Source organism: Punica granatum, chromosome 2 (genome assembly GCF_007655135.1).
Source record: "Punica granatum isolate Tunisia-2019 chromosome 2, ASM765513v2, whole genome shotgun sequence".
Classification (NCBI taxonomy): domain Eukaryota; kingdom Viridiplantae; phylum Streptophyta; class Magnoliopsida; order Myrtales; family Lythraceae; genus Punica; species Punica granatum.
Genome location: NC_045128.1, coordinates 5242230 through 5312087, shown reverse-complemented (window position 1 = coordinate 5312087; position 69858 = coordinate 5242230). Strand labels below are relative to the sequence as shown.

Genomic DNA, 69858 nt, shown 5'->3' with positions numbered 1-69858 from the left:
AGAGACAATGAATTTAATTGAATTGAGTTTTTGGGTGAATGTTGATTGTTGCATAGGGAGATTAGCGTATGTTGTCCAGTTTGCTGCCTAGAAAAGATTAAGATATTGATGCTTCTCAGATGTCAGATGTACTTTATGTAGTTTCACATACTGATCAATAGCATGACTTGATGAACGGAATGGTTTGAATCAACGTTATCAAAATCGCGATTCTACCTAGAATCGGTCGAAGGTCGTAGAATCTGTGAATCGTAAAATCGTAAGATTTTACCTGTGATTAAAAAAATAATTTATATAAATGTATCATAATTTCTTGAGCCAAAAAAAAATAATCCTTGTATTAAAAAAAGGACCACAAATCAACAAGTCAACAATAATTTGCAACAAACTGATTCACAATAATTCGCAACAATTTGAATCAAACGACTATCCTCATTTCTTTTATTTTCTTCTTCCATTTTCTCTGCAATGCACGACCCATGCATTTCTTTTTCATGTTTTCAGCTTTCTGTTGCCCTCTGCTTCTTCCCAATTCTTTTCTTTCCTTTCTCTTTCTTTTCTTTTCTCTACCGACTCTACAGCCCGCCCTTTCTCGGTTGACTGACTGTCCTTATGTGTCGCTTTCTTTTTTTCTTCTCTTTTCCCTCCTTCTTCAGGCAAGTTTGTCCTACACCAATCCTTTGATCATCCACCTGCAACCTCTGATCTACAAGCTGGCCAAGGCAGGCCCATCCCCTGCAAAAATCAAAGCCTGCAAGCCCGTGACTGCAACCTGCAACTCCTTTTTCTCCATGCCAACTCTTTCTACAGCTCTATCATCCATTACTACAGAGACTTCCCTTGAAAAAAAGAAAAGAAAAGAGGGATCAGCTTCCCTCCTCCTCGGCTTCCTCTGGAGTCTAGACGCAATCACCCGCTCTGCAGGAAGCTTAGACTCTGTCTCCAATCTTTCAAAATGGGGAAAGAAGGAAGAGGATACACAAAAGGGATCTCCTTGGAACAAGAAGGAATCGGCACGGGCAGAACAAGAACTTCAAGAAGAAGTGCCGAACAAGAAGAAATCGCGGAAGCTGGGAGCCTGGGACCGTTGGAGACTCGGAGGACTAGCCGATTAGGGCGCAGTCGGGGACTCGAGGAGAAAGGGGGAATGCCGGATAAGAAGAAGAAAGGGAGGGAAAAAAAAAGGAGTCAGGCTCAGGACCAATGGGCTGGGCTTGGGCCCGACTCTGACCCTGCCTTCATCCTCGGGCCCGAATTAGGGCTGGGCTTCGCCCGAGTTTGGGTTGAATCCGGAATCGCAGAATCGGCCCGATTCCGCGATTCAGCCCACGATTCACCTACGATTCTGCCTTTTCCGACTCACCCGCCTGAATCAGAATCGTAGAACCCCCTTGAATCGTAGAATCGTACGATTCTGCGATTCGAATCACGATTATGAAAACCATGGTTTGAATGATCAGCATATATTCTTTTAGCTTTACTGTTAGTTGGCCAAGTAAGGAAGTCCTTTTCATATCGCATGTTCCCTTGTCAATCGCGTATGTATTTTCATAAATACTTTCCACTACTGTTATATCTTAGATCTACATTTGTACTTGCAGAACAATATTATATAGTTAATGCGAGATCTCCAATATTCCCGATTATCTGGCTCCTTACAAAGGTCAAAAGTATCACCGCAGTGATTATAATGACGACACCCCACCAACGACGGAGAAAGAGCTATTCAATCAACATTGCATCCGTTCGTAATGTTATCAAACGGTGTTTTGAAATACTGAAAAACAGATTTGCAATACTGCGATCAATGTCAAATTACGGCCTGATTCGCCAAGGATAAATTACTCTCGCATGCTTCGTGTTGCACAATTTCATTCGGCTTAATAATTATCACGATAGATTATTTGAAGAGTATGGAAATGCATGAGAATATTACGATGAATTCCGAAATCCTCCTCATCTAACTGGGGATCAGGTTGATGCAGACATGAGAAGCAGGGAAATGGATGCATTACGTAATCGTATTGCAAATGCAATATAGAATGCGAAAACAAGAGAAAACCGATAATATTGGAATGAATGGAAGGTATAAATAATTGATTATAATGGGATTGTATGTTTAATAATATATGAGACCCATCAGTTTGACTTTTGAAAAGTGTGTTTTGTTGTGTAGTGTATTGAGTTAAAGTTAAAATCTTAAACCCAACTCTGAAAACAAAAGGGCCATTAGAATTACAGAAGTCTACCCTCTGTATTAAGTAACATCATGGGCAATAATTATACTTACAATTCTAAGTGTAGCTCCCAACAATCTGTAAACTGCAGCGGCGTGAATCGACAGATGCCCTGCTTCATGAGTTTAATTTGCCACGTTTAGGCAGGAAAGAATCGATGAAAGAACCCTATCTGGCTATCTCCATTTCCAGCACCAATCTATTAATGGAGTATCCAAGAGCAAGAGAGATCGCTTGCTTGCTTGCAAAAAGGGAGCTAAGCTAAGCTAATATCCTGGCACTACCATCTGCACTATGATTGTAATGAGCTAAGCGGCTCTAAGCTTCTCGAGTTTACAGTCTGAGTTCAAGAAACTGTTGGGGGAAATGAGGCGCCGAAGGGCAATGAAAAACCGAGCCTGTATGAGTCAGCAGCAAATCAGATGAAGGCAACGAGTCGTGAAAAAGAAAAAAAGATTGCATTTGAGAAGGTAGTGGGGAAACTCACCCATTGGAATCCCGAGAGGGCGAACCAGCAACCCATTAAACCGAAACCTTTACTGCTCACAAGCTGGTGGTAGGAGAGGAAGGGCAGGTAAGCTCGTGAGACGATTGGAGTATGTTTTATCAATTAAGTTTGACAAAAGAAAGCTAACCATTAGTAGAAGAGCACCCCAAGCAAGGCATCCGCTCATCGATGCACTGATGAACTTGAGATCTCGTCCAGCCTACACAGATAAATAGGTAATCAGGAGGCACATTGGAAGAGATGTTTCTTCAACCAGTTGAATTCTGTCGAAAGAGAGAGAATAAAACTAAACCCGGAGACGCATATCATTTGCAGTACATATGCTAGTTAAGATCACTATTAAGGACACGAGTTTAACTTAATTTTCATATATACCATGCACAACTTCTGTTAATCCAAAAGAGCAGTCAAGAAATATATTTATATAAAAGATAGGACTGAGGATCATGAAATCAGATAATAGCATTGTGTTACTAAAGCAAGAACCTACCAGCAATGTACCCTCGAGGCTATGTGTGGGCGGCGTCACAGATAACGCCATGAAATATGGAATTAGAACCGTATGCATCTGCCCAAACAAGATAAAGAATATAACAAGAAGTATAAGAACTATCGGTTGGATCAGATAATATTCTGTAAAGAGACAATATTATTCTCATAATGGAAACGTTTTCAATTGGACACTAGTTTATTATGCTGCTTTACGGGTTGTCTTAAACCCTTTATCAGCTATAAGCATTTTGAAATCACAAATATAGAGCAGCAAAGATTCTGCAAATACCTAACCTTGTCCAAATCTATGTCCATTACGAATAATCAGTTGGAATTACCATAAGAATATCGTTAAAGATTTATATGTACTCATTTTCAACAATTTAGAGGAACTGACCTCTCGAATGACATCGTGATCAGATGTAAAGATACGGGGGAAGCACCAAGGAATGAAGGTTCCAACACTTCCCAAGGTTACTCCAAGTATAGCTCCAATGATCACCAGAGACTTTAACAGCGTTTTAGCCTGTCCCACCAACAGAAACATTTAGAAAACCAATTATCAAAACACACACATCCAGAAGAGGTACTATATATGAAACATAAAGCGTACAGAACCACACTAGGCAAAAAGTTGAGTAAAACGAAAGAAGATTGGATCCAAACAATGATTTATGTAGTTAACCCCATCTTGGATTCAGGAAAGCCAACAGAACTGAAACTTCAAAATGACCAAAGAAACTGGGGGTATATTCCGATTGGCTTGGTTCAGATTCCGGGTACGCGTATGCCTTTAAAAATATGAGTTCTTGATACACGGACCCAAGTATCTCAGGCAAAACCAGAATATTGGGGAAATTTCTCAAAACATGTAAAGTTCAAATTTAATAACTTGGGTGCATGAGGCATCGTTAGACATGAAGAGAAACATCATCTACCTTTTCTAAGCTTCGCTTCTGTCCATATATCAACTCAGGCATAAAAGATTGAGCAGTTTGAGACAGAGGCTCACCCCACACTGTACACATGCTAAACGTTTGAAGCATGACCTAGAAAATATGAAATTCGAAAATAATCAGAAGTGGTCCAGAAATATTACTGACAAAGCCAAATATGCAAGAGGTAGAACAACGAAGTACCTGGTGAGCGGCCACAGTAATCGTGCCCATAGATGTGGCAAAATATATAAGGAGTGAGTAGAAGGCCACCTGAAAACAAAATATGAGTTTCCATGTAAACCTGCTAGGGATAATTACACACAGCATAATCTTTCAAGAGCTGCAAGAGATGAAACCTTTGACGTCATAGTGATGAAGACAGGAGCTGCAAGCCCGATAATGGAGACGAGTTCACCAGCTGATGGAACAGATAATGCAAAAGCATTGTACCCTTTCTCGTTAAGAGCTGCAATCATCATGTAAGCTGCAATAACCTAGAAAAGGTGTTGGTCAGTGGAAGCTTCATCAATGCAATGGTACATTTAAAGAGAATGGGAGTGGAAAGCTTGATGTTTAATAGTCGATCATACTTGTGAGACCATTGTGGCCCATGCTGCGCCTGCAATGCCATAACCTAGGAAGGTGCAGAGGATGATGTCACCGATGCCATTCACAGCACTGGCAGCTGCAAGCGCCTTCAAAGGTCCCCATGAGTCTTTCATGCCGAGACTGAAAGAACAACAAAGTTTAAGCAAACACACCTGAACACATGCAAGAAAGCATGGACACAGAAGTAGCTAGATAGCGAGAGGAAGAGAGTTTTCCACCTCGCACTTTGAGCTACCCATCCAATGAGGACAAAAGGCCATGCTATGCCTCGAATCTACAGAAGAAAAACAAAAAATCTCAATGTAAATTGTATCTGGGTAGAAAAACAATGCAACTTTACCCGTAAACATGTAAGAACAATCAAGAATAACAATGAAGAAGAATAAGACTAAATAAGAAAAACAACTAAAAAATTAACAAATAATCAAGATAATTGTATCACTCTGCCAAAAGCATTCGACGCAGCTGCTATATAATTACCCACAGTATTGTCTTATGAGAAAATGGTAGACAATGGACAAGGAAAGTGAACCTGAATGTACGTATTTGCAGCAGGCACAATATGTACATTTTTTGGGCCAGAAAAAGCTGCAAAGAGCAAGAATGTGAATTCATCAATACAATTATCCCTATTATGTTTTCAGTAATATTTCTGCTCCAAATGAACAATCAAACCTTCAAAAAAAAAGAAGAGTAATGCCAACAGAAGGGGGAAAAGAAAACAGTTAAGGAAGCATTCTTCATTACCAGTTAATGCCCATGAGCCAAAGAATTTTGTGAAAAGAAGCATCAACAAGCCACAATTCAACCCAACAAAGAGTAAGACTGATATTTGATGCTGCACCTCGTCTTTGTCCTGCAAAAGAGTATCAGTAAATATGATGCAGCAAAGACTGGAGGAAAGCCTAAACTGAAATGCTAAATGCAAGAAAGCTGCCATGTGAAAAACCAGCAGATCCCGTCAAGGCTTCTTCAGGTGTCCAAAAGTTTGTGTCCACATGTTTCAACATTTATATCCAAGCAACAGATACGAAATTGGAGCGAAAAAAAAAAATGAACTACTGCATATAGAAGCGAAAGTTTTTGTATAAAGTGCTAAATTATGCCAACTGCATCTTCTGTATTAGCAAAGCAGCAAAGCCCTTTATTGTTAATGTTTTAGTACCTGTTGTGCCAATGAGGTTGCAACCATATTGGAAGTAGCAACTGAGAGGAACATAAAAATATAGCTCATATAATCACAGAGAACCGTCGCTGGACCTGAGAAACAAGAAAGAAGAGATCAGATAACATTGTTTGCACAGGGCAACGGGTGCTTCACGCTGAAAATGAAATCAATCAAGAAAGTAGAAAAACTGACCACCAACAGAACCATACTGGAGTTTCATGTGTGCTATAAACTATCAGTGCTTCAAGTAATAACTTTCGGTTTTCATTTCAAGACATTGTGCGAAAAGCTTTCGGCTTTCCCAATTTTCGGGAAAACAGGAGAAGATCAGAGAAGCTCCTCTTCCTCCATCGAGATGGGATACATAACCTCGGCCAATATGGAGATTGAAAAGAACACAACAATAGACCAGAATCTCTGACCGAGAGAGGAATCATTAACAAGAGAAACCATCGAGAGATTACCAAGAGCCGCGAGCTCAAGGGAGCTTCCCTGTCCAATGACGGCGGTGTCAATGAGACTCATCAGCGGCCCACAAAGCCACAGCCCCGTAGCGGGCCCGGCGAACTTGACAATCTCCTTCATCTGCTTCAACAACCCCTGCTCCGCCAGCTCCTCTCCCGTCTCCGCCCCCCTCTCCTCCTCCTCCTCCTCCTTCTCCTCAGACGACCCAAAATCATCACCCCCACCGCCGACTGTTTCGGTTCCGGGTTCTTCCTGCTCGACAACCCCATGGCCCTGGCTGCTGATGCAGCGAGTAAGATGCAAAGGTTCGGCCCTTAACGGGAGAGGGGCACGGGCAGTGTGAGGTTTGAAGAAGAAGCGAGGTGGGCTCAGGAACAGAGGAGGCGGCAGTCGAGAAGGGCGGCTCCGGAGAAGTGGGGTGCCCGGGGACTGAACTAGGGCTTTGCAGAGCAGCATTTTCAAGAGGGTCGGGTGTTGAAGAAGGAGAAAGGTGGGAGCTTTGAAGCTTTGGAGGGAAGAAGGAGGAGGTAGGTATTTTTTGGCTATTTCGTACTCAGTTTTATTTTATTTGTATCGTGCTCCGATTCATTAATTATTCGTAACAGTCGAATTGCATATTCGTACTGTCGACTATGTTATCGAAAGAGTTTATGAATCGGAGTATGATATGAAAGTAAACACGACATGATAAAAAACGGCAAAATTTGCACTAAAGCTCAAATGGCTTAACCGAAACATCTTCCATCGAGTGGGTAATGTAATATGAATGAGCTCCCGAATCTGACTGTTCAAGCTTGAATCAGACAGACGGAGATGTTGAGAGACAGGGAGAGGGCTTCTCTCCCTACGGGGGACTGGCCTTATATCATTTTCTAGACAATTTGAATTTGGCCCCTCTAGTTATTCCCCCCTATCAATTTACCCCATTTAGTTTCGCAATTATATTTTTAAAATTTTAACTCTACTCATTAAATAATAAAAATCAATAACACAATTATTATTTTTTTCTTTTTCTTTAATTTTTTTAATCATTCAATTCAGTTTTTAATAGTAAATTCTCTCAACTATCCATTATCTTTTCTACAATTCAATAATACAATCATTACTTTTTTTCAACTATTTATTATTTTTTCTCACTTTTTTCACAATTGAACAACGCAATCATTACAATTAAATTAAAATCAAAGTTTAACTCTATTTAACTCTAAAATCAAACACACCAGGAATGTTTCGGCGAGTCCGAGACTGCATTCCAGCGAGCCCCGCACGTCCAATATGGCCAATTTTCACAAACGATAGAACATAACTAGTATCTCAAGAAAGATGCAACTGCTTCGTTTAGAGGAATATTCTATATGGTTCTAGTTCATAATTCTTGTGATCCATTTTACAGTGAATAATGATTCCCTCAAGACATTTGGTGATCGGTAGGTGTATAAGTCTGCAGGGCCGAACCTCGTGCGATACGGCGAACCTCGCGCAACACGGCATAGAGTTCAGCAAATTTCCTGTTCCGAGCTCCTTAACAGTAACCTTATAAGACTATACGGGGAGAATTGAGACTGAAAGGGAAGTCCAAGGGGCAAAATGAGGTTAAACCCTCTTGCAAATAAAGTAGTGATGATGAAAATTGATTTTTTTTTGGCTGAATTGATGAATATTGAATTGAAATGACTATAATTGTTATGAAATGAATTACATAATGTCTAAAATTGGAAAGGGAAAACGAGAGACTTGGATTTATTGCAGCCTTTGGTTCCTGTCCATGTCCTCTTCTTTGTTTGCTCTAATGCTTTTTTATTATTTTTATTTATTTATTTATTTATTTTTGGTTGTCTTTGGCTTGTTTGGTCTCAATTGTTTCTTCTTGGGAGGAAGAAGTAGAAAGGAGTAAGCAAGGAGAGAATCGTTTCGTGCACATTTCTTCAACGTTTTGGCATATTCCCACGTACCACAGCGACCACTTCCATGGTTCCATGTCTCTCAAGTAAATCCTAACGTTACATCCGAAAACCCGAAACCTTATTAGCTATCTTATCAAAAAAACATTTCTGATCCAATGTTACGCTGATACCTCTGCAGGCAACATCAAGATGTGAGTTAGTCCACAATGAAAACAACTACCAATGCCCTTTGACCAAAAGAACCGCCATCGTTTTTTTTCGACTTAAAATCTGCTGCGAGTTTTCCTCATTTCATGAATCAAATAGAATGAGAACTGAAAGCTTGTTTTGTACATTCAGATTGATTGATCATCGCCACAATCTTGTTGTCGAGGCCACATTTTCAGAGTAACTTACAATTACAACAACAGATCAAGAATCTACGCTATCGGTATGAGTAATACGATTACAACAAGAATCTGCTGACGATCACCAACTCCTGTGGGGCGAATAAAACTGGAGGCCCCCAGCCTGACGAGCTTATTCTGCCATCTGAGCAGAAAGAATCAAAGGCAAAACCCTATTGCGAATTTACACCACCTGTATGTAGCATCGATTCCCAGTATGAGGGCACGAGCAGGAGCAGGTGTTGCTTGCTCGGTGTAATTTCACAACAAGAGCTGTAGCTACTGCTCTGTTAGGAAGCATCAGCAAGGGTATAATGTGGAGCTAGGCAGTCTTAAGCTTCTCGAGTTTGTACCGACTTAGGTCCTCCGAGTTCAAGATGCTGTTAGGGGAAATGAGGCGCTGAAGGGCGAGAAGAAACCGAGCCTGAAGAGTTTTCTCGCATGATTCAGATGATAAGTTCTAATGAAAGCAAATGACTATTAGAACAGAATGGGGAAACTTACCCATTGGAATCCCGAGAGGGCATACCAACAGCCCACTAAACCGAACCCTTTTCTGCTGACAAGCTGATAGCGACAATGGGAAGCTTAGCAAACTCACTGAGATGATCGAAGGAAGATTTATTATAGAATTTAAAAGAAGAGAATCCTAACCAGTAGTAGAATGGAACCCAAGACAAAGCATCCGCTCATCGATGCACTAATAAACTTGAGATCACGTCCAGCCTGCACATGTAAGATAGAAAACTTAGGAGGCAGAAATTACGATTTGTTTATTATAGCACGATGTTCTTGCGGAAAAAGGGATTATAAAGCAGATCAAAATGTAAAACCAAAACCTACCAGCAATGTACCCTCGAGGCTAAGCGTGGGAGGTGTCACGGATAATGCAATGAAGTATGGAATCAGAACCTTATGCACCTGCTCAACCAATGAGCAAAAGCAAATGAAATATAACACCTACTGCATACTATAACATATGATCTGGAATATAAACAAGACCCAAATCTAGGGGAACAATTTATCATGGCTATCTATGAGTGGGAATTGGAATTGCATTAAGAATAGGTTGATAGATGATTATATGTATTAGTTCCCGACAATATGAAAATATAACTGACCTCTCGAATGACACTGTGATCAGATGTAAAGGTACTAGGGAAGAATTGAAGAACGACGGTTCCAATGCTCCCTAAAATTACTCCAAGTATAACTCCGATTATCAAGAGAGACTTAAGGAGCGTTCCAGCCTGTCTCAACATCAGAAATGTTAAAAACCATCAGGAAGAGAAAACATAAAAAGACGAAACAAAAGACACCAGTCTGAGCAATACAATACCTTTTCCAAGCTTCGTTTCGCTCCATATATCAACTCAGGCATAAACGACTGGGCAGTCTGACATAGAGGCTCACCCCACACCGTACCCATGAAAAACAGCTGAACTACGACCTAGAAACTTACAGTATTTGGTAGTCAAAAGGAATGCTTCAAAACTGATAAGAACAAATCAGGATAGATGTATGTTATGTGAGGGCAAAGTACCTGGTGAGCAGCCACAGTAATGGTGCCTGTCGATGTGGCAACATATGTAAGAAGCGAGAAAAAAGCCACCTGAAAATGAAGTAAAAGATGCCAACTCAGGAAAGCAGAAACAACTAACTGAAGCATCAATCCATAGCTGCAGAAAAGCATGATACCTTTGACATCATAGTTACGAAAGCCGGAGCTGCAATCCCGATGATTGACATGAGTTCGTCAATTGATGGAACAGAGACTGCATATGCATTGTAACCTTTCTCATTTAGTGATGTAATCATCATGTAAGCTGCAATAACCTAGAAAACATGCTGGTTAGGGAAAGCTTCATCGATACGATACTGTAGTTAAAGAAAATGCCATCAGGAAGCTTGATAAGCAGTATCTGATCGTACTTGTGAGACCATCGTAGCCCAAGCTGCTCCAGCAATGCCATAGTCCATGAAGATGCAGAGGATTATGTCACCAATGCCATTTACAGCACTGGCAACAGCAAGAGCTTTAAGAGGTCCCCATGAGTCTTTCATGCCTAGACTGAAGTTACAAACAGGAGTTTCAACATGCACAGCTTTCACAGAGAAAGCGAGAGAGAGAGAGAGAGAGAGAGAGAGAGAGAGAGAAGTTCTTCACCTAGCACTTTGAGCTACCCATCCAATGAGGACAAAAGGCCATGCTAGGCCTCGAATCTACAGAAGGAAAAACTACATAAACAAAAGTCGAGTTTACACCATAAACTGCTGTAAGTTATGAAGGAGAATTGTATCCACCCAAAGAAGCAGTTGAACAAATCATTCACGAATTCTGTGATAAGAAGAAAGGCGTACAAGTGAACAGGGAAGTGAACCTGAACATAGGTATTTGCTGCAGGCACAAGATGTACATTTTTTGATCCAGTAAAACCTGAAAAGAGCAAGAATGAGAATTCATCACCACAATGACCAAAATTTCCCACTCTTTTATTTAAAGAAGCAGAACTGTCTCTGCTCCGAATGGATATTCAGACACAAGGATAACGGCGACAGCACAGTAAAAAGAGAAGAGAAGAAGGAGAAAAAGAAAGCAGATGAGAGCAATCTTCAGTACCCGTTAATGCCCATGAACCGAAGAATTTGGTGAAAAGAAGCATGAAGAAGCCACAAGTCAACCCGACAAAGAGCAAGATTGATATTTGATGCTGCACTTCATTCTTGTCCTGCACAACAATAATCCATAAAGGAGATGCTGCAGAGACGCATGCTAGATGATGCTTTACAGCAGCATCAGCCACTAAGGCAAGCAATGACACCCAGGTTCAATTTAAGATTATAACCTGCCGTGCCAAGGAAGTCGCAACCATATTGGAAGTAGCAATTGAGAGGAACATAAAGATATAGCTTATTGAATCCGAGAGGACCGTTGCCGGACCTGCCAATTAGAAACAAATAAATGCAATTATACCACAACGCAAGTGATCACAGAACAACCAGTCATTCGGGTTCAAAACCGAAACAACTTAATATGGGCATCAAACATTACGTTCAAGTTCTCATTTTTGAATCTTTCCCATGTTCTTGGAAGAAAGAAGTTTTCTGGAAAACAGGCAGAGGAATTACCAAGGGCGGCGAGCTCAGTGGAGCTTCCCTGGCCAACGACGGCTGTGTCGATGAGGCTCATCAGAGGCCCACAAATCCAAAGACCGGTGGCAGGCCCTGCAAACTTGACAATCTCGGTCATCTGCTTCCACAACCCCTGCTCCGCCAGCTTCTCTCCCGCCTCCGCCGCCACCACCGGCCTCTCCTCCTCCAACGACCCAAAATCATCGCCGCCGGCCTCGAATGCTCCCGTTTCGGGTTCGCCCTGCTCGATGGTGCCGTGGCCGTGGCTGCTGATGCATCGAATGCCCGGAAAAGATCTAGGCTTTAGCAGCAGGGAGGCGGCGGCAGATTGAGGTTTGAAGAAAAAGTTAGGTGGGCAGGGGAGGGGAGGAGATAGGGGCCGAGAGGGGCGGCTCCTCCGGAGAAGAGGGATGCTGGGGGAATGAGCCAGGGTTCTGCAGAGCAGCATTGTCAAGAGAAGTGGAGAGACGATGAAAAGGATTGGACTGTCGAAGGAAGAAAGAAAGGTGGAAGCTTTAGGGGTTTACAAGCTTTACTTGAGCTCTGACTCTTCCATTTGAAATTGAGAGAGAGAGAGAGAGAGAGAGAGAGAGAGAAGAGGCCAACAGCGCTGACCACACAAATGCAAAAGCTTCTCTGTCAGTGAACTTCCCGGTTTTGTGGATAATAAGGATTTGGCCCTTGGAGTTAATTCCGCGTATCAATTCACCCCATATTGTCGGGTCGTCCCGATCCTTTGCACTACAAGTCGAATGAAGTCAATCGGAACAGTCACCGAATCGCAACAACCAGGGATCGGGACAATTTTAACCAGTGATACAGCGTAGCCTGCAGGGAAGGATCACGACATTTGAGGTAAACCACGGCTCTTAATTTTTGTACAACAAGGCACAAATGAGTCGATTCATTCTAATCATTCATGCATTTGTCTCAATTTTTTTTTGGATTATAAATGAGTCTCAAGAGTCTAATATAATTACATAGAAATCCTCATTACTAATAAATAGATATTAATAGTGCGTTTGATTTCAGAATTAAAGTAATTATGATTTTGATTGTGGAAAAAGACAAATGAGATGAGGTAATAAATTTGACTTGGGAAATGTATATTTTTGTTGCGTAGTGTATTGAGTTAAAGTTAAAGTTAAAATTTTTGATTTGAAAAATGTGTATTTTTGTTGTGTAGTGTGTTGAAATTTTAATTTTGAATCCAAACGGAGTTTGAATAGTCTCATCAAGTCCTACCAGACGAAGGTACGCGCTATTATCCTATTTTCTCTTTTGATTTTGTCTCAAGGATTTAACCGCCTAGTATCTATAATAGGTCCTGATAAGACAGATCCCGAGCTTATGACACGTCGGTAAATTTCCTTATAATGTCCATGTAGGGTATAATTGAGATAGAGGACAAACTTCAGGGGCCAAAACTGAAACCCTTTTCTGGGGTCGGTAACTGATGAAATTGGTTATTAACGGCCACGGTTGATGGGGAAATGAGGAACGGACACTTGGATTCAGCGTGCAGCCGACATGGTTTGGTTTTTTCTGCCTCTCTTTTTCTCCCGTCATTTTTTCTTTTTCTTTTTTTTTTTGCTTGCTTTTTCATTTGTTTTTTAGCAAGTGGTGGCAGTGGGCAAGGACAGAGTTGCTTTCCTCCGAACATTTCAGAACGTTTTTGGCATGTCTCTGTTCAGTCAAATGAACTTGTAAGGTTACATCTCAACCGCAACGGTTTGTATATTGTTCGTTTCGATTCGAGTGGTGAAACACTACCACTACGAACTGCTGTTAAAATTAACGAATTATGTAAGGACGGAGTAGAAGACACCGACATCTGACTTGATGAATCTCTTCTGATTATGAATTCCTCCGCTGATTCGTATACTAAAATCAAGTAGAGCGCCCATCCTTGGCCCTGCAGCAATGATGACATGGTGTCTCTCGAAGAGTGTTTGATTGTCTTGATCCGCAGAAGCCACACTTTGAAGGATAACATTACAATATTACATCAACGACCATCAGTGATCCATCTTAATTCAACTAGGAAAGTTCCTTTGCTAGGAATATAATCAGATCTTGAGGATTCATTAATATCGGATGGAAAGAATCCAAGAGCATGAATCCATCCGCCACATTTTCCCTCAAGAGCATGAGAGACCTCGCTTAATTGCCCACAAAAGTTTGACGCTGCAAAGTCCCGCCCAAGCATCGATGCTGCAATCAGGAACTAAAAGCGGTTTTGAGCTACTTGACTTTGTAGCTGCGCAGATCCTCTGCGTATAGGATGCTATTGGGAGAAGCCAGGCGCCGGAGAGCAAGCCAAAATCGGGCCTGGCATTAGTTTTTGTTGCACACTCAGTGACAGTACAAAAGAAACAGTGAGGACAAATGCAATAGAAGAGCTTTATAGGAGCAGTCTAGCTGGCCATTTTGGTACATTGTCTGCAATTCTGAAACAAGGAAAGGCAAATGACAATCCTTACCCATTGAAATGCAGAGAGAGCAAACCAACAGCCGGTCAGGCCGAGCCCTTTACTGCTCACAAACTGACGGTGAAAGGAGAGGGATTAGAACCGAATCGTAAAGATGATCAGTAGTAGTAGTATTCAAACTGAGTTTTCTGGAACAAGAGTCCGCGCAGCTACTTGTACCAGTAGTAGAAGAGCACCCAAAGTGAAGCATCCACTCATTGAAGCACAGATAAACTTGAGATCTCTTCCTGCCTGCATCAAACAAAAGGATGACTCGAAATCTTAGTCTTTACTCTAGGACTTATCTTGGTGTAGTTCAAAAGGAAGGAAGACATCACGTTGATGTAATCAAGGATGTTTTGGTGGTATGTTATAAATTAACATTCAGAAGTTTCTCAAGGGAAAATTGTGGGGGGAAATTGTCATTGGCACCTAGAAAATGACATAAACTAGAATATACCAGCAGTGTTCCCTCTAGGCTCTGTGTTGGGGGTGTCACAGATAATGCGATGAAGAACGGGATCAGAACCTTATGCATCTGCATGACAATGAGAAGGAAATATCGACAGCATTCAGATAACTTCAATAAAGAAACGGTTTTGGCAGGGAGAACAGTATGCTGTTTAACGAATCACGCAGCATATGATCGGAACACCGAAATGAACAATATTACCTCTTGAGTGACTGCGGGATCACTCGTGAAGATGTTGGGGAACCACCATGGAAAAACTGCTCCGATGCTTGCTATCATGAGTCCAAGTATAAGTCCGACGATGAACAAAGACTTCAACAATGCCCGAGCCTGTTTGTCACAGAATAGAAACATTCACAGCAGTTACGAGAACGAAAAGAGGCTCATCAAAAGTACTGAGATACTGAGATAAACTAAAATGTTGTGATGGTTTTCATCAGATCTGCGACGCATATGTAAATTTTGAACCAACTTCTACTGACGATCTTTTAGGTACCGGAGTCATATATTTTAACCAAATTTACGTACCTTCACTGGACTCCGGTTTACCCCGTAAATTAACTCAGGCATAAAAGATTGTGCAGTCTGAGATAGAGGCTCACCCCACACTGTACCCATGCCGTAGGTTTGAATCATGACCTAGTAGATTATGCCACATGTTGGATTCATAAAGAAGAATTATGAAAATCATGACAAGCCAAAGAAAGGATGTTGGAATATTGTATGCTGTGGGCTATCAAATAAGTACCTGGTGAGCAGCTGCACTGACTGTGCCCATAGACGTGGCAAAGTATATGAGAAGTGCATAAAAGGCCACCTGAAAAATCGATTGTGTCGTTGATCAAATGAAACCAACTATGCTACTGGCATTCAGTAGCTGAAAGATGACACCTGTTGGGATCTTTGGCTTACATAGAGCTTCTCAAAGAGTATTAATACAAAGGGAATTAATTGATTTGTTAAATCCTTCCAAGTTGAACTTGAGCTAGGAAATTTAAAGGAATTCTGGTATTGAATCAAACGCACCCTCGATGTCTTTGTTATGAAGAAAGGAGCAGCAATCCCGAGTATCAAAAATAGTTCACTGGTCGATGGTACAGAGAGAGCAAATGCATTATATCCTTTATCCTTCAGAGACGCAATCATCATGTAAGCTGCAACAACCTAGAACACGAGCTGTTAAGCAAAACTGCATTATCACTAGTGCTCAATTTTGGGACGATCAATAATAGTAGATGACTTGGTTATTCCATGGTACCTGTGAGACCGTTGTCGCCCATGCTGCACCAGCTATGCCAAAATGTAGTACACTGCAGAGGACTACGTCTCCGATGCCGTTTACAGCAGTGGCAACAGCAAGTGCCTTCAAAGGGCCCCATGAATCTTTCATGCCGAGACTGAACAAACCAGACTCAATGCATTTATATTGATTAATCCGTTTAGTGGATTTATGAAAGTACAAGAAAAATAGTACCTCGCACTTTGAGCAATACATCCAAGCATGACAGCGGGCCATGCTAAGCCTCGAATCTACCAATCAGAAGCATTTGATTCATATTGAGAATAATAAGATCATCTCAACTTTTCTTTTTTGTACAATTAGTTCTTCTTAACCAAAAAGACCAGGACCAATCTTCATCTGATGAGAAGAAAGACGAAAGGTAGAGTACAAACCTGAATGTATGTGTTTGCTGCAGGGACGATATGCAGATTTTTTGGACCGACAAAAGCTGAAAAAACTCATGACAACAAGAAATCATAAGTATCATATCATAGACAAGTGCTTACTCCCTTTTTTTTTTCGCATTTTATCCACCAAGAAAGATTACAATAATATGCATCACAAGAACAGTAACTGAGGAGGATATGATAAGGAAAGAAGAATCTCCGCTACCTGTTAGTGCCCATGAACCAAAGAATTTGGTGAAGAAAAGCATCAAGAAACCACAAGCTAACCCGATGAACAGTAACACTGAAATTTGATACTGCACCTTATTCTTGTCCTGCATCAATACAGTCCGTTATAGTGACGTGGCACGGGCATTTCTATCAGTTGGCATATGATATGATCCAAGTAAATCAATTGAAATGTTGTGGCAGGGAGTGTGACTAACTTCCATAGCACTCCAATTCATTTCCATTCCTGATGTATCATAATAGCATGACCATATTACTGTTGTTGAGGAGAATAACCTGTCCGGCAAGGGAAGTGGCGACCATATTGGAAGTTGCAATTGAAAGGAACATAAACCAGTAGCCCATGTAGTCGCAGATAACCGTTCCCGGACCTAGCCAGCAGAATGTGATCACAGTACGTCTTAGCAAAATTTCAAATGCTTCAATTACCGAGTACTTTTTTGGTGAAAATAAAATTTATAAAATTGAAAATGTTACAAATATAAATGTAGCTCTCTATGCAACACTAATTCCTTGGCGACCAAGCAAACAGAGCATTCACTTTTACAAGAAGAAAGAGATTTATTACCGAGAGCAGCGAGCTCCAGGGAGCTTCCCCGGCCAATGACTGCTGTGTCGATGAGGCTCATGAGCGGCCCGCAGACCCACAGCCCTGTGGCAGGCCCTGCAAACTTGGCAACCTTCTTCATCTGATTCCACAGGCCCTGCTTGGACAGCTGCTCCCTTAACTCCTCCTCTGCAACCACCACGATGGTCTCGTCCTCAACCTCGAGCTCAAGAACAGGAGCTGCATCCCTGCTGAGGCCAATGCAGGCGGCGATCCGATGACCCTTCAGGAGGTTCGGCCTGAGGGAGCAAGCTGACTGGTGGATGTGGCGGAGGAAGCCTCGCGGAGCAAGGAGTCGAGGCTGGGGGTGAGAGACGATGCGCTTTCGAGGGAGCATATTCGGGGAACGGGTTAGGCTCTCGCAGAGCTGCATTTTTTTTTTTCCTTCTTCCTTCTTTCGGTGGGGTTGAGACGGAAATATGCATAGCTTTGGAGAGGGAAAGTTTATGAAGGGAATAGATCAGGAAGAAGGAGAGGTAGTTTGTCGGGTGCGTTGACTCTGGTTAGACCATGCTCCGGGAGCATGTCAGCCCAGTGCAGCCAGAGGCGCATTGGTCTTGGTCCGATGATTCGTGAACATTTTCTTTTTAAATTTTAATTGTTTAACTGAACGGGACGGATCCAGGATTTGGAACGAGAAAGCAGTACTGCAGGTATTACCCTGTACGAAGTTATAGGAGCAAGCCAATGATAAAATAATCCTCTTATCTTATACGAACGGTCCAATCAGGTCATCTATATTAAATCTAACGCATTCATAGAGATTATTTCTCACTACCTCCCAATAAGATATGGATCTGAGAGTCGAGACCTCAACCGGAGAAACAAACTATATGCCCCGTTTGGATTCAGAATTAATTGATTTTTGTAAGACGTAAATTTAATTAGCCTTAATAAGTCACAAAATTGAACGATAATTCAAATAGCTATTCGGACAAATAGAATACTATCAAATTAACTTAATTTCATTAGTATAGGAACTTGGAAATTCAAACCGAAACAAAGGCGAAACCGAAAGATACGAGAGAGAGCCGAGTCCTGTGTTAGACACAAACCCCTTGAAACAGAATTGTCCCCTCCTGGGTGCTTGAGGTTACGTGGACAATCGTTTCCCAGGATAAAACGGCAACAAGCGAAGCAGCAGCACAAACAGCAACGCTTCAGCGAACTCGAAGAGAAGCGTGAACACTTTTGAGGTCGAATTTTCTTCTTGTTTTTCAATCGGCTATAGGAAGCAATGGAAGGCAGGAGACTTTTTCTCTTGTTCTCTTTCCTTTTTGCCGTGTGCCCCTTTTATAGACTATGGGTTCCATCCGTTATATGACTCTTCATATTCTCCATTTATGGGGAATAATTCACATATATTCAATATACATGTTAATGACATTTGATTATTCATGAATGCAATCCATTCATTTCTTGTAACCGCCAAGAAAATCAAGAGTCATTAGCTCGTGAGCAATTTCCTCATTCACCCATTAGCCATAATTTCCAACAATCCCCCACATGAATGGAAATTGTTTTGTTTCGACTCGTAAATAGTGTTCACCAGTTGAACCTGTATAGGATAGGTAGGTGTCACCACCCTTGAACCTTCCCTTGTGAAAATGCATGTACTTTACTAGCAGTCCAATAGACACGATGTCCTTGAATTGTTCTGCTGTTTTGTGTAAAGATATTACACACCTCACACAAGATTCAACTAACTTCCTTCGGTTCTCATAGTTGTGTCCTTTTTTTTTTTTGCCATGGAACACCGTTCTGGTTCTGCGAGAGTTTCTGAAGAATTAAGTCCATAAAAATTCTCCTCTAAAGCGGCCTCACTTTTCTCTCACATAGGTGATTTCACATATCATTAAAGCAATTTAGATTGCTAGCCTTATCCGTTTATCACTGTTTCATCAAGGAATGGTCCAGGGATTTTCTCCCCTACAGTGATTTGATTCGGTTCTATAACTTGGTTGTCCCATTGAACCTAGATCTTGGGATCTCCAGTCAGCTAGGTTGGGTGTCCGCTATAAAACCTTTCCTCTAATGGACTTTAGACCCATTCCCTTTGACAACTTCTCAAACTGCTCTTTACTTAACCCTTTGGTTAGCGGATCCGATATATTATCCTTTGACCGCACGTAGTCAATAGATATAATTCCAGTTGAGATCAGTTGTCTAATGGTGTTGTGTCTACGACGTATATGTCTAGACTTACCATTATACATATTACTTTGTGCCCTTCCAATTGCTGTTTGACTGTCACAGTGGATACAAATTGGTGGCACAGGTTTTTCCCATTGAGGAATGCCCTCTAGAAAATGGCGTAGCCATTCAGCTTCTTCTCCACATTTATCCAGAGCAATAAACTCAGATTCCATTGTGGACCTAGCGATAATAGTTTGTTTCGAGGACTTCCATGAAACTGCTGCACCTGCTAGTGTGAACACATATCCACTAGTGGATTTTGAATCCGTTATATCAGATATCCAATTCGCATCACTGTATCCCTCTAGGACAGCTGGATATCTAGTATAGTGCAGCCCGTAATCTCGAGTGTATCTAAGGTATTTGAGTACCCTGACAATTGCCTTCCAATGGTCTCCACTCGGATTACTCGTATATCTACTGAGTCTACTAACCGAGTATGCAATATCAGGCCTAGTACAACTCATCAGATACATCAGACTTCCAATGACCCGCGAGTATTCTAACTGAGAAATACTCTCTTTTCTATTCTTTGATAGATGAAGATTATTGTCTATTGGAGTCTTTGAAATTCCAGAATCATTTTTGGTAAATTTTTCCAGAATTTTATCTATGTAGTGTGACTGACTCAAAATTAGTCCATCTGATGTTCTCATGATTTTAATTCCTAAAATCACATCAGCGAGTCCCATATCTTTCATATCAAATCTTGAATTCAACATATTCTTCGTAGATTTGATCATTCTGTCATCACTACCAACAATGAGTATGTCATCCACGTAGAGACATAAAATGACGTAACCATTTTCTGTTTCTTTAATGTATACACATTTATCACACTCATTGATTTTAAATCCTTTGGAAATCATTGCATTATCGAATTTTTCGTGCCACTGTTTTGGCGCTTGTTTTAACCCATACAATGATTTGACCAATTTACAGACTTTCCTTTCTTTTCCTGGAGCCACGAACCCCTCGGGTTGTTCCATATAGATTTCTTCATCTAAATCTCCATTTAGGAAAGCTGTTTTCACATCCATTTGATGAACTTCCAAATTACGCAATGCCGCAACTGCAAGTATCATCCTAATGGAATTTATTCTTGTCACAGGAGAATAAGTATCAAAATAGTCCAAGCCTTCCTTTTGCTTGTATCCCTTAATTACAAGCCTGGCCTTGTACTTATCAATGGATCCATCTGCTTTCATTTTCCTTTTAAAGATCCATTTGGATCCTAAGGGTTTACAACTAGTGGGGAGATCCACTAATTCCCAAGTGTGATTTCGCAGAATCGAATCAATTTCACTTTTGATTGCCTCCTTCCAAAGAGGTCCCTCAGAGGAATTTACTAATGACGTAACCATTTTCTGTTTCTTTAATGTATACACATTTATCACACTCATTGATTTTAAATCCTTTGGAAATCATTGCATTATCGAATTTTTCGTGCCACTGTTTTGGCGCTTGTTTTAACCCATACAATGATTTGACCAATTTACAGACTTTCCTTTCTTTTCCTGGAGCCACGAACCCCTCGGGTTGTTCCATATAGATTTCTTCATCTAAATCTCCATTTAGGAAAGCTGTTTTCACATCCATTTGATGAACTTCCAAATTACGCAATGCCGCAACTGCAAGTATCATCCTAATGGAATTTATTCTTGTCACAGGAGAATAAGTATCAAAATAGTCCAAGCCTTCCTTTTGCTTGTATCCCTTAATTACAAGCCTGGCCTTGTACTTATCAATGGATCCATCTGCTTTCATTTTCCTTTTAAAGATCCATTTGGATCCTAAGGGTTTACAACTAGTGGGGAGATCCACTAATTCCCAAGTGTGATTTCGCAGAATCGAATCAATTTCACTTTTGATTGCCTCCTTCCAAAGAGGTCCCTCAGAGGAATTTACTGCTTCAGCATAGCTTTGTGGTTCATTTTCTAACAAATATGTCAGAAAATCATTCCCGAATGATTTTTCAATTCTAGCTCTTTTGCTGCGTCTAGGTTCAATCTCTTCATCCGAACCCTGCCTTTCATGATCTACGTCATGAAGTCCATCATTCATAGTGCACGAGGTTCGTTTTGATGAACTCGATACCTCATTCAATTTACATGGAAATACATCTTCAAAGAACGATGCATTCCTTGATTCCATTATCGTGTTCTTGTGTATATCGGGAATCTTAGATTCATGCACAAGAAATCGATAAGCACTACTGTTATGTGCATAGCCAATAAAGATGCAGTCCACCGTCTTAGGACCGATCTTTACTTTCTTTGGTGCCGGAACGACTACTTTTGCCAAACACCCCCACACTCGCAAGTGGTCGTAGGATGATCTCCTACCTCTGAATAATTCATAAGGTGTCTTTTCCCTTTTCTTTCGAGGCACCTTATTTAATAGGTAATTGCTTGACAATATTGCTTCACCCCACATATTTTGAGGTAATCCTGAACTTAATATCATCGCATTCATCATGTCTTTCAATGTGCGATTTTTGCGTTCAGCAACACCATTCGATTGAGGTGAATAGGGTGCAGTCACTTCGTGTATAATTCCGTATTGTGCACAGAATTCCCCGAAAGGCGTTACATATTCGCCTCTTCTGTCACTCCTCAATCTCTTGATTTTCTTGTTGAGTTGATTCTCAACTTCATTTTTATAGAGAACAAATTTCTCTATGGCCTCATTTTTGCTTTTCAACAAATATACGTAACAGTATTTTGTACTATCATCGATAAAGGTAATAAAATAATTATTACCACCTCTTGTTGTTGCGAACTTTAAATCGCATACATCACTATGAATTAGATCTAGTGGCTCGGTGTTCCTTTCAATCGTTTGAAAGGGTGATCTTGTCAATTTTGCCTCAACACAAATTTCACATTTGTGCCGTGAATTAATTTGGAATGTAGGTATGTGATTCAAGTTAATTAATCTACGCAAAGTATTATAATTAACATGACCTAGTCTTCCATGCCACAAATCAGGAGACTCAATCAAATACGCAGAAGAACCAGAATTCTTATTGATTATGGTCATTACATTGAGCTTAAAAAGCCCGTCACATACATATCCCTTTCCTACGTACATTCCAGACTTGGACAGAATAACTTTGTCCGACTCAAAAACCATTCTGAACCCATGTTTGTTCAGCAATGACCCGGAGACTAAATTCTTTCGAATCTCAGGTACGTACAATACATTGTTCAGAGTCAACTCCTTTCCTGAAGTCATCTTTAAGACTACCTTTCCTTGACCTTCAACAGCAGAATGGGCAGAGTTTCCCATATAGATCCTTTCCCCAGTGACCGGTTCGAGCATAGAGAACAGGTCTCTATTTGAGCACACATGTCTGGTGGCACCGGTATCAAGCCACCATTCCTTTGGGTTGGACCCAATGAGGTTCACCTCTGAAACCACAGCAGATAGGTTGATGTCTGCCACATCTCGAGCCATTTCATTGACCACGTTTGCTTCATGATCCTTTTTCCTTTTTGGGAGCCTGCAGTCAGCAGATCTGTGACCTTTCTTGTCACAGTTGAAGCATTTCCCTTGAAACTTGGGCTTGAAGACTCCTCCATTCGTACCCAGCTTCTTCTTGCCTTTTTTGTTCTTAGAGCTTTGCCCTTGCTCCATGACATTTACCTTAGCAGCAGGGAGGATGAGATCCTTTCCGGAGTTTTTATTGTCTTCTTCAATTCGAAGCTTGACAACAAGATCTTCCATTGTCATCTCCTTTCGCTTATGCTTCAGATAATTCTTGAAATCCTTCCAACCAGAAGGCAGTTTCTCAATGACAACAGCCACTTGGAAGGATTCACTTAGAGCCATTCCCTCAGCCTGAATCTCATGTAAGAGCACTTGCAATTCCTGCACTTGACTCATTACGGTCCTTGAATCCACCATTTTAAAATCGAGGAATCGTCCGACGAGAAATTTCTTCGCACCGGCATCCTCTGATTTATATTTACGGTCCAAGGATTCCCATAGTTCCTTTGCCGTCTTAAACCCCTGATAGACACTATACAGGGAATCATGAAGACTATTCATGATATAATTCCGGCAGAGATAGTCGGAGTGCTTCCAAGCGTCAACCGCACTGAGAGCCTGCACATCTGACTCCCCCACAGATAGGGTTGGAGCATTTTCAGTCAAAAATCTTGCAAGGTTCAGAGTTGTGAGGTAGAATAGCATCTTTTGCTGCCACCTCTTGAAGTTCAACCCATTGAACTTCTCGGGCTTCTCGACATGGTTCACAGGGACCATCGAGGGAGCAGCCACGTTTTGGCTAACCAAATGGTTAGGCAAGATAGGAGCAGGGCCGGAGCCAGTAGTCTGGCTTCCGTTGGTCGTATCTCCATCGTTCCCCGACGCCATTCGAATCGTTCAAATAACAAATTCTGTTTCAAGATTGTAAGACGTAAATTTAATTAGCCTTAATAAGTCACAAAATTGAACGATAATTCAAATAGCTATTCGGACAAATAGAATACTATCAAATTAACTTAATTTCATTAGTATAGGAACTTGGAAATTCAAACCGAAACAAAGGCGAAACCGAAAGATACGAGAGAGAGCCGAGTCCTGTGTTAGACACAAACCACTTGAAACAGAATTGTCCCCTCCTGGGTGCTTGAGGTTACGTGGACAATCGTTTCCCAGGATAAAACGGCAACAAGCGAAGCAGCAGCACAAACAGCAACGCTTCAGCGAACTCGAAGAGAAGCGTGAACACTTTTGAGGTCGAATTTTCTTCTTGTTTTTCAATCGGCTATAGGAAGCAATGGAAGGCAGGAGACTTTTTCTCTTGTTCTCTTTCCTTTTTGCCGTGTGCCCCTTTTATAGACTATGGGTTCCATCCGTTATATGACTCTTCATATTCTCCATTTATGGGGAATAATTCACATATATTCAATATACATGTTAATGACATTTGATTATTCATGAATGCAATCCATTCATTTCTTGTAACCGCCAAGAAAATCAAGAGTCATTAGCTCGTGAGCAATTTCCTCATTCACCCATTAGCCATAATTTCCAACAATTTTAACTTTAACTTTAACTTTAATTCAACACACTACACAACAAAAATACACATTTTTCAATTCAAAAATTTTAACTTTAACTTTAACTCAACACACTACACAATAAAAACACACGTTTCCCAAGTCAAATTTATAATCACATCTCATTTGTTTTTTTCCACAATCAAAATTAAAATCAAAATCAAAGTAACTTTAACTCTGAATCCAAACGGTCCGTAACCATCTGATTCAATTTTATGCAGGTTTTGCTTTCGTTTTTCCTTTACTACAATGATTAATTTATTTCACTCCGAATTTGGTTGACTTCATATATATTTTAACGAGAAGAAGCATGAGATGCTCACCTACAAGAGAAACAAATTTCATGCATGTTTTTATTTTTTTATTTTTTATTTTGGCCTGAATCATGGATGGATTCATGCTTAAGTATTTACATACTCTACATTAATTAAATTTAAATGGTACACACATTACCCTCGATTCCAAAAGATGTCTACTTCATTATATTGCTGAGACCATAAATATAATAAAAACAAAAAATCCCTCTCTTTTTTGTATGACAATTCTATCATAAATTACAGTAGACATAGATCGATAGTTCAATTCAATTTTTTAAATAATTTTATAATAGAAAAAATGGAATTAGGCACATGATGGGCCTACTCGGCCCAGCCCACCACAACTGTGCCCATCCCAATCATGATGAGCCTAGGCGGCCCAGCCCAACGGACGCCGGTGCCGAGTAAGCGAATGGTTGCCGGCATCCGCAGGATGAGGGGAGGTTATTTCATGCCAAGTCCATGAGGCGAGAGCCGTGTCATCTTTAGCATTTCTTTCCCCAAACTTATATATTCCTTACCCTTGAGAAAGCTTAGAGAGGGGTGAGAACGTAGTACAAGTGAGAGTAAAATTGTATGTTCGCAGAAATAACAAGCATGAAACCGGAAATCGGGGACGGAAGGTGTTCCTCCCTAGCTAACTTCTGCAAATACGAGACTCGAAGGCGTCAGTGATCCTCCCATTCTGGAAAGCGTAATGCTCTTTGTTTCGCTCCCAGAGCCTGCCAGCTCTTTGCTCCAACTCGATCTTCGCATACCATTCTTTTCTTGGAAAGTCTATATAGACACTACGTTGCTAAGGCTCTTCTATAAATCAACATGAAATTTGACCCATAAAATAGTCTAAACACACGAGTTTTTTCGTATTAAATAGTGTAGAAGATTATAATTCAATATATTTTTACCATATATAATCAATGTTCACGTAATACTGATTTTCAGATAAAATTTTCTGTACATGTTTACGTACTGCCTACTTAGCCACTTAATTTACTGCTTGGAGATCGCTTCTAGCATGCAGGGGATAATCAAACATCTAGTCATCTAACGATGGTTGGTCATTCAATTCTGGTGGCATGTGCACGGAGATATGTTGATGGACAGTTTGGTAGATATCCTGAAGCACCCGGAGGAAATCTGCCCATTGATAAAATTGAGAATGGTGGTCCTTGGAGCAGAGAAGCGAACCCTTCCTCAGCCACATTGGGCATTTTGCTATACTATCATGAGCAAGGTCGCCCGCAGCTTTGCCATCACTATTGTTCAGCTGGACGAGACGCTGCGGGATGCTGTGAGTAATCGATTTCACCTGCTTTCTTTTTTACAAAAAGATGAACAACAGATGATTTATATATGTTTTTGTTGGTTGTATGCAACAGATACTGATATTCTACTTGGTTCTTCGTGCACTCGATACTGTCGGTTCGTTTCTCCAATCTGAAACTGTCGATTCATTTAGTCAATATCATTTCTATGTGGATCTTTGGTTCAGTCATTCGTAGTGTTCACTTACCAGTAAATGATGATAGAAGCATCGACCCTCTTCTCCCGACCATTATTACGTGTCGTCTTAAATCCCGAAAACAGCTTTAGTTAGAAGTGCTATAATATTTACATTTTCTTCAGTATTCTCTTGCATGATTTTAAAGTGACTCGAACTTAGGTCATCCCCAAAGGAGTCACTACCTTTGACTACGAGGACAACTCTATTGGCTTTATTTAGATTGAACAATCAGTGTGCTCTTTGATGTTTTTAACTTTCTCCTTTTTGACAGAGGATGATATGAGCTTGTCTTCGCAAGTAAAAATACCGATCCTCAAAGATTTCCACGAATACATCTACGACCATGATTGGCACTTTGTGTGTGAGCATTTCCATTTCCAAAGGGGAAAAAAAAATCGTCCATCAATGTATTTTGAGCTCACAAAATTGCCTGCATTGTGTTCTCACGCTGTCGTTCTGTTTGCAGGTGGTTCTTCTGATTGCAGAGTCCTCATGGACCAATTCCATCTCGTCCGGAAATCCTTCTTGGAGCTCGATAAAAGGTTGCACATGAGAAATGTCACTGGAAGATTACATTGCTCTGTCTCTCAATATTTCCGAGCAAGCTTGACATTCAGGTTGAGGTTTGAGTTCTGTAGTAATTACATCTTTTAGCATTTGCAGCCACCAAGATGTGATCAAGGATATTACCAGAAGAATGGGAGCAGGGATGGCAAAATTTATAGACAAGGAGGTTCGGTCAAATTTCCATTAAATCCGATCATTTTGTTAGAAGCTTTCTGCTCAATAATTAAGTTGGAGAAATCTTCAGACTCATTTCGGTTATCTTTCACAGGTTGAGACGATCGATGACTTGAATGAGTATGCCCACTATGTCGCTGGACTTGTTGGGGTTGGACTCTCGAAAATCTTTCATGCCTCCAGTATAGAGGACTTATCTCCAGAATATCTCTCCAATACCATGGGTTGCCTTCTTCAGGTACTTAATTACCGGACTTACATTTTTGCTTTAGCCAGTTATACTCTCTAGTGCTCCCGCCATCCCTCTTTTGCAGAAAGCAAATGTCATCCGTGACTATCTCGAAGATATAGAGGAGATTCCTAGGCCGCGTATGTTCTGGCCTCGTGAGATTTGGAGCAAGTATGTGAATAAATTGGAGGTATGTACGTACATCTCTTTCTTAATTTCGAGGATAACATGATAATACAGTATACGAATTAACAGATTTCGTTTATTTACTGAGACTTGTTTCTTCTAATAAGGATGGATCTTTTATTGCTTAAAATTTTTCCAGGATTTGAAAAACGAAGAGAACTCTATTGAGGCAGTCCACTGCCTAAACCACATGGTCACGAGCAGTTTTGTCTATGTGGAAGATTGCTTGAAGTACTTGTCGGCATTGAAAGATCCTGCTGTCTTTCGATTCTGCGCAACCCCGCAGGTCCATTTACGACATTTGCACATCGTGCATTGTGATTGATCAATTGATTTATTCAGAATATGCTCAGTTTGCAAAGTACACAGTAGCATTTGTTCGGGAGTGTTTCACTGACAATGCAACTAAGGTTCCAGTTTGAATATCGAGGCCTAACCTTTGTATCTGATTTCATGCTTGCTTGTCATTCTCGTATTTTACGTTACCTTGTTGATTTTTCTGAATCAACAGATAGTCTGACAAATAAGATTGAGTTGCATAAGCTTATCTTTGCATTTTCGTATGATGTTCAGGTTATGGCAATTGGAACATTGGCGCTATGCTACAACAATATCAACGTCTTCAGATCCAGAGTGAAACTGAGACGTGGTAAATTTGTTTTGCATTTCCTCTAATCTTCTTCTTCAATTCAACTTTTTGCCCTATTTGTGATTTGTGAGGAATTTCATCTTGACATTGCCAGTATGTCTTCAATATATATATAGGTCTTATAGCGAAGATCATCGAGAGAACAAGAACGATGTCCGACGTATATGGTGCCTTCTTTGAGTTTTGCAGCTGCATGAAGTCTAAGGTGCTTCAAAGTCGTCTTCATCGAATGTGCAAATCTATTTATTTTTCTTCCGTTTACCTATTTGTTACAGTCACTTTTGCTCAAATCCTGCAAAAGAGCAAATTATGCCAAACTACTAAATAATGTCGTAGGTCGATAAACACGACCCAAATGCAAGTAAAACAGAGAGCAGACTCGAAGCTATACAGCAGATCTGCATCAACTCAGGAATGCTAAATTACAGGTGGGTCTATAAAATATATGTATGCTTTTAATAAATTTCTGGCAATGAACGACCGGTTTCATCTTTCTTTCTATATGTTTTTTGATAAATCATTATAGTGTAGCGCTCTTAATGTTGCGATAATATCGCTAATGGACCGTGTTGTTGTACAATTATCTTTGCTGTGCTTATCCTAAACCGTAATATCAGAGTTACCGTTACTGCACTTCTTCTTTTGTGGCTTGCGCTAAATTGCCGCGTTACGCAAACCGAACCGCCCAAATATCATATTCTTATAGGCCTTTCTCAAATTCTCCTCTCTTCAAAAGTCCATGGCCATCCCCTCGCAAAGCCCGAGCTCATCCCACGAGAAACCTCATACTTCTAAATTCCAATTTATGATTCCTCTGATGATTTATTTGTTCTCTAATTTCTCTTCAGGAGATTTTACATTATGAGGAGCGAGAAGGGCTATGATTCAGCTCTGGTTAGTTTCTGCTGGCTGTATTATTTAGAATTACTGTTAATCCTTCATTTGTACCAAGCATAATTACCGTCGCAGTTGAAGTGACTCCAAACTACAATTCCCGGCAAGCCCCGATATATAGAGTTACTTATTAGGCTAAATTATCGATTCCCCTAGCATTTTTTTGATGAAGTCTTCTAACTCACCAGCATGATTTTTATGAATTCATCTTTGGTTTTTGTTCTTACTGTAGATTGCGGGACTATTGGCGTTTCTGTCGATCTTTGCTTATTTATCAGCCAACCATCTACTTGTATATTGTAAGTAAAAATATTTGTATTGGAAAGTGAAAGTTCTATACCATGAAATAGTTGGATCATATATTATTCTTTACTAAAATTAATACCGTCTTAAAAACTTTGATAATTTTCCGTTCATTGATTATATTGTTTCATTTGGCTAGGAAATCTTCAAAGAGCGTCCAGTCACGTCAAGGCTTCATACGTCTTCAGGAATGAAAGGAAACACGAAAATGCTACTGATGATAATCAACATCAGAGCCTTTTGATTTCATGTCAAGAATAGAGTGTCAATGCACTGATCCCTTTAATTTCTGATCCTATAAGTTATAGTTTTTCATGTAAAAATATTCGTAAGACAAGGTGCTAGAAAACAAAAGTTCGTAATTTTACATGTAATTATTCTTTACTTTACTACTTATTGGTGTCGGCACTATTTTATCCGATTCCGGGGACGGGTAACTATATATGCATGAAGCTCATACTATTCTCAGTGAAATAAATAATAAATTATCTTTTTATTAGCCAATAACTAATTAGAAAAGAAAACGATGAATTACCTATAAAATCAATAGATTTTATCTTATTTTATACTATTAGTTAAGCAAAAGTTGATTTTATAATTATCACATTTTTTTTTATAGAATGTGGTTTGAAAAGTTGAAAGTATCCATCATTCTTAGTTTAATTATGGTACAATTTAAAATAAAATAAGGAGTTAAAGAATAATATTGTCCATTTAATAATACTAGATGTAGGGTCCGCGCGTATGCGCGGATTAGTATTGAAAAGATGGCTGACCACTTATGGCATAAGCTTATAAATGATATAAAATGTTCACGAATAACAAAGATTCATCCGTGATTACATTATAAGAAAGTTGATATTTAGCTATGGTTTTTTTAATTAATTCTATTTCAATTAAAGTTCTTATGTTGGTTATCAAATAGGTTGATGATATGCTACAAAATAGCTAACTAAATATTTTATGCTTAAAAAAAAGATTTTCGTAGTTTGTAAAGTATGAAAATTTGTGCTTTATTAATGTGAATATGCTACGAACGCGTATAAACAAATAATTATTTTTTTAAAATTTTATTTTTAAGACTATATTAGATGAATTTTCATCTTAACAAATCAAAGAACTTTTAGAATTTCATGATGATGATGTGACTCAATAATGCTATGCCATTTTTCGCATCATGATTGGTGAGAACTTCAAGAGTCACTCAATCATAAGCCACTTACTTCCTACGTGACATTGTTCGGCACATCGTTCCGGCTTTTATAATTATATATAGATTCTCCCCTTATTCTAATCTCCCACGTGTCAACTTTTTATTTTGCTCTGAAACTCTCAACCCACATTCAGTCACTTATAGATTTTGTTTCTTTTCTAAAATTTATCCATTTTTCTTATCCTCAACTTTTTGCTTCATCTTCCATATCAATATGCGTATTGAAACATATCATTATCATTGGAAAGCAGCGTGCAGTTTTATTTAAATTCATGTCATATATGCAAGTTCAAACTTACTAATTCCATGTGCCTTGCGTCTCGTTGACGAAATACAATTTCGTAATACCATATTTGAGACGAATGTATATAGTTGAATCACATGTTTAAAATTTGATTTAAAAAATCACAACATTTTATTTTGTTCCCACATGAAGTGAAACAGCTAATTTTATCATTATCTACTGACGAGAAGAGTCTCATGTGGCTCCATCCCTGTTTATACTTGAGGTCCGCTCAAAATTCCACTTACAAAATCACCAATAAAACTATTATTCGTTTCTACCGCTACATCAGTTCCACGTTATCGGGACATGAAATTATCAAGTGTTTCTCCCCCACTACACAACCTGTTTTCAGCCATAAGAAATTTAAACATCAGATTTTCTTGTCTTCCATCTTTAACTCAGGTGAGTATTTTACATATTTTATGCTTGATTTTCGTTTTTTGGTGTACATTTTCTCCTTGGTTTCATACAATTATCTCCCTGCACATTTTACCATTTGATAATTTTACGTGTTGGAAGCCCTTTTTCTTTCATTAATTGTCTTGATTAATGATTGCCCAAGCATGGTAATTATATTTCCTAGAACACCGTTAATCATCTTTTTCTTTTTCCATTAAAATTTTTCGCTTAAATTTTTATTTCTCAATTCTATTAAAGTTCATAGTGTCTATTCCATCAAATCCATTGTTAATTTATATCACTTGTAATAAGAACGTTAAACACAAATTTCAACTCATATGAAAATTTCTCATTGCACTGACATGATTTTTTTTTGGGTGAATCCACTAATAGGATCTTAATTCCCCTTATTGCACACGACCAAACTTATATTATATTCATTTCTAGCATAATATGTGTTGTGAACAAACTCGTGATGACACTCTTTTGCGTGACCAATTGTGTGCGAAGCTTCCATATCCTAATATCCGCCTTCTCTACATTCTTCTTCTCCTCCTCTAAAACCAAAAGTGATAATGTGTTCGATCATAACCACCATTTTTTCTGTCATATACGTATTTACTTCTTTTCATGTGTCTGTTGGCCTTTATGTCGAATAAAATGCTATGTGCAATTATTCATTAGTTTTTCTTCACCGAATAATGTAAGATAATGTAAGATATGGGAAGCACACCAGTATCTATTAATTTTACCGAATGTGGAAAAGTCTTATGGAAACATGAGCCAATTAACTTTTATGTCAGCACAATAAGTACGAAGGATAATGTAAGATATTGGATGTACTCTGACCAAGCATTAATCTATCTATCGATCTATCTATATATAGTCTAATATAACTAATCATGCTCCCATCATAAAGAGACCCTTATTTCAATAATTAGTCCCGTTAAGTTGAGAAGCAAAGTCGTCCCGTTAGGCTCAAGCCCAAATTCAAAAGATTTCACCGAGCTCGAGCTCACCGATATTCTTGGAAGAGTTCTTAGCTAATCATCCACCTGTATACATCTTCAAGAAAAATGCTGCAGGCTCCGATTCAGCACTGCCGAATGCCTCACTCGGGACATCTTTGCAGTTTCTCAAAAAACCCATGGAAGTTTACAACAAAGAGACGGTCGACGGATATTTCTCTAAAAACCGTTGAAGGAAAAACAGTTTTTGACATCTCCAGCCATTCATGTGGCTTGGCCAAGAAGAAAAGGATCATTCTTATGGCATATGCAGAAAGAGGGAGAGTGGCCGTGATGGGTGATTTAGGGGAGATACTGAAGCACCCGGATGAAATCTGCCCGATGATAAAACTGGGAATGCAGGTCCGGGAAACGGAGATGCGAACACCTGAGCTGCACTGGGCCTTTTGCTACACTATGCTCCGCAGGGTCACGAGCAAGTTCGCCGTCTCCCTTCTGCAGCTCGGCCCTGAGCACCGGAATGCTGTGAGAGTGACTGACTGCATTAAATAAAACAAGCATTATGGGATTTAATCTCATTTTTTTGGCCAAAAAGACTGCTAATTAAATGTTTTTATTGGTTATGCACATGACAGATGATCTTCTACTTGGTTCTTCGCGCTCTCGATACTATTGGTTTGTTCGACAATCCAAACTGTCCTATCATTTTAATTTTTTTCCCGAGTATATGGAGAGTAGAAAGTATTTCGAGAAAAAAAAAACTCATTTGCCATTGTGTTTGACTACTTTCAGATTGACTGAACAATCAGTTTCCTTTTTTCTTTTTTTTCCTTTTCACTTTCTCCTTTTTCACAGAGGATGATATGAGCTTGTCTTCAGAAGTAAAAACACCGATCCTCGAGGATTTCCACGAACACATCTACGACCGTGACTGGCACTTCTCTTGTGAGCAATCCAATTCTAGATGTTGCAGATCATTGTCCTGGAGTTCATGAAATGCCAGAGTCATTTCACCCGAGCAATCTTGTATGTTATGTCTGGCAGGTGGTTCTTCTGATTGCAGAGTCCTCATGGACCAATTCCATCTTGTGCGACAAGCCTTCCTGGAGCTCGATAAAAGGTTGCACAGGAGAAATTGTCACCAGAAGTCGACATTTATTCTTTCCTTTATCAAGCTTCACGTATTCAGTTTGAGCCTTTGATTTCAATAATCCTCACAACTTTTAATATTTGCAGTCATCAAGAGATGATCAAGGATGTTACTGAAAGAATGGGAGCAGGAATGGCAAAATTTATAGACAAGGAGGTTCGGTCAACTTTCTGTTCATTTCGTTTCATCAAAAGCTTTCTGCTCATTGATTAAGTTCGAGAAATCATCAAATACTTTTCGGTAATCATTTGCAGATTGAGACGATCGATGACTTAAACGAGTATGGCTACTATGTTGCTGGACTTCCCCTTCACGGAATGTTGAAAATGTTTGTCGTCCCCGGATTGGAGGACTCAGATGCAGAATATGGTCGTCTCTCCAACTCCATGGGCTTATTTATTATGGTAGTTACCATAATCTTGCACATTTATACTCTCTAGCTAGCTCGTACGTGATGTCATCATTATAACAAACCACCAATAACATTGCAGAAAGCGAATTGTATCCGTGACTTTCTTGAAGATATAGATGAGATCCCTAGGCCACGTAAGTTTTGGCCCCGTGAGATTTGGAGCAAGTATGTTAACAGATTGGAGGTATGCCTGCTTGTTCATAAGGTTAACATGATCAAATCGTATACACACAGATGTATAAATAAACACTAGCATTGCAAATTGATTTCTGAAAAGGAACGTTCGTTCCCTCGCTTAATTTTTTTCAGGACTTAAAGTATGAAGAGAACTCTGTCGAGGCAGTTCGGTGCCTGAATGAAATGATCACTAGCAGTCTGGTCCATGTGGAAGATTGCTTCAAGTACTTGTCCGTTGTGAAAGATGTTCCCGCTTTGTTTCGGCTTTTTGCACTGCGTCAGGTATACATAAAATGAATTTGAGCTGAAAGCTTTTTCGTTTGTCAATGCCATTCGTTTGCTCTGTTCATATTCTCTTATGGAATTAGACTAAGTTCAAAAGTGTATCACCAATAGTGCAACCCCTGTGTGAATACTACTTCGTGCATCGAGATATAGGCCGGACAATTGTATATGATTATCATGCGTCCATGACGTGCATAGCTTCTTGAGTTTGGTTTCTCATGGGTTTTATGTCAATTCTTAAATTTTCATATACATAGACTACAATGTTATTATCAAGAGATTGTCTTAGAAATGGGGTTGAATTGCATAATCTTCTCCCGCATTTTTAGACCAAACTCCGACATTTTCTATAGGTTATGGCTATTGGAGCATTGGCGTTATGCTACAACAATATCGATGTCTTCAGATTCGGAGTAAAACAGAGACGGGGTAATGAGTGGTGATCATGTCATGCAATCCTTCCTCTTCCTTGCCCTGTTTTGATCTATGATCAGTTTCATTCTCATCTCAATTTCCAATGTGTCTTTCCATAAAATATATGTAGGTCTTATAGCTAAGCTCACCGAGAGGACGAGAACGATGTCAGACGTATATGGTGTCTTCTTTGAGTTTTGCAGTTTAATGAAGTCTAAGGTGCTTCAAGTCTTCATCAATTTCGCTCGAATGCTGTGAAAGGCAAATTCCATGCATAATTACTAATATATACATGATTATGCAGGTTGATAGACACGACCCGAATGCGACAGAGACAGTGAGAAGACTTGATGACATACAGAATATCTGCATCAACTCAGGATTGCTAAATCGCAGGTATGTGTGCATGTGTATATAATATCTATCTTTCCTTCCGAATGTCTTTTGATAAATTTTTATAGCGTGGCATTCTTATGATGTTGTGATGATCATAGATAATGGACCGTATGTACGTCTACCACCACCTTCTTCATTGTTGTGCTTATCCTAAAACCTTAACATACCAGAGCTAGCCTACCCGATTCTTCTGGTATAGCATGCGAAGAATTGCCGTGTTACCAAACTGGTTGAACCAACTGATTTTGAATTCTTATGGGCCTTTCTCCGGTTCTACCCTCTTCAAAACGCCCATCCCCTCTCAAAAGGCAAAAGCTGAGGCCATCGCATATGAGAGCTTCTTTCTTCTGATTTATTATCTAATTTCTCTTCAGGAAATTCTATATTATGAGGAGTGAGGAAGGCTACAATTCAGCACTGGTGAGTTTCTGCTGTATTATCTAGAACTAGACGAACAGGCCCGCGCATATGCTATGCGCGGACTAGAATGGTTGCGATAATTAATAAAATTACTGTTATAAATCTGGAAAAGTAATTTTTATCTTAATTACTGTATAATTTAAACATTCAGGTTGACTAATATTATATATTTCCCTGAAAATTTAATATTTTCTTACAAGTGCCTCAACTAAAATATATACCAAAACAATTTAATAGATTTATTATATTAATCTTTTCGTCTTCCAAGATTGTAAATAATTTTGGTTTCGTAAAGCGACGTGACAACATAATATTGTGCAACTTATGACATAACTGTTGGCAGTTAGACGAAGTGGCGCTTTTCGATGGCAGTTAGACGAAGCATCATTTGTCTTATGTGGCGCTTTTCGATGCTTTGACCTGGTTTTTAATATTTTATATAGATATAGATATAGATTATTGTTACTAATGGTTCGTGTGGAAATCTATAACTTACAATTTATGATTTTATTCATTTTCCTTCTTTTTTTTTGTCTCACTGTAGATTGCGGGGCTGTCCATGCTTCTACCCATCGTTGCTTATATATCCGCCCATCATCTAATTGTAAATTGTAAGTTCAATTTGTGTTGGAAAATTAATGTTCCTAAATCAACCGGAAAAAGGAAATTGGTTTATTTATACATATTGAAAATTTCTATTCACTGATTATAGTGTTTGATTTTCCTAGAAAATCTTCAAGGAGTGCGGGGTCACATCAAGGTTTGATATCTTCGGAAATTAAGGGGAACGAGAAATACACACATTCTATCTTGAATACACACATTCAGTGAATTTTCTTTCGTGTAGTACTTTTTTTCGTGTCGAGATAGTTATTTTATTGTGTGCCTGCTGGAGTAATTTTAAAGGAGCAACATGTGGTGGTGGTGTAATTTCTTCGGAAATGAAGGGAAATGACACTGCTGATAATAATTAATCGAGTGATTAACATTTATTATTTAATTTATTGCTATTTAATTGGTACTTTCTCAGACTATATGGCGAGATATGATCACTGAATAATCTCTCGTTCTATAGGGCTGGAAATCTACTCGGAGTTGACTCGATTGGCAAAAACTTGAATCCGATTCGATATATTGAGAAAGAGACAAGCTCCACATGTAACCGAGAGTTCCGAGACGAGCTTAGCTTGAGCCAGCGAGTTCTCTTGGCTCATGTCAGCTCATTGGTCTACTATATAGGAGTACATATATAATATTTTTTTTGGGTTTTTTTTAATTTTACATTGCTGTCCTTAAATTTAAATTAATTAGAAGAACACCCGCGTATTGAGTGGGAGATTTCTGTAATTTTTGATAAAATTAAAAGAAATTATAATACCATTACCGCTGAACATGAATTATTTTTGGCAAACTATAAAAGAATAAATACTATCTCATTTTCGTACTATATCTCTTCAATTTAATAATAAAATTATCAATTTACTATTCTAAAAAGTTTTTTTCTTGACTTTTGGACAGTAAATGGAGTAATAATCGTTCCTTCTTATTACTTTAAATAAATTTCCTATAATGTAAGATTTCAATATTTAAAAACATATCAAATATGAAAATTTACTATTAAGAAAATAAATATAAATATTCAGTATAATATTTACATAATTAGGACGACGATGTGACTATGCGATAGGAATTGTACACACACTCTGTTTGGCTTCGCAACCGAATTTAATGGCCGTTTGGATTCAGAGTTAAAGTTACTTTGATTTTGATTTTGATTTTGATTTTGATTGTGGAAAATGAAAAATGAGATGTGATTATAAATTTGACTTGGGAAATGTGTGTTTTTGTTGTGTAGTGTGTTGAGTTAAAGTTAAAAGTTAAAATTTTGAATTGAGAAATGTGTATTTTTGTTGTGTAGTGTGTTGAGTTAAAGTTAAAGTTAAAGTTAAAATTAATTGTATTCGAATTCAAACGGGGCATAAGATTTTAACTTTAACTCTACTCACTACACAACAAAAATCAATTCTTCAAAGTCAAAAAGGTGGGCCCCATACATAAATCCACATAGAACTCCGTTATACTCAATTCAATTTTTAATACTAAATTATCTCAACTATTCATTATTTTTTCACATATTTTTTTTCATAATTCAACAACACAATAATTACAATCCAATTAAAATCAAAATTCAATTCAACTCAACTCTAAAACCAAACATACTATAAGAGATGATATGACTTCCCCACGTTTCATTTTCGGGAGGTGGTTGTGTGAGAGACGGGCAAATTGTTTATTATTATATATATATATCGATTGATTTATTTTATAAAATACTTAATTAGTAATGTAATATCAGTAGCTTCTATTGCTCTCATCTGTATATAAATTATAGGTAGAGTAATTTTTACATTAGAACTTTAATGCCCTAAATTAATGATTCAAAGTCTACAAAGCTTCTTATAATGTTATGCTTTAATTACCAATGGACTTAACAAACAATCAAATTCAATCTGCAGAAAGAGCTGGCAAAAGCTATTAAAAGCCCATGTTCATCGATTACTTAAACTAAACTAAAAAAAAATTGAACACCATGGACCTATTACTTTGGTAAAAAGAAATTGAAAGAAAAGATGACCAATAAAATCAACAAAACAAAATCAATTCAAAATTATAAAGAGAGCGTCCTTATTGAGTCAGAGCAAGAAAAAAAAAAACACGAGTAGCCTGAAACCGATGGAAAATTAGACAACCTATACCCTTGTAAGAAAAGAACTTCGAAACAGCGCGTCAATGTACACTATATAAATAAGGTAATGAAGTCATATGAATCAATTATCAATTTAATATACAAAAACCAACAAGTGCAATGAAGAAGTACCACACCAATCTTTTCTTGATACTTCGTGGTTTAGTGGCTCTTTTTGATTGCTCTGCTATACAATGATCATAGTTAAATATTATATTGAAAAATAGAACAAATTTCTTGATTCATGAATAAATTAAAAATTTTCTTAAAAATAGATAAATTGTCTTGATTTAAAATAAATATAAAATATATTATTCAAAAATTTATCTAGATAATGCTCACTAATGGGTAAAGCTATCTTAGTATGGATTTTCTCCATTTATAAGACTCGAACTCGAGATTTTATTTAAGAGGAACAAGCGTCGAACCATTTCAACCAATCCACTTTAGTTAACTTGATATCTCTTTGTTATCAGTTGAATGCGAGTGCCGCTGCTACATCCCTCTCTTCAAATTTTTAATCTTTGTCTTAGAAAAAATTATAGCAGAGGTCCTAAAAGTTTGCATTTTTTCGATCAAGTCCTATAAGTTTAAATATGGCTAAATTATTCTTAAAAAGTCTAGTTTCTCACACACTTTTAGTCCAAATAATAACAGAGTAGCAACAACTAAAGGCATGAACAGTAATGCTCAAATATTTGTCGCGTGTCATTAAAATGCATGATATGCTGATATATAAAAAAATTGCGAAAATTTAAAATATAGAAAGATAAAAGAAAAAAAGAAAGGGAAAAAGATAAAAACTCTCATTGTGATTTGGAGTCGGGACAAATCGCACAATGTTATTTTATTTGGGACAATTAGTCCCCTCTTGTTGTTTGCTCCGTTAGACATAGAGGTTACTGCGTTAATTTTTTCCCATTTTCAGTCCTCAATTTTTAACATTTTAATCATTTTGGTTTTAATTTTTTTTATCATTCCTATAATCAACTTTCCATTTGGTTTCATTTTAGTCCTATAAAGAAAATCGAAAGGGAAAGAGGGGTCGCCGGTACCCACAGAAGACGGTGACGATCTCAGTGGAGGGGTTGGGATTGCCGATTGGCGGCCCCAACCATGAATCGACCGAGGACTCCGAGTTGGAGGTCCCCAATCGATTCGGGATTGGGACCGCCAATTGTTGATCTCGACCCCTCCACCGAGGTTGTCAGTACCCATGGAGGACACCGACAACCTCGGTGGAGGGGTCGGGGTCACCGATTGGAGGCCTCAATCCCTCCACCGAGGTTGCCGGTACCCATGGAGGACGCCGGTGGAGGGGTCGGGGTTACCGATTGGCGGCCCTAACCTCGACCCCTCCACCGAGGTCGTCGGCGTCCTCCGTGGGTACCGGCGATCTCGGTGGAGAGGTCAGTGTTGGGGTTGTTGATTGGTGGCATCGACCTCTCCTTTCCTTTTGAATTTTTTTGTAGGACTAAAATGAAATAAAATGAAAAGTTAAGGATATGAATGCTAAAAGAAAAAGATTTAGAACCAAAATGATTAAAAGGCTAAAGATTGAGGACTGTAAATGAAATTAACGCTGCAACCCTTTATGTCTAATGGAGCAAACCACATGGGGGCTAATTGTCCTATATAAAAGAATATGGTGCGATTTGTCCAAACCCCAAACTACAAGATGAGTTTTTGTCGTTTTCTCAAAATGAAATCCCAACCCCTTCTTAGGCTAGCTTTGTTAACATGGGTGGGGGTCTCGCCTATAGCCCCCATTCAGGGGGTGGGGACTGCTGGCAAGGCATCCACTATATCAACAAGCTCGATTGACAAATGGATATTTTTACTTTTTTACTTTTTTTAAGTTGCAGAGTTCCATCTGGGGGTCGCAAGCCTAGGGGCAGGCGTCTTGGGTTTTGCGAGTCCTAGCCAAGGGTCATGAGCCTTGGGTTGGGGATACCCATGTCTCTAGACCACCAGCCTTGGGCCACTCTTGAGCTTGCAAGCCCCATGTGGGTTGATCAATGATAGGATGTAGTTTCGGCGTGTTTCTGATAATCAATATTGAAAATAAAAAAAAATGAAAAAGGCAAATACCCGAGCTTTTGTCGGGTTGGGTGTGTTACAAGGGGTGGGTCCCCGGCAGCAAACCACCCTTGAGATGAGGTTGATGGCGAACTTTGAATGCGCCGTTGACCTCATCCAGGGATCGGGCCGCCGGCAAGGTTTCCACCCACACAGTAACACCCAGGATCCAAATCAAAGTCAAGTGCGTCTACGGAGGTTGGGGCCCTACTGGTGACTCTGATTCCCTAGATGAGGTTGTCGACGCCTTCAAAGTTCATCGGGGACCTAATTTCGGTGGGTAGATGAGGTCCTTCCCCGGCAACCCAGCCACACATATAAGGGGATTTTTTTATATTATTTTAACAGATTGTATTATCATATCTTTCCACATATTTCACATGGCTATTGTAATGAAAAGTTGAAATTATTTGGCACCGTCACATCCACCTCAGCACCTGTAAACTCTCAATCACTATTTGGACTGAAAGTATGTAACGGACTACATATTATAAGACTAATTTAGCCAAAATGTAACACATAGGACTCCATCGATAAAATGGCAAATTTTTAGGACCTTCAATGTAAAATTCCCCCCCTTATATTATTGGTTTATACTGACAAAATGATTAAACAATAATATGTCCAACTAATCCGTGCATACCACGGAATGCAAAACATATTTTTTCAAGCCTATGGGGCACGCTTTGACGTTATATACGAGTAAGTTTTACTTTAGAATTTTAAAGCCATAATTAATGAATCAAGATCTATAAAGCTTCTTATAATGTTAAGCTTTAATCACAAAGCAGACTTAAAAAACAATCAAACTCAATCTGCAGAAAGAGATGACAAAAGTTATTAACAGCCCATGTTCAAGGATTACGTAATCCGAACTCGGGAAAAATTTAATACTATGAACATATTCCACCGAAAAAAAGGCATTGACAGAAAAATCTTCCATCTTTTCTAATAAAATCAATAAACAAAATATATTCGAAAATGGAAAAGAGAGCACACTTATTGAGTTAGAGCAGAAGAAAATTACACGAGCAGCCTGACAAATGAAACCGATGGAAATTTAGAAAAACCGTACTAAGTGCACCCTTGCACGAAAAGGGCCTCGAAATATTTCATCAATATATATATATATATATATATATATTAAAATAAAGCATGAGCCGATTTGTCACGCCGAAATATAATCAAAAATAAAAAACGAAACTCTCTCGCTTTGTCACGTCATTTTGAAAATATAAGGAAATTTTTATAATAAAGAAAATATTCTCATATAAATGTCAATGAAATGTATAGATTTTATCCGGCCAAGGAAATATATATATTATGCACAAGGCAAGAATATACAGTTGCCCAATATATAAATTATATAAAATGGAATATAGTCCAACCATATGCATATATATCTTCCGTTTGCATGTATATATGTCGGTTGCATATACTATTTTGCATATATACATACATATACATACATATATGTAGCAGTTTCTAGGCTGTATATATATATATATATATATGTCGTTTGCATATATGCATATATAGTTGCCATATGAAAATATATAAAGATAATACATGCCGTACTCTTCTGATTTTTATTTTTACATATATATATATATATATACCCCACGAAGAATTAGAAATTGAACATAGTGAGAAGAACAACAGTCTGGGTGCGTAGCAATATGATCGAGTGTGTACCTTTAAAAGACCAAATTCATGCTCACATGTGACGTTAACTTAATTGTTAATTTTTTTAATCTTTTTTTATGTATAATATAGTAGATTTTGAGACACTACAATAGTTTATCATATCATAAAAGAATTAAGACATGAAAGAGATACATGGAAAATTAGAGTGAGATTCAAAAAATGTGTGATGCTTTGAACACAAGTAAATTATCACTTTTAATGAAATTAGGGTTCGTTACCGTATGCAAACGTAAAAAAGTGTTAGATTGATTTGTCCTAACCATTACTTCGTGAAGGATGTTTATACACCTGTTACTTCATTATAATACCACCAAATAAATGATGATGTAAACCGTCATATGTTAGTGGATTAGCTCTGTCCAATCGACATGAGCATCAATTTTTATTTCCTTTTAATTACATGTATTTGAAAATTTTAAAAAATATTTATTCTACCATATAAATTTAAATTAAAATAAGTATACTTTTTAAAACGTTTAGAATAATTACAATAATAATCTTCTTGGAAAAATAAAATATTTGTCAAATATAAGTTTAAAGTAGTTTAGAGATCAAAATTAATAATTATGTTTTTTTATTTATATTGCAACAAAAAAAAACTATAATAGCATATTATAGCATAATTAACTTGATATTCATGTAAGGAATATTTCAAATTAATGTAGTTAACCTTCATAACATTTAATCTACAGCGGCTCTGCGCAATGTGCGGGTACTCACCTAGTTTAAGGTACAAGAAGAAATTAATGCAATCAAATAAATTAATTTTAAAATAAAGAAATTATGAATAATAATGGTTTTTTTAAGGCACCAGCGGATATTTTTTGTTAACTAGAGACCATAGAATATCAGTAAAATATGTTCCTTCTCACATATATATATATTACATATATTTATCTTTATTCTAAAGTCTCTTCCAAGTTTTGATCTTATCTTATGTTTTATATTGAGAAAATGATTAAGCAGTAGTGTGTACAACTACTCTGTACAAATCATCGAATGCGAAGCTAGCTATAGTATATATTAAACAGTTATTGTTGATACGTTCCAATCATTCTCGTAGCTTGGCCAAGGAAAAACAGAGATCATTTTCGCTGAGAGACAGAGACAGAGACAGAGAGCTGCGGGGATGGGTGGTTTGTGGGAGATACTGAAGAGAGAGCGAGAGAGAGTCGCAGCGATGGGTGGTTTTTGGGAGTGCGGTGAGATAGCGGAAATGATAGGTGGCTTGTGGGAGACACTGATGCATCCAGACGAAATCTACCTGTTGATAAAACTGGGACTGCGGATCTGCACATCAGAGAATCGAACACCTCCTGAGTCACAGTTGGCCTTCTGCTACAAAGTGATCCCAAAGATCACCCTCGCCTACAGGCTCGTCCCCTCCCTTGAGCAGGTCGACCCTAAGATGGTGAATGCTGTGAGTAACAGACTACATAAACAAAAAACAAGACATATATGGGTTTTGGTCTTAATGTTCTAATTTTCTCGCCAAATTAGAAAGAATAAGATGTTTGCATTGGTTATGTGCATCACAGGTGGCGATCTTTTACTTTGTTCTTCGCGCTCTCGATACTGTGGGTTTGTTCCTTGATCCGATCTTCAACTGTCATTTCAATTTATCTCTTCTATTATAAAACCTGAACGGACGTCTTTAGTCTCATATTTAGTTTCCTAAAATGTTTCCAGAGTTTATAAAGAGAAAAAGAAGTGTTACAAGGGAAGAAGTCTCACTTTGTTGTTTCTAAATAATGTTTACCTCTTCTACCAAAAAAACAAAAAAAAACCAAAAGAAATGTCGAACTGATTGGATTGTTTGATTATGTTAAGATTGACTGAACAGTCAGCCTGCTTATATTTGTTTTTACCTTTCTTCTTAATAACAGAGGATGATATGAGCTTGTCTTCAGAAGTAAAAAAACAGATCCTCGAAAATTTCCACAATCACCTCTACGACCATGACTGGCACTTCTCCTGTGAGCCGCACTTCCAATTCCTGACCCCGTAGATCAACTTCTTTAATAAGATGCTACCATTGATGATATATGTGTGACATATTTCGTTCTGCCGGCAGGTGGTTCATCTAAATATCACAGAGCCCTCATGGACCAATTCCATCTCATCCGACAAGCTTTCTTGGAGCTCGATAATAGGTTGCACATGAGAAACGTCGCTGGAAGCATGCATATATGTTGATGCTATCATTTATTTACTAAAAAATTTCATAAATTCAGTTTGATGGTTTGGTTCGGTATTAGTTATAGTACTTATAACATTTGCAGTTATCAAGAGGTGATCAAGGATGTTACTAAAACAATGGGAGCAGGAATGGCAACATTCATAGACAAGGAGGTAATTTGGTCAATTTTCAGTTCATTTCGTTATTCATCGAAACCTTTCTGCTAATTAATTAAGTTAGAGAAATCTATACACATCTCTATCGGTAATTGTTGGCAGATTGTGACGATCAAAGACTGGAACGAGTATGGCCACTATGTTGCTGGAATTGTTGCGGTTGCGCTACTCAAAATGTACTTTCAACCCTCAAGAATCGAAGACTTAGATTCAGAATATAATCTGATGGCCTACTCCTGTGCCATATTTGTTATGGTAATTAATTACCATAATTTTACTTTACTATAGCAAATTACTCTCTCTTGTACGTGTTGTCATCATAATATAGCAAACGATTAATTATATTATTGCAGAAAGTAGATATGATTCAAGACTATCTCCAAGATATTAATGAGATTCCTAGTCCGCGTATGTTCTGGCCCCGCGAGATTTGGAGCAAGTACGTGTATAAATTGGAGGTGCGTGCAATTAATTTTTTTTTCCCAAGGTTAACATGTAATTATTTCATTATGTATAGATAGTGTATCAATATACAATTGTGAATTACGAATTGTGTCTCTTCTGAAAAGGAAGATCAGCTCTCCAAATTAATGTTTACAGGACTTGAAGTACGAGGAGAACTCTGTCAAGGCAGTCCAGTGCCTAAACGACATGGTCACGAGCAGTCTGGTCCATGCGGAAGATTGCTTGAAGTTCTTGTCGGCTTCGGTTGATCCTTCCGTGTTTCAAGTTGGCGCATTCATTCTGGTACATCACTAAAGTATTCAGCTGAAAGCATATTACCTCTCAATCAAAGAATTATACCCATAGAGTAGTTTAGAAAATTAGACTCACTTCAAGAAATTGGGCTATTCACGAGGAAGATTTTCCGTGGAAAAATTACCTTGGAAATTTTTAACGAATTTCCCTCAGGAATTCAGTATAAAAATTTTCAAAATTAAATTAAATATATAATTTTATGTTAAAACATACTATAAATATAGAAAATTACATTTACCCCCTAAACTATTGGCGGGAAGCCGTTTTACCCCTAAACTATTATTTGGGCACATTTGCCCCCTTAACTATCTTGGAAGGAAAATGTGCACCCCCACCCCATAAATTTTTTTTTCTCTGGGTTCACATGCACTCCACATGACCCTTTTGTCCTTCTGCCGGCCACTGCCCATCTAGTGACAACCTAGGATGTCGACGACCTCATGGGGGTGGGTGGTGGCCTAGGGAGACCCCTACATTGAGAGAGAGATTTGGGGAGTCGGGAGGCCACCACCCACCTCCACAAGGTTGTCGGCATCACGGGTGTTCGTCGATGACCACCTGTGGGTGGGTGGCGATCCCCTGACCATTGGATCGATCTCTCCCTCTCTCTCCTCTTGTAGTGTCTCTCTTTCTTGGTTTTCTTCCCCCGATTTGGGGGGTCAGCCACCACCCATCCCATGAGGTTGTCGGCGTTCCGCTGTCCATCGCCCATCCCCATGCGGCTGGCAGTGACTACTTGGGATGCCGACAAGCTCATTAGGAATGGTGACGATGGTGGCAACCTCCCGACCCCCCATTTCTTCTTGTGTTGCGCCATTATTGGTTCTATATCAATTAAAAAGACGAAAAAGGCATTGAAAGTCTTAGCCAGGTCGCATTCTTTCTTGGATTTTCAAAAAAGAAGTTTAAAAAAGAAATCAAAATTTCTTTTCCAGGTTCACGTGCATTGCATGTGATCCTTCCACCTATTTTGACAGATTTTGTAATGGTGGGAGCACATTTTTGCTCAACAATAGTTGAGGAGGCAAATGTGCCGAAATAATAATTTAGGTGGTAAAAGGGCTCCGAGCCAATAGTTTAGGGGTCAAAAGGTAATTTCCCTTATAAATAATATAAGCTCTACACTTAATGAACAAGAAAACGAGGATGTCTTTTTTTTTCTCATTTATAATGAAAGTTTATGAGCCTAATACAATAAAATAAAAATTCTAATATTGATAAAAAGATTTAGTTGGTCTTATAACAAGTATTGAATCTGAAATCTTTTGTGACTAGGTGAAGGTATGAACTGTAGCGTTATACTCTCTTTGATAAAATAATAATATCTTAGATGGTGTGATGCGCGAGTGCCAAAAAAATTGCCCAGGATTTAAAGTACATTTTTTATCCCACTGAAAAAAATATTAATTTTTATATAAAAAATTCTAGGAACTTTTTTCCATAGTAACTTTTGGTTGTAACTATATCTTAAAGTTGGTAATAGAAAACTGGGCTTGCAAGTATAAAAGGAAAGGGTATATTTGACATTTGATTAAATAGGTGTTTAATCTTTAATGATTGACTAAGCATATAAGGTAAATTATGATTGATTATCCTATATCCTTAGGGCATAGGCTAGAAAAATCCAATAATAAATAATATAAACTGTATATAATGAACACAAAAGAAACACAGCCCTGATAGAATGCCTAGATTTGAGTCTCATTGGCCGCGAGAATAATTGTAGCGCCTAAATTAAAAAAAATATATAATTTCTCAAGAGAAATGGAATTTTCAGAGCATTCCGAGGGAATGGTTTTTCAGAGGGATTCTTTTCCCATAGAAATCCATCATAATTCCCTCGGAAATCGACCAATTATTAATTAGGTTCGCCATTCTAGTCGGAGGATTGAGCTACAGGCTGAAAACTTGTATCTGTTTTCAGGCTTTATATAGTGATAACATGTTTTCTCGAGTTTTGTTTCTTGAGGGTTTCATTTAGTTTCCCCAATTGCTCGCATCGAATAGATCGTCTGAAAAATGGGGCCAAACTTTATTCGTATTTTCTGGGCAATCCCTCATGATTTCTATAGGTTCAGCAATTTGGAACATTGGCGTTATGCTACAACAATATCAATGTCTTCAGATCCAAAGTTGGCCCGAGACTGGGTAATGAATGACTACTTCCACCTATTTGTTTTTCTGCCTTTCCCTATTATAATCTATAATCAGTTCTATTCTGATCAGTGAAAACATGTACTTCCATAAACATATATAGGCCTTAATGCGAAGATCATCGAGAGAACGAGAACAATGTCCGACGTATATGGTGCCTTCTTCGAGTTCTGCAACTTGATGAAGTCCAAGGTGCTTCAAGTCTTCATCAATTGAGAACACTCCAATCATTCTTTTATTTTTCGTTATATATATTACCACTAATTTTGCTGAATGCTGCAGAAGGCAAATTTGATGCGTACTTTCCAATTAATGTAATAGGTTGATAAACATGACCCAAATGCGACGGAAACAGTGAGCAGACTTGAAGCCATTCAAAAAATCTGCATGGACTCGGGGATGCTAAATTACAGGTTTGTGTATGCGTATACGTTATGTACGTTTTTTAACAATTTCTAGAGAGAACTGATCATTTTCATCTTTTCTTTCTGTATATTTTGTTATATATAAATCCCGGTAGCTTGGCACACTTAATGCTTTGATGATTGTATGTAATGGGTCATCCAGTATCATTGTCTTCATTGTTATCTTTGTGCTAAACCGTAACACTTAGGGGTTATGGCCTACCGCAGTTCTTGTGTGGCATCCGATCGACAAATTGCGGCGAGGTCTTTCTCTGATGATTTGTTCTCGATTTTCTCTTCAGGAAGTTTTATATCATAAGAAGTCAGAAAGGCTACAATTCAATTTTGGTGAGTTAATTCAGCGGTACTTATTGAAAATTGTTCTTGCTATTTGCGTCCTTACTATGATACTAGTTTATCTTAAGGTTGCAAATTAGGCTTTCAACAATTTGCAACCATAAATTGCATTTATGCCACTATCTTCTAAATGACTTTCAGTGTGGACTAGAGGGACTTTGCTCTTAAACTCTTTCATGTCATTTGACTTTTCTCTATTTTTTTATAATTATTTTTCCCAATTTCAAAGATAAAGTTTGTCATCATCAATATACTATACTAGGTTAAAAGAATTTTATATTAAGAAGTTAAATATGAAAAAGATAAATAATATGAATTTATAGTTTATATTGATATGCAAAAGGTTTATTTTTTATTCAATTCATAAATAAAGAATTTATATAATAAATTCATTTATATACACCATTTCAACTATAAATTTTATCTCTATGAGAATAATTTGAAAATTTGAAAAATTTAAAATATTTAATTTTTTATTTGATGAAAGAATGATAATTATAGAATTTATAATTTTAGTATTTGATTGTACTTTATTCTTCTAATATTAAGTTTTATGAATTTGAATAATCTTAGATGAAATGATCCAATCATTTTGATGGGAAATTTACTTAATTAAATTTAATAAAATTAGCTATAATACTTCTAAAATTTATATAATGCAGTCAATGTAAATAAATTAAGAATAATGTGCATTTAGTAATATTAATCTATATATATACTTCTCTTTGTAAGAATAATTTGTATTACGTTTATTTATCATATTGAAAATTATCAATGTAAAATATTTCTATATTAATTAATTGAGTAGAATTAACATATGTATAATTATTGTGTACTTATTGAAAATGATGCAATTATGTTAATATGAATTAATTATATAAATATTTAAATTAAATTAATTTCAAACATTCCATAATTTGATCATAACATGTTACTTATTTTACTATTCTACCCCTATTTATTAGTTTGTAGTCAAGTTTATATATATATAGAGAGAGAGAGAGATTAATTCACTGAATACTCTAACATAATCATCAAAATTGTATATAAAACATAAATATCAGTCTAATAAAATTAGAAGTGCCAGTTACAATTTTTATTCATAGGTTTCACTTTCTAATATTATATGCTTCTTGGTTATATTTTAAAATTTCAATAATTTATTTGCTCATTATTGCTTACTTTTGATAAAAAATAATATATTCCATTATTAGTATTTAACTATTTTCAAATTATATTATGTTTATGATTTTGAAATCGTATTTTTATTCTTATAATTTTTCAATTGCATTTATTTTTTAAAATTATATTATGTTTATAATTTGTAAAATAGTATTTGCATTCTTATAATTTTCAATTGCATTAATTGGCTTGCATTTATTGTTTTCAAGTAAATTCTACTATATATATTGATAGATAGATAGATAGATAGATTACCATTGCAGTTGGAAAGACTACCGACTATAATTAATGATCGGGCAAACCCCGACATTTGGAATTAGTTAATAGGGTAAATTACATCGAGCCCACCTGCATTTTATTAATGAAATCTATTAAATTACAAGTATTTTTTTTATATATTCATCATTTGATTTTTGTCTCATGTAGATTGTGGGGCTTTCGGTGCTAATCCTGTCAATCGTTGCTTATTTATCAGCTCGTCGTCTTGTTATTTGTAAGTTTTGTGACAGCCGGTAAAGATCAGCTTATACATTCTTGTTTACTTTTACTATAAGTATCAGTCCAATAATTCTAACGATTCCTGTTCTCTGATTATAGAGTTTTATTTGCCCAGGAAATCTTTTTTTTAAGGTAGATTTGCCCAGGAAATCTTCGAAGGGCGGTTACGTCACTGCTTAATATGTCTCATAGAAATAAAGGGATAAGAGAGATGTTGATGATAATCTAATGCTGAGCCTTTGGATTCCATGTCAACGTTGCATCGACCCCTGCTTCTCATCCTTATTGTTGGTTTAATTGTAATGAATAAATGTAAGATAACGTGTGCCATGCAAATTCCGAATTGATGCACTAGCTGTTAATTAATTATATGTATTGAGGTGTCTTGATATTACTTACAATAGAACGCTAAGCAATTCTTAGATTTCTCCATTGAATTTTTGTGAGTTTTCCTCAGTGAAGATGAGGAATATTCACAGAACCATAAGAACACAACATTCTGACCATTCACTTCGAAATCGAAGATGTGCAATATTCCAATCTGTTTTTTTTTAATTGAGATTTAGCCTTAGTTTTGTAGAATTTCTTTTCTTTTTCTCTCTGTTTGTCATCCAGTCTCGTGGGTCCGTTATGGTTTCAATTTTGCTTAAATGAACAATTTTTCGCGTCAGTGATCAGCAAGGAAACAAAATTATAGATAACACACGATAGAGTACATAGAAAAGGTATGCTTTTATTTATGAATCATTATAGCTTTCCTCTAATGCATGTAACAAAGTCTGTTCATTCCAGCCTATAGAATTATTCTCACTCGTTTTACTATTTATTGTGTTCAGTTCTGTCGGGTTTGGTGCAGACGTAATTGCAATTGCAGAAAGCATATGCAGCCAGGCGTTAATTGAATATTATAGGATGCTCAACTTTATGAATTGATTCAATCTTCACATAGTATTTCAATAGCTTTGGGCTGTCTCTTGTGATTGCCGTTCAAAAGAAGAGTGTATTTTAGTTCAAGGTGATCACGTCTTGGTGAAGATTTTAGTTATTTCCAGTGTATAAATGTATAATCACGGAAAACTCGGGGTAATGAGATCAATTCTGTTTGAGAACATACAAGAATTCTAACTACGTTCCATACATCAGAGTGTGCATTCATGGAAGAACTACAATTATTGGCTGGTCCTCAAAGTTTATGCTGGGGAATGGGGATTGTCGTTGTCGTGTTATATATATCACATATGGAAGGAAAGAAAATCCAGGATATACTGGCAAAGGATCACATCAGTAGCATGCTCTTGCAACAGATTATGGGGATGGTAAAGCTGCGATTTATGTCCATATTTGAGCTGGATTTCAATATGTCCTCGTCCATGTCTGCTAATGGATTGGGTTTATAACTTCTGCAGTTAATTGCATAAGCTTTTATTTATTGTCTTTTCACTTTGAATCAGATCTGCAAGTATTTTTTTTGCTTTGATCAATGAAAATCTCACCAATCATCCCCAATATCAATATATATATATATATATATATATATATATATATATTTGTTTGCCATCTTTCACATTCATATTTCTTTTCTCCTCGTTCTCCTCTTTGGTATTTAGGTAATATGAAGCTACTATGAGTCTCAAAAGAACAACTTCTTGAAGATAGGGCGAAACTTAAAATGACTCAATAAAATTGTGCCATATAAAATGTTTTTTTTTTGAGAGTTTATGATACGTATTGTTAGGCACATGATAGTTATGTACAAATATAGATACCACACGAATTAGTTGTTGTTATCAACGATCAATGAGAAATATCTATCTAACTGATAATGTAATTAAAGACAGTTTAATTTATTGATGTTTAATTTAAACATTTGAACATAGGCGTTAGATGAAAACCCGCACGTTGCACGGACAATTACTAAGTTAACGATAGAAATCTTGAAATGTCAAAACTTATTCGTATTGTTAATTAAAGCTGGAATGAATATTTTATTAAAACAATCAATATCGAAAAAATTAGTTTGAAAAAGAAATTACTTTCAAAAATTCATTCTACAAAATTAAAATTCAACCAAAGAATAAAAATAAATCAATAAAACTAACTGAAAGTTAATGGAGAAAATATTTCTATATTATGAAAAAATATTAAAAAAGAAATATTCAAAATATATAAATCAGACAAGTCTTATTATTACAAAAGCGACATCCATAATGAAACTCGAATAGAAATCATGTCAAAACAATTAATATCGAAACAGTCAATCTCGAATAAAGTTCATTCAATAAATCAAAATTCAATCAATTAAAACAATCAAAATATCAAAGCAATTAGTTTGAAATTTGCATTAAAAAATTCTATCCGTGAATCAAAATTCAACCATAAAGAAAAACAATTTGGAGAAGAAAATGGAAAGAGATTTGGAATTATATATAGAATATTGTTCTCCTTTAACCGATACTCGGCTAGGCATGGGACTACATATACACAAAAGGTTGAATTATCAAAAAATGATAAATGTATATATTTAATATATTTAATCTATATATACTAACCATTATAATCTATATATATATATATATATATATATGCCATCTCTATATATTTTGTTGAGGCAACTATATTTTATATAGAACAATGCAAATTATTGTAATGCTTATTGAGCTATATTCTATTATAATCTAAATATTAAGAGATGTATATATATAATCTATTGCATATTTGATGCGGTAGAAGACCTGGCAAGTCGGTACCTGGAGAAAAATAGGTTATGACGACTCTATTTCGAAGGAAACGGCCTCCGGAGCAAAACTCACCGCTTTGCCGTGATTTTTCGATATTTAAGGCAAATTCCATCGTTTAGGGCCTCAAACAGGCAATTTATGTTAATTAGGGTGTTTTTGTAATTTTTGGAAAGTTTAGTTCTTTTATGCAATTTAGGTTTATTAATACCTATTTAAGCCTTCTGTAAGCCCTAAGGCAAGAGAGTCGTCTTTTCAGATTATTAATAAAATTCAGAGCTTTCTTGCTTTGTCCAATCTCGGATCGATTTGAGTTTGATGCCTATTTCCTGGTATTCGTAGAATCAACAGGTATAGAAGGTTGTAGTTCCGGTATTCGTGCGCGAATCAACGGGTCTGTGACGGTTACACGCGTTGTACGCTGCGTCAATATTTTGTTCCATTGTATATTTTCCATTGGCATTTTTATGGTTCTTGCTTAAATATTTGTACATTTCTCACTCCCCTTTTTAACCAATGGTTCCTTCCTTAACACATGTTATCTGGGAAAAGATCGATAAGACTCATTTCCATTGTTTCATGGAGAGTTCAAAACTGCTGTCTATAGATCTCGGCAATTAGATTGTTGATCCCTGTCACATCTGATCTGAAAGACACTTTTACGGATAGAAAAAACCAATAAAGAATCTACTGTCATATCATCAATAGTCTCTTTGCATTGCATTCGCTCATTGTACTGTTACCGAATTGAGTTTAATTTCATTGTTTTCTTTTTAAGCTTCTGGCAAACCTCAATCTGCAGAAGAGATGAAGGGCCTTTTCCTCTGCTTCCTACTTCCGATGTTTGGCTAAGAAGCTCTTTTACTGCTGAGTGATCTGACTGTCACGTTTCAGTACTTTTGTCAAGAGGGGGAAGAATGTCTCATTTAATAACTTTGATCAATGAAGCTTGTTCTTATTCCACTCTGCTCCAGGTATATATCGTACATTTGCAAATGGCAAGTTATAACATATAAGACTTCTTTGATATTTAACGAGTAATCAAGATACCGAGTTTTCTTACTCATGGTCTGTTCCATATGTACTTTCTGTAAGTTGTCGAGATCATTTTATCTGAAGCTCTCAAATCCATCTTCTGAAGTCAGGTTTCTGGAAGAGGGACTGATGAATTACTGATTTTGTTGTACAACTTCCGAACTTCAGCATATGTGAAAAGGTTGGATAAATTTTATCTTCAAGATCAGCATTCCCGTTCCAGGTATAGCTTCTTCTTCTTCTTCTGTCGCCTCTTATTTCTTTCCTTTAAGATTTTCTCGTCCCATGATGATAACATGGTCAGTAGCAAGAAATAATCTTATCAATTTTTGTCCTTTATTTTCTGACAGATGGAAAAGGCTTTGTCACTCGTTATGTGGCCGGATGCATGGAGAGATGTTCTCGGGGACAAATAGTGTAACCTCCCAAGCTACATTCTTTCCATGCTTTCTGCACTTTGTTTTGCTGGCACTCATTGTTCCTCGTCAATGCAGCCAGTTTGAAGGCAAGGCACTAGCGCGCCCATCCCATCGGTTGTCTCCTAACTATAGTAAATATATATACTCAACATGGCTTCATGTAACAACATTACTATATATTTCAATTTTCATCCTATTCTATGATGCGGTCATCATTAACGGGATATTGGTCTTGCAGGGAATATATTAATGGCCACTCAATCAGAATTTGAAAGACACGATTGACACTGCTTGGAGCCTGCATTACGGGATGGTTCATCGAGGCCTGAACAGGTCAGTAAGAGGGAGATTGATTTGGGATCGGTGGCAGGTTCTCCTTAGATTAATCTCTTACTAGTTGTTTGGTGGGCGCAATTTGGGGTCTGTTTAGAGTTTTCTCCTTAACTTCTTCTTTGCGAGTTCACACAAAAATTAGCTTTTGCAACGTCGCCTACCAACTCGTTGTCTTGTTGATTCAGCGTCTTTTGGAACCTTAGAGAACCTGCTCTCTTGATCTCTCTGATTTTTATTGAAGCTCCACCTAAGGCAACCCAACGAGGCAAAAAAACTAGCTGCCTGTCTCATCCCAAGCTCTGTCATCCGACAGGCTGGTATACCTTAAAGATCTCTAGGTTGTTATAGATGAGTTTAATTCATGTTTGTCATAAGTTAGAGTTCTCCCATGAAAAGAATATGTGCGGTGGAAAAGATTGATCTAAATTTGCTTTGTATAGAGATAAATATAATGGCATGGCCTTGCCCACAAACTACTCATACGAGATTCTGCTTTGATACTTCTACCTCATTTCCCGTCCTCGTCAGATGTCGACATTAATTTGTTTATCCATACAAGTGGAGTATTCTTCACCAGCAATCTCTCATCTTTATACTTAATTTTGGTTGTCGAAACAGGATTAACAGAGCAAGGTCCTTCATTAATTAATCTTTGATATGTGGGACATTGCAGATCAAGTTGGCTTGGCCGGCTTGGTGTGGGTCTCGTTCAGGTGTTTTCTCTTAAACTTTTTCTCATTGAGTTTAACTGATTAATCTCTCCATCTACAGTTCCTGTTCCATTTTGGATCTTTTGGAATATCATCCCTCTTTTGGGCGAGTCTCATTTCATATTCTCCGTTTCTGGTATAGGACAGATTACGTTATGCAAAGATAGAATCCGAATTTGCTGAACTCTCGATGCCATCCAGATGTGCATCTAGCTGCTCAATCATCCTTCCCCTCGAAAGGGGACAACCGTTCCGAGTTGTCAGCAGAATAACCACGAATTCATGTTCAGAAGCTTCAAAGGTACGGAATTCTCGATGATGAACATCAGCCAATGCTTTTATTTTTATGGAGAGTTTTGATAATTTACGTAAATCTTTTGTAGGTACTTCGACGGCAGCACCTGTTTGTCGCTCATTCTTCCATGTCGATGGATCTGCTTCTGAAGACACCAGCTGAGATGCTGAAGCAGCTTTATCTTATTGGAGGCTGAGCTGAGCTGCTGTGGAGCTGAATCCCTCTGTTTGTATGCTCAGGCTAGCGTGAAGACATGCCGCCTGATTGTCGTCAATTCAAAGGACCAGCCACTTATGAACTCCGGCAATTGAATTTTTATAGCATAGAGAAAATGGAGACTCTCCCGTGGTGGATTCGGCACCTCTCTAACTTGAAAGAGGGCTCTTTTTACTGCAGAAATCTGATGGCTTTGCCCGAGTGATTTCCCAATCTCACCTCACCCCAAAGTCTTACAGTTTTTGGTGGCAGGAAGGAGCTATCAAGTAGGCGCCCGGAGAATACCGGAGAGGACAGGCCTAAGATTTCCCACATCCAGTTTGTGGATGTATCTGGAGAGTGAAGTAATTCCTCCCTCACTCACTGCCTCCAAAGGTCAATAAATTGTTCATTATCAGTTTTCCATTCATGCTTTAGTATTTGCTTAAAAACATGTACAATTCCCCTGTTTAATTGATTCAATGCTTGCTTCCTTAACATGTGTTGATATATGGGAATACTCACATACATTTTCTACAATAAATTTTAAAAAAAGAATGAGGAAAGGATCGATCAGACTCATTTGAATTGTTTCATGAAGAGTTCGAATTGCTGGCCGTAGGTCTCAGCCATCATTGTTCGCTGTCACATCTGAGTTTCCCCTGCACCACAAATTCTTTCCTTGACTATACCCATTAACATTTTTACGGATAGGAAAAAAAAGGAAAGAATCTGCTGTCATCAATTACTCTCTTTGCATCGTGTTCATTGTTCTTTTACTGAATTTAAGTTCCCTGTCATTTTTTCCCTAAAGTTATGGAAAACCTCAATTTTCAGATGATATATATGAAGGGCCTTCACTCCAACCTATTTACAGTATTTAGCTCAAGCTCTTAAATTGCTGAGTGATCTTGACAGTTGAGGTTCAGTTTTGTCAAGAGTGGACAGTTTAAGTGTCTCATTTACTCGGATCAATGAAGCTAGTTCTTATCCCACTCCAGTCCAGGTATATATCGTACATTTGCAAATCAGAAGTTAAAAGACTCTTAGACATTTAATAGTTAAAGAGAAATTGAGATAGCCAAGTTTTCTGACTCATGGCCCATTTTATCTTCCCTCAGTTGCCTCAAATTTAAAACAGGGCATACATTACTTCCTGTAAGCTGTTGAGATCAAATTATCCCAAGCTCACAAATTCATCTTCCCAAGTCGAGTTTCTGGAAGAGGGACAGGTGAATTGCTGATTTTGTTGGACCAGTTTCCGAACTGCAGAATATGTGAAGACGGTTGGATAAATTTTATCTTAAAACATCACCATTTACATTCCAGGTATAGCTTCTCCTTTATTTGCCGTCTCTGACTTCTTACCATTATGTTTTCCTTGTTCGATGATGCTGACATGGTCAGTACAAAGAAATGATCTTATCAATTTTTGTCCTTTATTTTTTGAAGGATTGAAAGGCTTTGTCACTTTTTCGGTGGCCGAATGTATGGAGAGATGTTCTCAGGGACAAAATAGTGTAACCTCCCGAACTACATTCTTTCCATGCTTTCTGCACTTTATTTTTCTCACACACATTGTTCCTTGTCAATGCAGCCAGTTTGAAGGCAAGGCATCAGCGCACCCAACCCATCAGTCCACTCCTAACTACACACCCACCATGCCTTCATATCACAACATTACTATGTCAATTTTCATCCTATATACACTATGATGTAGTCATAATTAATGGATATTGGTCTTGCAGGCAATGATATGAACGGAAGCTCAATTAAAACACGACTGACGCTGCATAGAGCCTGCATTACGGGATGGTTGATAGAGACTTGAACAGGTCAGTAAGACGGAGATTGGTTTGGGATCGGTGGCAGGTTCCCTAAATTAACCTCTTACCTTTGGGATGTTTTAGAGTGGCTTGGTAGGCACAGTTTGGGGTTCCTTAGGAGTTTTCTACTTTACTTATTTCTTTGCGGGTTCACACAAAATTTAAAGATCTCTACGCTGTTATAGATAAGGAAATTCATGTTTCTTTATAGCTATAAGTTATAGAGAGTCCTCCCATAGAAAGAATATGTAAGGTGGAAAAGAGGATCTAAATTGGTCATGTATAGAGATAAATATAATGGCGCATGGCCTAGCGGAAATGGCCTTGCCCACAAACTAAAAGCTACATCGAAACACCTCGTTTCTTGTCCTTGTCAGACATCGACATTTGCTTATCCATTCAATTGGAGAAGCAACTTCTCGTCTTTATACTTTGAAATTTTGTTGTGGAAATGGGATTAATACCAGAGGAGTGTGTTAATGTGATTGATGAGTGATTTTTAGCCACAACATGGTTCCGGAAATAGCACATGCACTTGTAAGTTGATTACTAAGTTCCCTAAATTAATTCGTAGCCTAGTATGTCAGGCACTTTCCACCTCCTTTTCTATAACTGGCAAGGCCATAGATTATGACACTGCGATGATAAGGTGTGCAACTTCCTTTTTTTTAAAGACTGAAACCATCTGTCTAATACCTCAACTTTACTCTGTTTTAACAGAGAATTGTCCTTCATTAATTAATCCCGGATATGTGTCATGTTGAAGATCAAACTGGCTTGGCTGGGTCAGTGTAAGCCTCGTTCAGGTGCTTTCTCTTAAACCTTTTCTCAAAGGTTTTACATGATTAATCTCTTCATGTGCAGTACCATTTCTTGTAAAGGGCAAATTATGGTATTCAAAGAGAATCTTGCCTTTCTTGTCTTCTATCTTTGACGGAAGCAAAAATAGAATCCAATTTCTGCTAACTCTGAATGCCATCCAGATGTGCCTCTAGCAGTTCAATCATCCTTCCCCTCAAAAGGAGACAACCATTCCGAGTTGTCAGCAAAAGAACCTGGAATTCATGTTCAGATGCTTCAAAGGTGGGGAATTTCCGATGACGAACATCAGCCAATGCTTGTTTTTTACGGAGAGTTTTGATAATTCACGTACATCTTTGGTAGTTACTCCGACGGCAGCACTTGTATGGCTTCTGGTGTCTCCACTTTCAGTTGTTTGTCGCTCATTGTTCCTTGTCAATGGATCTGGTTCTGAGGGCACCAGCTGAGATGCCGAAACAGCTTTATCTCAGTGGAGGCTGAGCTGCTGTGGAGCTGATGGCTCTGTTTGCATGGAGGGAAATAATAAGGTCCATAACAACTCTTTCGCAATTAATCCGACCCCTTCATTCGCATCGTTTTAGGTTCTCTCCGCTTTCCCTTATTCAATGAAAAAACCGGATGAGCCGTTCCAGCGTCTCCATTTCAGATTTGCTGAAGTTTCCTCCTCTCTGTGTCTAGTCAAGTAATTTTAACATTCTGTGAGCAGGTTCTCAGCTTCAGGATTTCGGATCTAGCTCGAGTCACGGTCTAGAGAGGATTCTGTATCGTGGTCACTGTGATCCAAGAGAACATGGTATCTAGCCTCTGGCCTTTTTCTCCACTTTGTTTATAACGTAAATGATGGAGAACGAAAAATGCTGTTTGTTAACAGTGATTTCTTTTACATGTAAAGCTAGCCCGTGCATTGCATGGGTATAATTTATCCTTCCATATGGTCGCGTTACAGTATCTTCAAGTGAATCAAGAGTAAGCTCACATCGGAATTCTAGTGTCACAACAAAGCGATTCCGGAGCAACAACTTTTCCAGCCATGACTCGTCCTGAATTAAGAGTCAGAATTTAATAAACAAACATAAGACATCGCAATCCCAAAGTGGTGGAAACAATTCATATATCTTATGCTGCTCCATGTCATACAGGCATTCCATTTTCAAAAATACCTTCATAACCAAAAAGATTCATAACCAAATGATTGCAAAACAAAGAAACCGAAAATTTCATCAATGAATTATAGTCATTGCTTTCCAACCAAATAAACGAAAAGAAAGAATCCTACAAACCCGATTTGAATTCCGTGGATTACTTTGCAAATCCAAAAGTTTCTAAGAAAGACAAACATAGAAGAACAGTACAAGCCTTTACCACATAATAACTCGACATACAAGCAAAAGAAAGTTAATGAAGCATTCTGAACGAAAAATATTTTTCGCTCTAAAAACTTGAAAAGTTTATTTGAGGGGAAAATCACCAGCATAAACTTATAGGACCATATCATGCGTATCGAGTCATACTTTATCCGGTCATCTGATTTTCCCTAAGCTGAAACATGAGGAAACCATGTTCTACTACCGGTTCTCCATGCAACAGAGGGACATGAGATTGCAAAAAAAACCAGTTTTCCACTCACCGCTATGGCAAACTTCAGCGGGCACTTAACTAACTATGCATCAAAAACTATTCCAGGAAAGTGAAAGGTCGTTGCCTTAAGTCCCCAAGAAAACTAAAAAGCCCCAAAGAGCTGAACTAACAGTAGGGAGCAAATATAAACAGAAATCAAACTACAGTCAAGTCGACCGGTTAGTGTTCTCCGCCCCCGCTAACCTCTCCGGAGTTCTCTAGGCATTTCAATAGAACAGTCTTCGAAGAGAAACAACAGCAGATTAGCGCTATTATGAAACGAAAATCCCCAAGAAGAAAAGAAAGAAACCAATCAAAGAGTTGAGAGGAAAAGGTGCAAGCTTTGATCGCCCCAGAGGTCGAGAAAAGAGAATTGATTGGAAGGTTTCAAAGGGCGTGATGAGAGTCTGGTGGGTACCTTCTCTTTCGGAAAGCTGCTGATGAAGGAAGAGATACCCTCTCCAGTGTCTGGTCTCCACCGAAGAAATGAAGCAAAATATACTTAAATTACTTTTCTTTTTAATATTTTTTCTTCTGTTAATTAAAGGGAGTTTTATTTTTTTTTACAATTATTTACGTCGAAAACAAATGATTATTATTACGCGCAAAAAAAGAGTACATCAGACAAATAATCATATTCGTTGCTTATACTAAAATCTTGTTATCAACTAAGGTGCTTCAATAATTTTTCTAAATATATATATAAGCCGATTTAGAAATTATAGTTTCATTTGCAGTTAAATTGCACTTTGCCTTCCAATCTTTGTGATGAGTTTGGGTTTGCCTCGCGACCTTCAAATTCTTGTGAAGTCCTCCCCAACCTTACCAAAAAATAAGCAATATGACCCCTTGACCAAATTCTGATCAAGATTCCGGCCAAAAGATGGAACATGCCACTCACATGTCTTATTAAAAGGATAAAATAGTTAATTGATTGGATGAAACTAAAAGAAAACTAAATGAACAATCGAACTTGGGAAACATCACCTATGGCCCACAAGCCTTGCTCAAACCGCTGACACAAGGATGAATCAATCCGGCCATTATTAATACAAATACTCATATAAACACATGCAGGTACCAAAAGCGTCTGTTGGAGGAAATCGATGCCAACTAGTCTTACACACGGGCCTTTGCATTTAAATATTTTAACTAATATTTTGTCGAAAAAGAACGAATATCAATGACTTCGAAAATCAAAGAGAATAAATTAATGAAATATATTCAACTTAAAATTTTTAATTTTTAATTCATTACTTACTCTCATAAGCATATAGACTCACTAATGGGAAGTCACAGGGACTGACGATTATGAGCTGAACTATGCTATGTGGAGGTTTCTCCCAAACGAATGAGCAATCTCATTAGAGGAGTCTAAAATAATATATATAATAATAATGGATTTGCACATTCTTTAAAAATGTCAATTTTTAAATACAAAGATAGTACATGAAAAAGACATATACTTTGACTTTTTTTAATAGGTGTCGAAAGGGAATTGACTCAAAACATAGGAAATTATATTTTTTTTATTAACATAAGGTTAAATAAAATTGACAAAATACGAATTTTCCGTTTGCTTTTTTACCCAATTTCGTAAAGGAGCTTATATAGATATAAGAAATTAAACCATCGTTACTAGAAGCTTGCAATTATCAACTCATAATTTTATTTTCTTTTTTTTAAAAGAAATTAATTTAAGAAATTGGGAATTGCAGCAGACTCTTATAAGGTCACATTACAGTATCTTCAAATGGAACAAGAATTTAAATTCACACTCAATTCAATTGCACTCCCAAGGAAGAATCAGATTGGAAGAGCAAAAAAAGGTAAGTTGAGCTATGACTGACCGACTCCTCTTCTGTCTTCGAACTGCAATCACAAAACTTCATTTGCATTGGTTAATGATTTTTTCTGGGTTTATGAATCTCAGAAGTCGTAACCGTAACCGAGATTGGACTGATTTTTTGATCAATCCACAAGCATAGGCTCACGCGATCGATTTCAGAGTCACCATAAAGCAAAACAAAGTTATTTCTTTCATTCTCCTCTTTGGGAACGCGTAAAGTCCTCTCACGGATCTCAGGACAGAGAGAAATGTCCCACAACAGACAGCAAAAGGGAAACATGTTATCCAGGTCAGAACCCGACAGTTTTTATCAGGACCCGAAATTTTAAAAGAGTTTCCCTATATTTCCTCGTTATCCATTGTCATACACACGTTTCATATGTATATAATATGCTTCTATAACACACCAAACCTTTAAACCAACTCGGCAGGCTCTACATAAACATAAAACCAATCTAACAGATTCTAATGTACATATATAACTCTCAAGAGAGTATTCTACTGCAATCATACCACTAAACTAACTAAACAAAAGTTTTAGGTCGTAACATGATTGTAACATTTACGAAAACTTACTACCTATACTATGAGTGGGCCTACTTGCCAAAAATCCTTCGCGCTGATCCCCGTTATCCAAAAGTCCTCCTGTGCGGCTAGTCTAGCTTCTAGCTCATCTGGAAAAATATATGCAGGGGCTGTGAGCTACATCTCAGTGAGTACTATATTCCAAAGTAAAATGAACTAATATGTTAACATCACAATTCACAACAATCAATCACATATATATATATATACACATATTCCACCGTGATATAAAATCCAATACCAACATCATCCTTTCACACAACTCATATGGCAACCAAATCCAAACAATAATAATATAGCCATGTGGTCGCATTGCCTTGCGACAAGTTCTGACGGTACCGTGACCCCGCATATCTCGAAGAAATTATCTGCTCATTCACATATCAGATCTCATAAGCGGGGGCCGCCTATTAACCTCTGGTGGTAAGAGTTGACCTTCATTTATATTCCGTCGGTCCAGCGGCCGATCAGGCCCTTGTTTATATTCCGCCGTGTCCAGCGGCAGCTCAGGCCTCTATTTGTATTTCGCCGGGTCCAACGGCCGATCAAGTCCCTATTTATATTCCGCCGGGTTCGGCGGCCGATCGGACCCCTGTTTATATTCCGCTGGGTCCAGCGGCCGATCAAGCCCCTTTTATAATCCGCCGGGTCCAGCGGTCCCATGGCTATAGTCAAACAATCACAAGCATACTCAATATACACATCAACTATGTCCCGCAATCATTCAGCCACCATTGCCTCTATAACCATATATATATATATATATTTATTATCATTTTACAATGGAAGAAAGTACTCACAAAGACTCCTGAAAATGATAATTTAATGAGTCGAGCCTTCCAGAGGTATAGTCTCAGTCTCTTCAGCCCCTATCAAGTCACAAACATGGTTAGAAAATCAAATATAAATATGTATACATGTTTATGTATTTCCACTGAATCTGTGAATGTGTTACCAGCAATGAAATTGATCTTCATAAAGATTATTTCCACCCACAATAATAGACCAGCAAGTGATCACACCAAAATAGAGGGATTCGAATCCACTTAACAATGCTTGAAGGCAGCACAATGATTCTTCTACCAAAATCTCCACTTCACCCATCATACGAATTTGCATGAGGTTAAGAGTAAGCTAATTTAATTCCATTGGGCTATTGAATAACAGCTTACAAAACGGTTTTTTTTAAGGTGACAGCAAGTAGAACATCGATGGAGAAATAGTTTTCTAAGAAATGATTATAATCTGGAGGGTCTCACTTCCCACACCAAAAGACCCAATTTGATTTAAAACAAACAGATGCAGTGGAAGGAAAATGAATGGGACAACTTTTCCAAAAAATACGCAAGCAAAAATTTCATCGAAAGAATTTCTCGGATTGAAATGGGAAGCCGTTTTATCGGCTGAAATATAAGGATTGACGAAGTATTATCAAGAACTAGGAGCAACAAATCCAGTAAGATGCACTTTTCAGAAAAATCGTGATTTGCATGCCGACATGGGTAGGACAAATCTCTAATCCTTGTCTTTTCTTTTTCCAAAGCTTTATCATAAGAAATTTTTTTTCTGGAACTTCAGAATAGCAAGAACTCAGGGTTGAACAGAGTAACAAGAGCCTCAAATATGGACTACACCATTACCACAGCTGAGAGAAACAGAGCAAACCAAGAGTATTCGGCATAATAACAAGCTCCAAATGTTCAAAGAGGATAGCAAGCAGTAGCATCAAGCAGCACAGATCATAAACTACTCAAAGAAGCATGCAATTAAGCACACAAACTCAACACAAGCCTAAATTCCGAAAATTATCAACACATACCCAACTAATGGCAACCCTGTATATCCTTCCTGGCAAGCTAAACCCAAAGCTCATTCACTCCCTTCTCCCCTTCTCTTTCTCACGCATGCTCTCTCTCTATTTCTGTTCTTCTCTATTTCTCCTATGAATTTTCTTTCCAGTAGAAAGCATAAAGGAATATAAAGGGAAGGAGGGGGTTCAGCAGTCAATGGCGGTGGGAAAAGGCAAAAGCTGCTGAGGAAAAGATAAGGCCACATTGCCCCTTTCTACACTTATCTCTCTTTGCTTTTAATATACAAAATACTTCAGCCACAATAACCACAACATATAATATGCATTTAATATATAAAAAAAATACTTCAGCCACAACTATAATATATAATGTGCATTTATGTTACGTAACCATGCTTGTGCATATGTATATGTGCATATATGCATGTTTGATAAACACTAGCCTCACAGTTTTATTGCTCCATGCAAACACTACAAAGAACTCTCGAGGGACAAGTCGAACCAGAAACTCTACTATGTAAAAAATCAATCTTTTATTAGAACATCATGTTGGCAGATGAAAGTACAATTACAAGTGATTGCTGCCAACCTAGTTTTTCATCGGCGCACAAAGCATATTGAAATTGACTGTCATTTCATCGAGATCACATTAAGAATAACGTCATAGCTACCGCACATATCTCCACGAAGCATCAATTGGCGGATCTTTTTACTAAGGCATTGGGACCAGAGCGTTTTCAATTTCTTCTCAGCAAGTTTGGTGTTCGGAATCCTTACGCTCCAACTTGAGGGGGAGTATTACAGTTGCCTATATCTCGAATATCTTCTCGAGTATCACCACAATCATGTAACTTTGTAAAGTATTTTTGTTTTAGGCTGGACATTATTTGTTTCCTGTTGGACTTCATATTCCTAGGAATTATCCCTCTGCATTTGTCCATAAAAGCAAGCTTTACTGATTAACGAATTACGGCATTCAGCAGAGATTCCCTCTGCAACATTGATCTCATTTTGTCTCCATTATCGGTTTCATACCGATTTCTTCAAAAGATAAGCTCGAGTGTAAGAAGCGCACTTGTTGGAAGTATAATAATTTTTAATGCATAATTTCTTGGAATTACTAAAATAATGTCTTCCATAATTTTTATGACCAAAAAAATCCTGATGTATATCTTAAACAATTTTAGAATTACATGATTTTATGCATAATTTATCCTTAATATATAACCACATTACATATAGTTTTTTCTTTACCATTACGAGAGATACTCATAAGTCTTAATGCAAAGAAATCTAAAATCATATAAAGGGCTACAGGTAACTTCACTGATGGAAACCGAACTTAGGCGTGGACATGCTTGGTCTGCCGCTGCATACAACTTTTAATTTAATATATATTATCTGAAGATAAGATCCCCTCATGTTTTATTATCGTTCTTTTCTTAGGATCCAGCAGAAGGAATTAATTAAATATATGAGAACCATGTCCCTTATTATTAAGTGTTTCTGATAGAGGTTTGGATGGATTCAGCATAAATTTCAATATAAAACGTACCTCATTAATTTCCGTCCATACAATTTCTGAGGTACTAGTGTCATGTTGGCCCTCTCGCCATTAGAATGGCAAAATCTTCTGGTTAACTGCCTTCTAATATACAACTTTCATTTTTCTTTTTCTTTTCAATCGGCACCACCTGGCATCAAAAAATCCAATGTGTCCCGATTAATCCAAGTTCGAGTTAGGTCGGCTCACTATGAGAATAAGTTCTCTCGTTCGTGGATTCTCTCCATTCACAAAATTCGAATCTGAAATCTTACCTGAGGAAAGAGATACTACGCCACCTAAATTAGCCCACATTAATTACAATTTCCATATTTTAGTTAAGAGTATATCGGTGTACCCATCTTCCCCCAAAAAAAAAAAGAATCAAACATTTCCAATTTGAAAAATAAAATCTATGTGATTTCATATTTTTCCCAAATCAAGCCAGCTTGTTTTATTTTGCAAATTTAAGTGTAATTTAGGGCTGGAATTAGAAAATTATATAATTTAGGTTATGTCCTAAATTTCTTCATTTGAAATCTGGCTTCTCACTTAAGGCAAGAATTGAAGAAGGAAATTCACAGCCAGTTCTGTTGATTGCTCACATGATTGATAGATTATTTTCCTTGGAGATCTTATTGTTCAATTTGTCTTAATTGTCTTTATTTCTTGCCATTCTTCTTCTTTTGCCTTGTATAATGTCTGTATACATCTGCTGTGGAAGGATACGAGAATTGTCTGATCTGAAATTAATCCCTTTTTTTCGTTCTCGTTTTCACGGTGTAACCTAGTATTCGGAAACTCTTCGGGTCCCGAGTAATCCATATTTAATTAATCTTTCGTACCATCTAGTAACAATTCTATCTGAGCAAGGAAAGAGCATCTTTCATCGTGAAATGAGCTTATTTCTTAATTAACACGTTAAAGTTAATTCCAAAGTCACTAGAATGAACTACACCGGAAAAAAAAAAGAGTCACTAGAATGAAGTTGGAAACACAAAATCAAGTAGACAAAGTGAAAACAGTAACGTTTTCTAGTTCAAGCCGGCTGGGTGAATGTTCGGAGAAACTAGCGGTCGATACTGTGCTGAGGGCCACCGTTGGCCAAGACTTGCTGATATAAACAAATGGCACTTGACGAGAAGATCGAACAGGGGGAAAGCTCGCGGATTTCTTGAGTTGAAGTAAAAGTAATGCGATAATCTCAGGGAAACAGCTATATTTAATCTCTTCCCCGTAGATTAGTTAATGAGAGAAAAAAGAATGAACATTGGGGCCACCAAATGTAAATTTCGAGTGTTTGACCTTAATTCTCTATCTTTTCGATTAATTTGGGTCCCATGTCTCACTTAAATTTGGGGACAAGAAAAAAAAAAGAGTTGGCTTGATTTGAGAAAACTATGAAACCACATGATTTTATTTTTCAAAACTGAAATATTTTTGTTTTCTTTAGTAAAAATGAACAAACCACATGATTTTGTACATAAATTGACCCTTTAGTTAATATTATTCTTTATGTCTTTGACCCGCGCGTCCGTAATGAATGGTAGCTGTATGACTTTTGTTAATCTAAGTAACGATAATATTTTATATGATCGGCTTATCGCGTATATCCATACCTATATATATATATATATAAATATATATCTGTCTCTGTGTCTGTGTTGGTTGAGTTCATCTTCACACTTCCATATTAGGATGTAGCTGTAAAGCTCTTTAAGCAAAAAATTATATATATAGATTCGTTTTGAGTAATCTGTTGGATACATTCCTTATTAGGGAAAAATTATTAGACCATTGTGGTCCACCTCAGTTATTTCAAATTTCATAAATCAGTCACGTGAAAATTAAGGCCCAAACGGATAGAAAGATAGAGGGACAAAGAAGGGCTTGTCGTTAGGTTATTCGATCCAAGTTAAGAACACCGTCCAATCGAGGTCATTTTATGAAATAACGTGAAAATTAACAAGTTCCACAATTAATTCTGCCCATATGTTAGATTCTTTTCGTGTATATACAGTAGTAATTAAGGCGCATGTCAGCTTTCATAACAACATCTCTTTTCTATTTTGAATGATTCGAATGGCGTCGGGGAACGATAGGGATGCGACCAACGGAAGCCAGACTATTGGCTCCGGCCCTGCTCCTATGTTGCCTAACCATTTGGTTAGCCAAAACGTGGCTGCTCCCTCGATGGTTCCTGTGAACCATGTCGAGAAACCCGAGAAGTTCAATGGGTTGAACTTCAAGAAGTGGCAGTAAAAGATGCCATTCTACCTCACAACTCTGAACTTTTTTAGGTTCTTGATTGAAAATGCTCCAATCCTATCTTTGGGGGAGTCGGATGTGCAGGCTCTTAGTGCGGTTGACGCTTGGAAGCACTTCGACTATCTTTGCCCGAATTATATCTTGAATAGTCTTCATAATTCCCTGTATAGTGTTTGTCAGGGGTTTAAGATGGCAAAGGAACTATGGGAATCCTTGGACCATAAATATAAATCAGAGGATGCCGGTGCGAAGAAATTTCTCGTCGGACGGTTCCTCGATTTTAAAATGGTCGATTCAAGGACCGTAATGAGTCAAGTGCAGAAATTTCAAGTGCTCTTGCATGACATTTAGGCTAAGGGGATGGCTCTAAGTGAAATTGATTCGATTATGTAGAATCACACTTGGAAATTAGTGGATCTCCCCACTGGTTGTAAACCCTTAATATCCAAATGAATCTTTAAGAGGAAAATGAAAGCAGATGGATCCATTGATAAGTACAAGGTCAAGCTTGTAATTAAGGGATACAAGCAAAATGAAGGCTTGGACTATTTTGATACTTATTCTCCTGTGACGAGAATAAATTCCATTAGGATGATACTTGCAATTGCGACACTGCGTAATTTGGAAGTTCATCAAATGGATGTGAAAACAGCTTTTCTATATGGAGATCTAGATGAAGAAATCAATATGGAACAACCTGAGGGATTCGTGGCTCCAGGAAAAGAAAGGAAAGTCTGTAAATTGGTCAAATCATTGTAAGGGTTGAAACAAGTGCCAAAGAAGTGTCACAAAAAATTCGATAATGCAATGATTTCTAAAGGATTTAAGCTCAATGAGTGTGATAAATGTGTATACATTAAGGAGACAGAAAATTATTACGTCATTTTATGTCTCTATGTGGATGACATATTCATTGTTGGTAGTGATGATAAAATGATCAAATCTACGAAGAATATGCTGAATTCGAGATTTGACATGAAAGATATGGGACTCGCTGATGTGAATGTAGGAATTAAAATCATGAGAACATCAGATTGACTAATTTTGAGTCAATCACACTACATAGATAAAATTTTGAAAAAATTTAGCAAAAATGATTCTGAAATTTCAAAGACTCCAATAGACAATAATTTTCATCTATCAAAGAATAGAGGAGATAGTATTTCTCAGTTAGAATACTCACGGGTCATTGGAAGTCTGATGTATCTGATGAGTTGTACTAGGCCGGATATTGCATACTCGATTAGTAGACTTAGCTGATATACGAGTAATCCGAGTGAGGACCATTGGAAAGCAATTGTCAGCAAGGTTGTCGGAATCGCGATTCTACCTAGAATCGGTCGAGGGTCCTATAATCGTGAATCGCGATTCGAATAGTGAATCGTAAGATTTTATCTGTAATTAAAAAAAACAGCATATATATATATGTAGCATACTTTCCTAAGCAAAAAAAAAAATCAATCATTGTTCATTCAAATAAAGACCACAGACCAACAAATCAATCATTTCACTCAAAACACTACACAACAAAACACACATTTCAAAAGTCAAATTGGTGGGCCCCATATATTATTAAAATACAATCTCATTATAATTAATTATCTCTACCTTCCATTCATTTTATATTTCAAAAGTCAAACTGGTGGGCCCCATATATTTTTGTCTTCTTCTACAATCACAATCACAATCACAAATTCGTGACTTTAACTCCGAAAACAAACGCATTGAAAATATCGTTACAAATTATCAAAATTCAAGGTCCAAATCATAACTCAGACAGAGACAGTTCTATAGTGTATAGCTATACAGTTACAGTATACAGCAAAGCTTCACGCAACTGGGACTACAATAATTAAATCTGTGCTTCTGTACATGCTGGGCAAAGCTTCACGAGGATATGCATATACGCAATGTGAGCTTCTGCGAGGGAGCACCGGCCTTCGAGGGCTTGCTTGATGACTGACACAGTTGTAGGGCCTTGTCTTCTTCAACCTTAGAATGCGCAGCTCCCATGGCTAGCTTGCCGGAAACATAGTTTTATTTGCTAATGAGATATTATAT

At 37.7% G+C, this 69858-nt stretch overlaps 6 protein-coding genes and 3 long non-coding RNA genes across 12 annotated transcripts in view; 5 read left to right on the top strand and 4 right to left on the bottom strand.

Moving 5' to 3' along the window:
• The window catches only part of LOC116194831, a 2408-nt gene extending 762 nt beyond the window's left edge, over positions 1 to 1646 (top strand). Inside the window, exon 2 of the long non-coding RNA XR_004154536.1 lies at positions 657 to 1646. This is a non-coding gene — a long non-coding RNA (uncharacterized LOC116194831). The remainder of the gene's footprint in view (positions 1 to 656) is intronic.
• Positions 1647 to 2212: 566 nt separating this feature from the next.
• Positions 2213 to 7140, bottom strand: LOC116198147 (protein DETOXIFICATION 46, chloroplastic-like). The gene is made up of 14 exons (XM_031528499.1): positions 6417 to 7140; positions 5950 to 6044; positions 5532 to 5640; positions 5317 to 5372; positions 5003 to 5058; positions 4766 to 4904; positions 4532 to 4669; positions 4377 to 4445; positions 4176 to 4286; positions 3635 to 3763; positions 3236 to 3313; positions 2873 to 2944; positions 2725 to 2787; positions 2213 to 2635 (listed from the first exon to the last, which is right to left on the bottom strand). The coding sequence occupies exons 1-14, from the start codon at positions 6871 to 6873 to the stop codon at positions 2546 to 2548; spliced, it is 1662 nt and encodes a 553-aa protein (XP_031384359.1). The 5' UTR covers positions 6874 to 7140; the 3' UTR covers positions 2213 to 2545.
• Positions 7141 to 8610: 1470 nt separating this feature from the next.
• Positions 8611 to 12428, bottom strand: LOC116198031 (protein DETOXIFICATION 46, chloroplastic-like). The gene is made up of 14 exons (XM_031528338.1): positions 11837 to 12428; positions 11554 to 11648; positions 11328 to 11436; positions 11089 to 11144; positions 10875 to 10930; positions 10640 to 10778; positions 10406 to 10543; positions 10251 to 10319; positions 10047 to 10157; positions 9829 to 9957; positions 9551 to 9628; positions 9362 to 9433; positions 9212 to 9274; positions 8611 to 9131 (listed from the first exon to the last, which is right to left on the bottom strand). The coding sequence occupies exons 1-14, from the start codon at positions 12285 to 12287 to the stop codon at positions 9030 to 9032; spliced, it is 1668 nt and encodes a 555-aa protein (XP_031384198.1). The 5' UTR covers positions 12288 to 12428; the 3' UTR covers positions 8611 to 9029.
• A 1221-nt stretch (positions 12429 to 13649) lies between these two features.
• On the bottom strand, positions 13650 to 17794 carry LOC116195179 (protein DETOXIFICATION 46, chloroplastic-like). The gene is made up of 14 exons (XM_031524168.1): positions 17268 to 17794; positions 16976 to 17070; positions 16677 to 16785; positions 16457 to 16512; positions 16257 to 16312; positions 16041 to 16179; positions 15809 to 15946; positions 15531 to 15599; positions 15311 to 15421; positions 14984 to 15112; positions 14771 to 14848; positions 14491 to 14562; positions 14323 to 14385; positions 13650 to 14170 (listed from the first exon to the last, which is right to left on the bottom strand). The coding sequence occupies exons 1-14, from the start codon at positions 17677 to 17679 to the stop codon at positions 14084 to 14086; spliced, it is 1614 nt and encodes a 537-aa protein (XP_031380028.1). The 5' UTR covers positions 17680 to 17794; the 3' UTR covers positions 13650 to 14083.
• Positions 17795 to 25984: 8190 nt separating this feature from the next.
• LOC116197549 (squalene synthase 1-like) lies at positions 25985 to 29638 on the top strand. Its single transcript, XM_031527719.1, has 14 exons — positions 25985 to 26179; positions 26268 to 26310; positions 26664 to 26753; positions 26859 to 26934; positions 27056 to 27125; positions 27228 to 27371; positions 27448 to 27552; positions 27688 to 27834; positions 28122 to 28197; positions 28314 to 28402; positions 28534 to 28625; positions 29046 to 29091; positions 29324 to 29383; positions 29534 to 29638. The coding sequence occupies exons 1-14, from the start codon at positions 25985 to 25987 to the stop codon at positions 29636 to 29638; spliced, it is 1338 nt and encodes a 445-aa protein (XP_031383579.1).
• A 2955-nt stretch (positions 29639 to 32593) lies between these two features.
• Positions 32594 to 36633, top strand: LOC116197547 (squalene synthase 2-like). Its single transcript, XM_031527716.1, has 14 exons — positions 32594 to 32791; positions 32896 to 32935; positions 33116 to 33205; positions 33305 to 33380; positions 33497 to 33566; positions 33665 to 33814; positions 33902 to 34006; positions 34132 to 34281; positions 34638 to 34713; positions 34829 to 34917; positions 35003 to 35094; positions 35469 to 35514; positions 36059 to 36125; positions 36590 to 36633. The coding sequence occupies exons 1-14, from the start codon at positions 32594 to 32596 to the stop codon at positions 36631 to 36633; spliced, it is 1293 nt and encodes a 430-aa protein (XP_031383576.1).
• A 6461-nt stretch (positions 36634 to 43094) lies between these two features.
• LOC116194913 (squalene synthase 1-like) lies at positions 43095 to 50273 on the top strand. 2 transcript variants are annotated; one of them, XR_004154555.1, is made up of 14 exons: positions 43095 to 43466; positions 43585 to 43627; positions 43933 to 44022; positions 44121 to 44199; positions 44329 to 44398; positions 44504 to 44656; positions 44755 to 44859; positions 45002 to 45148; positions 47233 to 47308; positions 47418 to 47506; positions 47636 to 47727; positions 47947 to 48066; positions 49684 to 49750; positions 49871 to 50273. XR_004154555.1 is itself a non-coding variant. In XM_031523831.1 (14 exons), coding segments are annotated over exons 1-14 (1350 nt in total). In that variant the 5' UTR covers positions 43096 to 43175; the 3' UTR covers positions 49873 to 50273. The 2 variants fall into 2 exon arrangements, 1 of the variants encoding a protein (XP_031379691.1); XM_031523831.1 differs by having other exon boundaries at positions 43096 to 43466; positions 48021 to 48066.
• Positions 50274 to 54890: 4617 nt separating this feature from the next.
• On the top strand, positions 54891 to 58995 carry LOC116194661. 3 transcript variants are annotated; one of them, XR_004154495.1, is made up of 11 exons: positions 54891 to 54990; positions 55130 to 55288; positions 55371 to 55873; positions 56315 to 56483; positions 56599 to 56806; positions 56930 to 56997; positions 57075 to 57312; positions 58024 to 58109; positions 58287 to 58386; positions 58468 to 58652; positions 58832 to 58995. It is a non-coding gene; the product is annotated as an uncharacterized LOC116194661 (long non-coding RNA). The 3 variants fall into 3 exon arrangements; XR_004154496.1 differs by having other exon boundaries at positions 55371 to 55842; positions 58287 to 58652; XR_004154494.1 differs by having other exon boundaries at positions 58287 to 58652.
• Positions 58996 to 61914: 2919 nt separating this feature from the next.
• LOC116195218 lies at positions 61915 to 64213 on the bottom strand. Its single transcript, XR_004154599.1, has 3 exons — positions 63996 to 64213; positions 62977 to 63045; positions 61915 to 62265 (listed from the first exon to the last, which is right to left on the bottom strand). It is a non-coding gene; the product is annotated as an uncharacterized LOC116195218 (long non-coding RNA).
• Between the last annotated feature and the right edge of the window lie 5645 nt (positions 64214 to 69858).

Bases quoted from the DNA above. Each gene is read 5' to 3' on its own strand.
- LOC116197549 (XM_031527719.1), top strand. From the start codon at position 25,985: ATGGACAGTTTGGTAGATATCCTGAAGCACCCGGAGGAAATCTGCCCA. The intron at 27,835-28,121 runs GTCCATTTACGA...TATGATGTTCAG, and splicing joins GATTCTGCGCAACCCCGCAG to GTTATGGCAATTGGAACATT. The intron at 28,403-28,533 runs GTGCTTCAAAGT...ATAATGTCGTAG, and splicing joins GCAGCTGCATGAAGTCTAAG to GTCGATAAACACGACCCAAA.
- LOC116195179 (XM_031524168.1), bottom strand. From the start codon at position 17,679: ATGCAGCTCTGCGAGAGCCTAACCCGTTCCCCGAATATGCTCCCTCGA. The intron at 15,113-15,310 runs GTACGTAAATTT...TGTGACAAACAG, and splicing joins TAAACCGGAGTCCAGTGAAG to GCTCGGGCATTGTTGAAGTC. The intron at 14,563-14,770 runs GTATATTCTAGT...TGTTTGATGCAG, and splicing joins GCCTAGAGGGAACACTGCTG to GCAGGAAGAGATCTCAAGTT.
- LOC116198031 (XM_031528338.1), bottom strand. From the start codon at position 12,287: ATGCTGCTCTGCAGAACCCTGGCTCATTCCCCCAGCATCCCTCTTCTC. The intron at 9,434-9,550 runs GTAGGTTTTGGT...TTACATGTGCAG, and splicing joins GCCTCGAGGGTACATTGCTG to GCTGGACGTGATCTCAAGTT. The intron at 9,275-9,361 runs GTTAGGATTCTC...TGTCGCTATCAG, and splicing joins TGGGTTCCATTCTACTACTG to CTTGTCAGCAGAAAAGGGTT.
- LOC116198147 (XM_031528499.1), bottom strand. From the start codon at position 6,873: ATGCTGCTCTGCAAAGCCCTAGTTCAGTCCCCGGGCACCCCACTTCTC. The intron at 4,905-5,002 runs GTGGAAAACTCT...TTGTTCTTTCAG, and splicing joins TGGGTAGCTCAAAGTGCGAG to TCTCGGCATGAAAGACTCAT. The intron at 2,788-2,872 runs GTTAGCTTTCTT...TCCTACCACCAG, and splicing joins GGGGTGCTCTTCTACTAATG to CTTGTGAGCAGTAAAGGTTT.
- LOC116194913 (XM_031523831.1), top strand. From the start codon at position 43,176: ATGGGTGGTTTGTGGGAGATACTGAAGAGAGAGCGAGAGAGAGTCGCA. The intron at 47,309-47,417 runs GTAATGAATGAC...AAACATATATAG, and splicing joins CAAAGTTGGCCCGAGACTGG to GCCTTAATGCGAAGATCATC. The intron at 48,067-49,683 runs GTGAGTTAATTC...TGTCTCATGTAG, and splicing joins AAGGCTACAATTCAATTTTG to ATTGTGGGGCTTTCGGTGCT.
- LOC116197547 (XM_031527716.1), top strand. From the start codon at position 32,594: ATGGGTGATTTAGGGGAGATACTGAAGCACCCGGATGAAATCTGCCCG. The intron at 33,815-33,901 runs GTAGTTACCATA...ATAACATTGCAG, and splicing joins CCATGGGCTTATTTATTATG to AAAGCGAATTGTATCCGTGA. The intron at 35,515-36,058 runs GTGAGTTTCTGC...GTCTCACTGTAG, and splicing joins AAGGCTACAATTCAGCACTG to ATTGCGGGGCTGTCCATGCT.